At 42.4% G+C, this 67,929-nt stretch overlaps 8 protein-coding genes across 19 annotated transcripts in view; 5 read left to right on the top strand and 3 right to left on the bottom strand.

Annotated features, from left to right (window-relative positions):
* The window catches only part of stx16 (syntaxin 16), a 28,572-nt gene extending 24,944 nt beyond the window's left edge, over positions 1-3,628 (bottom strand). For 3 of the 5 annotated variants that reach the window (XR_003931437.1, XM_030090749.1, XM_030090750.1), the window contains exon 1: positions 3,183-3,628. Coding sequence is in view for 4 of the 5 variants with exons in the window: in XM_030090749.1 (XP_029946609.1) it covers positions 3,183-3,308 (126 nt within the window). In the remaining variant the exon portion in view is untranslated. The remainder of the gene's footprint in view (positions 1-3,182) is intronic. The other 2 variants (XM_030090751.1, XM_030090753.1) reach the window with 1 other exon arrangement.
* Positions 3,629-5,486: 1,858 nt separating this feature from the next.
* Positions 5,487-15,571, top strand: dgkab (diacylglycerol kinase, alpha b). 3 transcript variants are annotated; one of them, XM_030092623.1, is made up of 25 exons: positions 5,487-5,599; positions 6,223-6,296; positions 7,025-7,114; positions 7,580-7,656; positions 7,965-8,109; positions 8,285-8,359; positions 8,505-8,554; positions 9,041-9,115; positions 9,245-9,361; positions 9,513-9,630; positions 9,798-9,886; positions 10,690-10,800; positions 10,895-10,993; positions 11,794-11,844; positions 12,359-12,432; positions 12,529-12,603; positions 12,694-12,779; positions 12,859-12,948; positions 13,064-13,224; positions 13,342-13,406; positions 13,497-13,587; positions 13,665-13,842; positions 14,023-14,143; positions 14,356-14,416; positions 15,097-15,571. In XM_030092623.1, exons 2-25 carry the CDS (start codon positions 6,224-6,226, stop codon positions 15,175-15,177), a joined length of 2,253 nt encoding a protein of 750 aa, XP_029948483.1. In that variant the 5' UTR covers positions 5,487-5,599; position 6,223; the 3' UTR covers positions 15,178-15,571. The 3 variants fall into 3 exon arrangements, with proteins under 3 accessions (XP_029948483.1, XP_029948485.1, XP_029948484.1); XM_030092625.1 differs by lacking the exon at positions 7,025-7,114; XM_030092624.1 differs by lacking the exon at positions 11,794-11,844.
* A 4,657-nt stretch (positions 15,572-20,228) lies between these two features.
* LOC115389126 (nuclear receptor subfamily 4 group A member 1-like) lies at positions 20,229-26,576 on the top strand. 2 transcript variants are annotated; one of them, XM_030092554.1, is made up of 7 exons: positions 20,229-20,361; positions 21,944-22,782; positions 23,280-23,409; positions 23,666-23,829; positions 23,940-24,142; positions 24,236-24,414; positions 24,512-26,576. In XM_030092554.1, the coding sequence occupies exons 2-7, from the start codon at positions 21,946-21,948 to the stop codon at positions 24,772-24,774; spliced, it is 1,776 nt and encodes a 591-aa protein (XP_029948414.1). In that variant the 5' UTR covers positions 20,229-20,361; positions 21,944-21,945; the 3' UTR covers positions 24,775-26,576. The 2 variants fall into 2 exon arrangements, with proteins under 2 accessions (XP_029948414.1, XP_029948415.1); XM_030092555.1 differs by having other exon boundaries at positions 20,237-20,371.
* Positions 26,577-35,027: 8,451 nt separating this feature from the next.
* Positions 35,028-38,413, top strand: LOC115389093 (uncharacterized). Of its 2 annotated transcripts, none has more exons than XM_030092490.1 (5): positions 35,028-35,128; positions 35,978-36,085; positions 36,935-37,063; positions 37,143-37,510; positions 37,608-38,413. In XM_030092490.1, exons 3-5 carry the CDS (start codon positions 36,952-36,954, stop codon positions 37,797-37,799), a joined length of 672 nt encoding a protein of 223 aa, XP_029948350.1. In that variant the 5' UTR covers positions 35,028-35,128; positions 35,978-36,085; positions 36,935-36,951; the 3' UTR covers positions 37,800-38,413. The 2 variants fall into 2 exon arrangements, with proteins under 2 accessions (XP_029948350.1, XP_029948349.1); XM_030092489.1 differs by having other exon boundaries at positions 36,932-37,063.
* Positions 38,414-41,120: 2,707 nt separating this feature from the next.
* Positions 41,121-47,314, bottom strand: nab2 (NGFI-A binding protein 2 (EGR1 binding protein 2)). 3 transcript variants are annotated; one of them, XM_030092488.1, is made up of 8 exons: positions 47,106-47,314; positions 46,725-46,809; positions 45,476-46,435; positions 45,198-45,331; positions 44,324-44,375; positions 44,080-44,194; positions 43,725-43,910; positions 41,121-41,521 (listed from the first exon to the last, which is right to left on the bottom strand). In XM_030092488.1, the coding sequence occupies exons 3-8, from the start codon at positions 46,385-46,387 to the stop codon at positions 41,424-41,426; spliced, it is 1,497 nt and encodes a 498-aa protein (XP_029948348.1). In that variant the 5' UTR covers positions 46,388-46,435; positions 46,725-46,809; positions 47,106-47,314; the 3' UTR covers positions 41,121-41,423. The 3 variants fall into 3 exon arrangements, with proteins under 3 accessions (XP_029948348.1, XP_029948346.1, XP_029948347.1); XM_030092486.1 differs by having other exon boundaries at positions 47,029-47,166; XM_030092487.1 differs by having other exon boundaries at positions 45,476-46,398; positions 47,029-47,166.
* A 2,161-nt stretch (positions 47,315-49,475) lies between these two features.
* On the top strand, positions 49,476-57,024 carry dnajc14 (DnaJ (Hsp40) homolog, subfamily C, member 14). The gene is made up of 7 exons (XM_030091139.1): positions 49,476-49,585; positions 50,939-52,371; positions 52,475-52,581; positions 52,868-52,987; positions 53,103-53,263; positions 53,359-53,461; positions 53,867-57,024. Exons 2-7 carry the CDS (start codon positions 51,184-51,186, stop codon positions 54,159-54,161), a joined length of 1,974 nt encoding a protein of 657 aa, XP_029946999.1. The 5' UTR covers positions 49,476-49,585; positions 50,939-51,183; the 3' UTR covers positions 54,162-57,024.
* A 1,227-nt stretch (positions 57,025-58,251) lies between these two features.
* Positions 58,252-63,010, bottom strand: inpp1 (inositol polyphosphate-1-phosphatase). 2 transcript variants are annotated; one of them, XM_030091144.1, is made up of 6 exons: positions 62,744-63,010; positions 61,837-62,086; positions 61,698-61,758; positions 60,130-60,330; positions 59,850-60,024; positions 58,252-59,189 (listed from the first exon to the last, which is right to left on the bottom strand). In XM_030091144.1, the coding sequence occupies exons 2-6, from the start codon at positions 62,038-62,040 to the stop codon at positions 58,691-58,693; spliced, it is 1,140 nt and encodes a 379-aa protein (XP_029947004.1). In that variant the 5' UTR covers positions 62,041-62,086; positions 62,744-63,010; the 3' UTR covers positions 58,252-58,690. The 2 variants fall into 2 exon arrangements, with proteins under 2 accessions (XP_029947004.1, XP_029947003.1); XM_030091143.1 differs by having other exon boundaries at positions 61,837-62,042.
* Positions 63,011-66,123: 3,113 nt separating this feature from the next.
* Positions 66,124-67,510, top strand: LOC115388186 (protein S100-B-like). Its single transcript, XM_030091147.1, has 3 exons — positions 66,124-66,157; positions 66,343-66,486; positions 66,782-67,510. Exons 1-3 carry the CDS (start codon positions 66,152-66,154, stop codon positions 66,929-66,931), a joined length of 300 nt encoding a protein of 99 aa, XP_029947007.1. The 5' UTR covers positions 66,124-66,151; the 3' UTR covers positions 66,932-67,510.
* The last annotated feature ends 419 nt before the right edge of the window (positions 67,511-67,929 follow it).

Genomic DNA, 67,929 nt, shown 5'->3' with positions numbered 1-67,929 from the left:
AGACCCAGAAAATCAGCATCAGATATCCTCTCCCACCCATGAAACACTGTAAAAGGAGAAAAAACAAAAGACTGAAAAGCAGGAGCTCTGGTAAAAATGAGTGAGAATGCACAAATAAATTGAAAACTAGCAACAAGTTCAGAGAGAAAAGAAAACAGTTCATCTGAGTTTTAGCAGCATGAGAAGAGTGTTTAAAGCGATACTTCAACATTTTGGCAAATTGGCCCATCTAGGGCAATTCGGTAGTCATTTAGAACAGCATACTTACTTTTTTTGTGAGGGCGAGCTGTTGTTTATTCAGCGGTGCGTCTGAGGAGAGCTTCACGGCGGACATAATGGAAGTGGACGGTACAGTTGCTTCCCCTCGTCAAACTCATCAAATACACAATCCAACAACCCCAAAACACACTTAGGTGGACACGTTATAATCCGCACATTCACTACGCTGTGAAACACCAACAAATAATATTGTAGCATTACGACATTGAAGCAAATATTGGGAACTACTTTTTCTTTTGAGATCACTACGCCCAGACGCCATGTTTAGTAAGTAGTTCCGTCTTAGCAATCTTCGCAAAAAAACGCTCAATCTCGTAATTTTGCATTAATATTTCACAGCGTAGTGAATGTGGGGATTATAACGTGTCCACCAAAGTGTGTTTTGGGGTTGTTGGATTGTGTTGGATTGATGAGTTTGACGAGGGAAGCTACTGTACCATCCACTTCCATTATGTCCGCCGTGAAGCTCTCCTCAGACTCACCGCTGAATAAACAACAGCTCGCCCTCACAAAAAAAGTAAGTATGCTGTTCTAAATGACTACCGAATTGCCCTAGATGGGCCAATTTGCCAAAATGTTGAAGTATCGCTTTAAATCTTAATTTTCAAACCACCTGGTCATGACAAAAATGAATGGTTTCGGTTAAATATGCCTGCTCTGTATGTCTGGGTTCAACTGCAAAGCTAATAATATTCAACTTGACTGCAGCAGCTTCAGACCTCCAACTGTTAATCTTCAAACAGCTAATGAAATGATAAAATGAAAAAATTTATTATTTTCAGTTGATGCAAATTGTGCAGTTACTGCATTTCAACCTGGAAATATAAACGTGGCCAACAAGCCGAAAGAATACCAACACTTTGTGATTGACCGTTTAAACAGAAGAAATAAAGTACGTTTCAGATTTTAAACCCAATCACAATGCAATTCACATCTTTCTATGGATACATTTTTAATGGTAAAGAAACAGGATCTCAACAGTGTGTCTGCTGTATAAATCAGCAGCCACACAATGAAACATGGCACAATGACAACAAACGCTGAACACAATAAAACGAGACATTATATTCAAGTGCAGCAAGAAAATGAAGAAATTTGAGTTTTTTAGAAGCTTCACCAGGATAGGTAGTTTCTAACGTTCATCAAATGTTGATAAATTCTGGAATCTAAAACTGCTACACTCTAGGACTAAAAAAAAATGTGTGCTGTAAATTCGACTGGCAGCTGAAGCTATGTGTAGGATAATTAGCTTTACTCAAGCTTTAGTCAATCTGAAAAAACAGGGTCCAGCAGGTATTCTGAGCAGGTGTAACGTCACATGATGAGTAAGCCACTGGGCTTGTCTGTGCAAACAGTATCTGTGCTGCAGGAGGCTGATTGAGTAATGAATGAACGCTCTGCATTTAGTATCTCAGTAGGAGAACTGACAGGTGGCGAATGAACAAAACACCAGCTCACTATTTACCGTGAATCACCATTTACAAACGGTTTAACTTTGGAGGCCATAGTATTAATCTCTTGCTCTTTCTACTGTTCCTTACAGTTCCTGTTCTCAATAAAGCTATTCTGTGTCAGACAGCAGGATACACAGTGTGCTAGATTCACTCAACTGTGCATGCTGGTTAGCACTGTACGTGGCTTTCTCTGGACTTTTTCACTCTGGGAACAACAGTGTGGGAAGACAAGAAGTCCTGTTGCTGAGAATTCGAGGACTGAAATGCAGCTGCGGAGACTTCAAATGGGACAAGAAATACCTCAACCTGCATGTTCACAACTGAATGAGAAGGATCTCACATGAGCTACATTTGTCCGTTTCTCAGGGAAGCTCAAAAACGCAAGTCAAAAACGAAACATTTACAGATAAAATTAAAGCTGTTATTAGTTCCCAAAGACTTCTCCTGCATGTTCTTTCAGCTTACACTTTGATGTTAAAATACCAATCCAATTTTCATCAGTGTCAGTCGAAACATTCCCCTAATTGAATTGTATAGCGTCTCAGGTATCTGTGATGGACATTCTTTTCCTTTAGATCTCTTGAGTTATCCCACTAAGGTACCTGTATTGATGAAAGATAGCAATGAAACCAAAATTCAGCCAAGCAGAAAGTGTGGAAAAAAGGTGGTACCCTCAATTCTGCTGCAGAGAAACTGAGGAGAGTGTGGAAAACTGAAAAACTTACCTTTCACCACAACAAACAAAACTGACAGCTTTACATGAAGCTGCTTGTCAGTAACAATGTTTAATAGAAATTAAAATAATCCATAAGAGTGGATTGCATGCATTTTGGTAGAGGAATTTACGTGCCAATTGTTTTTCCCTAAAAAATCAATTTCCCTCAGATTTAAGACAAAGCCTATTTCTATTTGGTTGGAAAAATGATCATGGGAATGATCAATTTTAATCAAGCAAACACAATGAAAAATTACAGTCTCAAATAGCAATTGTCCTTTACTAGTTTGTCACAAAGGTGAAGAAACTGATCACAAATTAAATCAACAGCAGATCACAGGCACAAAAAAATCTAGACTACAATTACAGCAAAGCACAGTGTCTACCGAAGAGGAGGATATGTGGATGACACAAACATGCTACAGTTTCCACTCATTTTTCTAGCAAGATTGGTGTCTTCTGAAATTGAAAAAAATGATTAGCAGATTGGATCATGCAGGCATTAACAAGAAGTGAGCTAACATTAAGGATTGCACAGTCCTCATCCTCCTCATCGTGATGCTAGTGACTCCTGGGGTGAAACTACAGCTCACAGGGGTGCTAGAGGACGCACACTGCTCTGGTTTCTCATTAGCAACTACCGTCACACAGGTGACTCTAGCTACCAGGACTCAGTGACTGGCTATATTCAAACACACACACAAAAAAATGTCAAAACGATGCAGACCACTCACCGCAGCATTGCTACGTGTACTCAGACGGGGGTCGTATGTACTCACTTGCTCAGCCAATATCTGCCGGTTTTGGATAGCATTGTTCCGCAATAACAAGAAGGCATCGGTAAGACGCCTAGTGGCCATGACTGCCTTGTTTGAGAGCCAAATCAAACGTGTTAAATTAGCGGATGCTTTCTAAAAGTGGCTCGGAGCCGCTGACGCGCTGCTAGCACACCGCTAGCTTTAGCTTCTCTGGGATGAACGCTGAGGGAAAACTCGCGATACGACGCCTAGAGAAAACGCCAAACGACGCGGATCATACTGATCTGACGGGCGCCGATAATACGCACGTGAAAAAGACGAACATGGCCGAATATTTTTCGGAAACGTCTTGGATTTTAACGTGGAATCCGGTGTCGATATTCCGCAGAACCGACCTACGGAAGTAAAGAAACGTAAACACCTGCGTGAAGAGATTCTTTCTCTGCTGCTGGTTTACTGGGCTGTCAGCTGCAACTGGAGGGAGCGAGCGCCACCTGCCGCTCTTCTGGAGTATTGTTAACACGGTTTCTTTCTTTTCCACTGGTCTTCAGGGTCGCGCTGCACACCAATGTTTTTGCAGTATAAATACATAACAATCACTTATTTCACAACAATACGCTGATTAAGTTCACCTCACAAGTGGTTCAAACAACAAAGCAGACACATTCGCCAACCAAAGGGTCCATGAAAAGAATAGAGCAAGCAAAGTTCATGGTGGTGTTAACAGGGGCTACAGTTAATCACATCCTACAAATACAACACGACAGCAGTAAGCAACAATGGTATGAAAGAATAGTAAACCAGTCAAAGACAATACACTGTATGCATAAATTTAATTTCATACTCGATTGTGTTAAACTTTATAAAACAACATATGGAAAAAAAATAGAGAAATACATCACTTACAGAAAGCAAAGTGATATGATCTCAAGGGCCAGGTTCCTCCCCGATTCCTGCAATGATCTAAATTCTTTATTATTTATTTATTTATTTTGGTCCATTTTGTGTCTGTGCGTGTATTTAGTGTGGTTCAACAACTGTATCAATGTAATCCGAGTACAAAAGGAGAGTCAAGACAAGAGATAAGATGTGCAAAGGTGGTGACAGATCACTCAGCATAGGAGTAACTACAGTCCAAAGTTTTGTGATGACGTGATAATATTGAATTATTACTGAATCACAAGTACAATAAACAAAGTGATGATTTTATGAAAGATGGAGGTGCTCTGCAGAGTGATAACACCATATTTCAATCATCCAAAACAGGAAAATGAGTGATTATTTATCTGACCATGTTATGGTCCACCAACCCTCTTGAGCTCTGAGGTCAGCTGATCTTCTTTAAAAACCAGAGGAGATCGGGCTTTTGCGGATGTGGCTCCTACTCTGTGAAACAGTTTGCCCTGGTCTGCAGACAGCCTCTGTATTCTTAAATCCTGGCTAAAAATCCACCTGTTCACTCTGGCCTTCGGCTGAGCAGAGCCACCACAGGATCTTGCTTTTTTTTTCTTTTACATTGTGTTACTCCTCTGCTCTGTTGTTGTTCTGTATTACTGTTTCATCATGTTCTACTACATTCTTTTTTTCATAAATCACCTTGGCTGGCAATCGACCATATTAAATGTGCTACATAAATAAAATTGACACTGACTTTGATGGTGACAACCTTTTTTTTCTGAGTCTTACTGATACTCCACTTGGATTATTCATTTTCACATACTGATAAAAAGTCATGTGATTTCATAAACAGAACAATTTAATTATTTGAGGAGAATGTAAAACATATTAAGAAATCAATGACATAACATTTAGATTTCATATGTTGTAAAACAATCTACATATTTATGTGTAGGTGGAAAAAATGTCTTCACTGTATCAATGTTAATAACATTCATACAATATATTATTATGATCAGATATTGTATGAATGTATACATTGATCTCTAGATGCTCATAAAGCGCCAAAAACTTATACTTGGATCCATTTTTTGGACAAAGAGCCATTGATGGCTCTGCTTATTCAGCATGTAATGGGTTATACTTCTATTATTTGCGCCGCGCAATCGGTAGATCCCGTCCATGTTCTTTAAAGCTGCAGGTTGAACCGCCCTCCTGCCATATATTCATAAAAGGCGCTCACGTGTTTGCAAAAGGTTCAAAACATTAGAGCGTGCGCGCCTTTCCGTGCTCGTGCAAGGCGGTGCCACCAGCTGTAATTATGTGACTGTAAACTCCTCCCCCGCCGGCTTTAATCCCTCATATCCGCTAATACCACGGCGGACCGTCCCACACAGGACAGGTCCCAGCCTGAGAGCCGCCGGGCCGACCCTCGGAGCCGCGTGTCCGCGAGACTTTCTACCGACTCCTGCTCCCCGGGGACAAACCCAGACCAGGTAAGAAAAACCAGGAGAGTCCAGCTTCAGGGACTCTCCCGACTGACACACCTGCAGCGATGAAAGAGAGAAAGTAGTTCAGAAGACGTCCATCACACAGGCTTCACACTGTAATCCTGACTGATGGATCAAAAGCTCTTAATTTATGAACTGCTGATTAAACTGATGGGGCTTTAGCAGGAAGCTCTTACCTGCATAACCAATATCTGGATAGACTTTGCTTTTCTCTGATAATCACCTCTCTGCAACACACACACACACACACACGCACACACACACACACACACACACACACACACACACACACTGTCGTGTTGCCACTCAAACTTCTGTTTCCATCTCCATGTCTTTAAGGGTGGTTAAAGTCAGATAAAGTAGGTCAGCGATTTCCTAGATTCAGTTAGATTGAATAGTACACGCTGTCGATTGTTGGAACATCTAGAGGTGTGTGAGACAAAGATCTGAAGAATGGAGGCAAACCAGTTCATGTGAGTCACGGCCCAGAACGCGCAACGATGCAAGGCAGAGAAACCTGCCTCCTGGTTCCTGTCATCTGTCCTGGAGGTCAAAGTGCAACCCTGGAGGTTACCGTTTTCATCCATTCTCTCTCTTTTCTCCTCCAGTATGGCCTCGTCTGATGAAACGGAGGGATCGCTGACTCCTGTGGATTTTATCCAACTGCAGCATTACATGGAATGTACGCTCTTATTTTGTCAACCCTTTCAAAACAGTTTATGCAAGTTTTTTTATGCAAAACTTTACATGCGTTTATATTTTATTGTGCATTTATAATAGTGTAATTTGGCATGAGTCTCTTGTAATTTTGCATTATGACAAATGAACCCACAGTAAATGATGGTAGGCCAATGGTGAAGCCAGTCAACTCTGTGTGATTTAGTTCAAATGAAATCCAACTGTTAAATAGTACAATAACGTCAATGCATTATTATAAGCTTATACTAAAACTGAAAAAAATAAGAACATACTCAGGAAACCATATTGTCTGTACTATCCCTGAACATTTTTTTTTTCAAATGAAAGTCTAAATGCGGTATAATAAGGTAAAGATAAAGACAACGTGATAGTTAGAGCGTGAAAACCAATGAATACAGGCAATTTATGAAGGCAGAGAAACAGATAAGAACACTGTAACTAGAGTCAAAGTCCAATACGAACAACACAAGTTCACACACCCAAATCAATCCGTCTTCTCTTTCAGTCACTCCATTAAAAAAAAAATGAACCGAAATAATTGGATCGAAAGTGTTTTGAACTGAGCACACAGATCACTCACTGGCTTTGATGTGGTTTCAGTTACTTTGCAAACATGAAAACTATCAAATCAGAAGTGGAAGCAACTCTAGTCATGTAGCTTAATTCGTCAATATGATCACATAAATAACGTTGAAATTTTGTCTCGTTCAGGCAGTCATCTTCACAAAAAAAGCCCTTTACAATCTTCTCTGGAGAATCGTTCAAGCAGCCACACAAAAACACAAACTGCATCTCCAAAATGTGAGTGTAGGCTGCCGCTCTGGGGCCGGAGCGGACGCAGAGTTACACAGACGGGTTCAGACGACACAGAAAGTGGGCTAAAAATATTTCACGGTATACTCAAAAAGCTTTGGAAGAAATGAAATGGGTCTGTAGGCTTTGAGTGTTGGTGGGGGGAGAGGGTTGGCACGTTGGATAATGGATGAATGGATAATTGCTCCTGCTCCTGTCTGGATGTGGGAGAGGCAGCGCCGTGAGTTCACTCTGACTCTGTGTCTGCTGCAGGTCACCGTCTCACACCCAATACGAGTTTTAACATTCAGGAGCTAATTAGAGTGCACAACAGACACAGAATCAACCTCTGCACAGCTCTCTTCTGCACTGTTTCATGCATCATTTAACATGTTAAAGGCACTAAGTTTTTCCTGTGCATTTTTTGAGTCTTATATCCCCTCACACTGTGTCCTCGCTGATGTCTTTCTGTAGACAGCAGTTCAAGAGTAAAAGACGTGATTAAGGAGTTTCATCCGGGGGGTCGGCTGGCACAACACACCAATGGAGAGGTAACTCTCCGTCTTTTCTTTCCTCTTACAATCTATTAGTTGGACCTTTTAAAAGAAAAAAAATCACAGTTAAATTGAATCAAATTGAATTTATTGTTATTGTTTAAAAAAACATAAGAAGTCTGGCAGTTTTTACAGAATAAGAAAGATTTTAAAAAAGCAGATACAAGTTATTTTGGAGATGTCTTCAGTGTGTGTGTGGGTGTGTTTTTCTCTTGGAAAAATAAAAGTAGCTGTAAAACTGTCTCCATGTGGATGTTTATGCATCATTATTTGAAGCCAGCAAATCTTTTGATTCCTCTCCTCAGTGTGTCGACGTCGTGGGCTTCTGCCTCTTTCTCAAAACCTATCTGGAAGTGGACGACTTCCCTGCAGATTTCTGCCGACGCCTTTTTCGCTATTTTCAGCATGTAGACCATGATGGGTGCGCCAAGAGCCCGGTGCCCAGAGAAGGTGAAGTACTGTGAAAGAATGATTGCTTTCAGCGCCCGGCGTCGTCTCACAGGATTGATTCTGTAGACAGAGCTCTGCTGATCAGTGAACCTGTTCCAATCATAAACCCATTATAAAATGTGGACTTGCAGTCAGTAGTGGAATGAAGGTTCCCGGTGTGTTTCATTTCTTCCAGGTGGGGTCTTTCTTCGAGATGTATCCTGTTACTTCTCGGTGCTGGAGGACGGACAGCCGCGGGAAAAGCTTGAATGTTGGTTTCATGAACATTTTGTGAAATTCTTACAGCAGTGCAGCTGAATTTAATACATACTTGGCAGCTGCCATTCAGATAACATGAGTGATTTGTCAGTACTGGAAGTGAACATGGATCACTGACTGATTTGATTTTATTCCAGTTACATTCAAGCTTTACGATAAAGACTGCAACGGACTCCTGGACAGTTCTGTAAGTCACACACGCTCTTAGTTTGTAAACCTTTGCACACTTTGTAATTGTTTTAGAGGAACATTGGGGCTGTTTTTGTTATCAGATAGAAAGTCAGTAATTGTTTTTTCATATTGAGGCCTTGCCAAGGCACTCCTAACAAACAGCATGGTAATCTCAAAGTCATATTGTGAGTCCAAAAATAAATTTCATTCAGACTTCATGCAGGGTATTTTCTTAACTAAAATTCTTATACATGAGCAGCAAAGAAAATATCAGGACATCATATGGCATGCAATGTATATTTTCCTGTTGATTTACTGTTACAAGTCCTCATGAATGTAAAGAAACCCAGGCCTATTGGCCATAAAAATGTGCTTCTGTTTACAGTTTTTATTGCCGTAGCAGACCGGATTGTTGATGTACAGTGTGCATGCCTCCTGGATTTTCTGCCTGCATCACAGTAGCTTTGCACATTGATGAAGAAACGTTGCGTCTGTCCTTCAGGAAGTGGATCGTATAATCACCCAGATGATGCGAGCTGCCGATTACCTGGGCTGGGATGTGACTGAACTCAGGCCGGTATGAGATTCTTTAACATACTGTTCTTCTTGAATCCCACATGACTTCTCACTGAGCCACTCCTTTTGGCACATGCATATCTATGTGGTAATTCTGTGAGAAACGAGCTCGTGCCTTTCGATCGAACAGGTGCTGAAAGAAATGATGACGGCGATTGATGTGGACGACAGTGGGACGGTCACACTGGAGGAGTGGGTGAAGGGAGGCATGAACAATGTGCCGCTGCTTGTCCTGCTTGGACTGAAGGTGAACACTAGACCCTCAGCTACACAACACTTGAGAGTTTCAGGCTCTCTGCAACTCTATTTAATGCCTCAGCGACAAAAAAGAAAGAAAACTAAAACAATTTGTGTTCGGTTTTTGATGTGGGCACTGTTTCTCCTCTTGTCACGGACAGATGACTGAACGGGATGGACAGCACATTTGGAGGATGAAGCATTTTAACAAGCCAACCTACTGCAGCGTGTGTCAGAGCATGCTGCTCGGCCTTGGGAAGCAGGGACTGTGCTGCAACTGTAAGAGCTGACAGCTGCCACCAGGAGGCAGCCCTGCACCTCACATGTTGCACAGACGACACAAAGCTCTTTCCAGCTTGCTTGCAGTCTGCTGTTTGTCACTGTGGTTCACTTACAGTACAGTTATGCAAAGAAAATATGTGAAATTGTGCTTGTTTCCCTCCCAGGCTGCAAGTACATCGTCCACAGTCAGTGTGCCAACAAGAACCCCGAGCCCTGCGCCCGCACTTTTGTTAAATCTAAAAAGGACATTGGCGTAAGAAGCTCAGTGATCACTTTCCATCTCCGCTGATTTGATTTGGATGTCTTTCGTTTAGTTGTAGCATTATATGCGCAGCAATGTTTAATGTTAAATCTTATGACTACGTCATGTTTACCTCTGTGCTCTCCTTCACTTTCCAAAAAAACCAAATGGTTTTTTGGACTGTAAACATATTAAAACAGAGAACATTACAGTGCATTAGTCAGTAAGTGCAACACATCCACGTTTTATAAATGCGGATTACAGCTGGCTCATGCTGCTCTGTACATCTGTTAAATGTCCTAATTTTGCACAAGCACATACAATGATCTGCTGCCGGTCACAGCCACAGATTGACAAAATCTGCAGTGGAACTCAACAGTGAGCTTCCTAAATTTCCCCAGCTGCTGTGGGGGGTGTGGAGGAGGCATCAGGCTGCTGTTTGGATATTTAATCTGGCGATGCACATCTGCCAAGCCAGTGTTTATGCTAGCAGTCATAAATCTGCAGCGATAACCACCACAGCTGCTTTTTGGAGGAGGGTGTGGTCTGTGCTGATTCTTACCAAGCCAAGAACAACATTTCCTTTTTTTCCTGCGGTCATTCGGGGATAGGCTGTCGTGTAATGAACATGAACAAAGAATTTTCAGACGCGTCTAGACACGAGTAGAACTCTCTGTGAAAACAGCACTTCCCCGTCTCGGTTTGACGAAACAGTGGAGCTAGTGGCTTTGTGTGACCTGGAAAAGTTCCTACAATGAAAAACGCAACAGACTGAAGTAGACGTTTTAGGATGATATTCCTCCTCTCTGTCACAGATTGCAGCTCATGACTGGATCAGGGTTGACTGTAAATCCAACAAGTGTCAGGTCTGCCACAAGAAGATCAAAACTTTGGCCGGGAGGCGATGTGTTTGGTGTCAGGACATGGTGAGGATGGAAGTGTGTGTGTGTCCTGTCGCATGCAGCCGAATTAATGTGGAGCGTAGTTGTGTGTTCACTGAGTGTTGCTTCTGTTTATAAGCGCCATGATGAGTGCACTTCGTCTGGCGCAACGACCTGCGACTGCGGGCCGCTCAGAGACCATATCCTTCCTCCATGGGCCATATACGCAGTTTCAAAGGTAACATGAGTGTCAACGCAGCAACATTATTAATCTTTTGCCAATCAGAATCGGTTGAAAGTTTGAGAAAACTTATAAAAGTTCATATCTGCTCATTTCTTAACAACTAATCAATGAATCATCCTTGATTTAAAGTTTGGACTGTGTGACTGATGCTGATTGATCCCACCTAAAGTCAAAGTGATGAAAAAATATTAGAATAAACCCTTGATTCTTAATTTTCTGAAAGCTTTATATTAAAGAAAATACTTGTGTGTGTGTGTGTGTGTGTGTGTGTGTGTGTGTGTGTGTGTGTGTGTGTGTGTGTGTGTGAGCGTTCTTGTATTTCTATCCTTGTCGGGGCCAAATGTCCCCACAAGGATAGCAAAACGTGGAACGACGTGCCTTGTGGGGACCTTTTTCTGGTCCTAAGTAGGAGAAACAGTGTTTTCTTGACCATGTTGTTGTTACTGAAAAAAGTACAAGTGCAAAAACATTTCTTTAGGGTTAGGCTTTGTTGTGGTGTGGGTTAGGGTTAGGGTAAGGGTCAGGGTTAGGGGCTAGACATGAATGGGAGTCAATGGACGGTCCCCACAAGGATAGAAATACAAGACTGTGCGTGTGTGTGTGTGTGTGTGTGTGTGTGTGTGTGTGTGTGTGTGTGTGTGTGTGTGTGTGTGTGTGTGAGAGCAATAATCAGGGACACTGATGAATCAGATCAGTGGGTGGTAACAGGAATGAATGATTGTGGAGTCAGCAGAAGCAGATTTTTTTCCACCAATAATCTGAGGCGTTTGCTTGCTGTCGGCTCTCTGCTGCAGGAGGAGGACACCAATCTGTTGAATGTCACTCCTGACGGCCACGTCCTGCAGGTCCGCTGTCATGTCCCTCTCTGTGATTTCTCCTTCTGATTGATTCAAATCTTCTCTGTGGATATGATTATTACTGTTTAATCTTCTGATTGTATTGATTCACCATGCTTCATTTCATGGAGATTTGAAATTCGGAAATTCAATACTATTATTTTTAGAGACCACATTATTATTTTCTGTGTGTTTGATTCAGTAATGGAAATAAGTTGATTACTCAACTCAACTCCTCATATTCATGCCCAATAAGTCAATATTGGCCACTGTTTTGTGTCTGCCAGTTCTTGTTTTACTACTATTGAATAAAACTCACGTTGCGTCTCTTTAGATGTGAATGAACTTGTATTTTGCAACTACAGCGCTCGGTGTGTGGTCTTCTAAAGGTCACGTGTACAGCATAGACATTTCAGACAAGAAAACAACGATACACACCTGCAGGTGTTCGAGTGAGTTTATAAGTGTTTTAAATCCTTTTCAGTTGAATTACACTGCACTGTGTTCACATTTGTTGTTTCAGATCGCTCCTATTCAAAAGACCCACCCTCTGCTGGTGTTTGTCAACCCTAAAAGTGGAGGAAAGCAAGGTGAAAAGTAAGCAGCAGAGGCATCCTCGTAGCCTACAGCTTTACAGCTCTTTATTTATAATGACTCCATCACTCTACCTGAATATAAACCCATTCTGTGCAGAGTGCTGAGGAAGTTTCAGTACCTGCTGAACCCTCGTCAAGTGTACAACCTGTCCAATGGAGGTCCTGCTCCTGGGTACGGTGCACTCCTAATGTTTTGATTCTTGCTGTTTTAATTGTACCACCACCTGAACTGCTGTTCATTCATTTTGTTTTTGTCGTTCAGGCTGCATTTCTTCCGTAATCTGCATGACTACAGGATCTTGGCGTGTGGCGGCGACGGCACGGTCGGGTGGGTCCTGGATGCTATAGGTATTGCAGGTTCCTCTCGACTGATAAAAGAAATAAAACCCCCGTCAGGCCAGATGACCTGTGACCTGTGTGATTACAGACAAAGAAGACCTGCCGGTGCGCCCTCCTGTGGCCATCCTGCCTCTGGGTACCGGCAACGACCTGGCTCGCTGTATGCGCTGGGGAGGAGGTAAAACACTCGGCACGCTAACTGTAAACAAATAAAAGTCTCCCTCCGGTGTTGGCAGTGTTGCTAGTGCCTTCTGCTACACGGCCAGACTGTTTACGCTGAGATCTTATCAAAGGCTACGAGGGGTCAGACTTGAGAGAAATCCTGAAGGAGATCGTAGCGAGCGAAGTGATCACCATGGACCGCTGGAGCATCCAGGTGATACCAGAAGACCCCCAGGAGGCGGGAGACCCCGTGCCCTACGAGATCATCAACAACTACTTCTCTATTGGAGTGGTGAGTCACAACCTCTGCAAGGAGGGCGAAAAACACAACACAGCATGATTGACTAATTGCTTTGAGCACTTTTTATTCAAATATGAATGCAATGTTTAAATCTGTCCGTGTGATCAGGATGCCTCTATAGCTCATCGTTTCCACTCCATGAGAGAGAAACACCCCCAGAGGTTTAACAGCAGGTAAAAAAGCACTCTGACCAGGAGAGGTCTTCCTCCTGAGAAACTTTTAAGTAAAATATCTGTTTTCTTTTTTCTGTGCCAACTTTCAAGAATGAAGAACAAACTCTGGTATTTTGAATTTGCCACTTCTGAGACCATCTCCTCTTCCTGCAAGGGGCTGAAGGATTGTCTGACTTTTGAGGTCAGTGCGTTTATAACTCAGGAACTGTTTGACTGACAATCTGATACTAACGTTTGATTGTGTCTGTGTGGCTGCAGTGCTCAGGGAAATATCTGCAACTGAGCAACACTCTGGAGGGCATTGCCGTCCTCAACATACCCAGCATGCACGGAGGCTCCAACCTCTGGGGCGAATCCAAGAGGCCTGACGGCGTGCCAGCGGCGCCGCTCACTGAGGTCATTACTGACCCTGAACTTCTTAAAAACGTCTCACAAGGTGATCATATTTTACCGCACATGCTTAAATGACTAAATGTCATCGACAGCGAGTTCACGCTGTCTGCTGGTGTTCAGATATCGTTGAGTTGTTTTTCTTTCTGATTTAATATCCAACAACCTCTTTGAACCTGACGAGTGTGTGTGTATATGTGTGTGTGTGTGTGGCACAACTCCTCAGATATGACCGACAAGCGTCTGGAGGTTGTCGGGCTGGAAGGAGCCATGGAAATGGGTCAAATTTACACTGGACTGAAGAGCGCGGGGCACCGGCTCGCACAGACTTCCCAAATTACCATCAGGTTGTCAGATTTTACCGACAGGTTGATAACAAAATAGCCCTGAAACTTCACAGTGGGACGACAATGGCCATGACTCAAACTGTGTGTGTGCTCATTGTTTTCAGTAGTTGGTGATCTGTTCCTCTCATTTCAATCCTCCACACATTTGCAGTTGTACATAATTTCCTGCAAGTTAAAACATAGTGACATGTTGCTGTCACTCCTTTGTGCAGGACTGTCAAGGCGCTGCCGATGCAGATTGATGGGGAGCCCTGGATGCAGCCTCCCTGCACTGTAAGTATCACCAGTCCATGTGTATTGGAAAGATCAGGCTTGAATGGAGTGAACAAAATCTACAGAAGCCAGTTTTAATTCCATAAATGTATATTGATGCTTCCTAAGATTGAATCCCTCTGTGCATCTGTTTTCCTTTTAGTAACTGTAAAGTACCACATGATTTCTCCCCTTCTAATTACTCACAATTCAGCGTAGAACGACGTTCAAGTTGTCGTATTACAGAAACTAATCATGATTTGAAGGCAGCTCTGGTCACTTTATAAATAGAAAGAAGGAATCTTAATGCTCAGTCTCTGGAGAAAAGGACACAGCTGAAACTCAAGTGTGTCTGTAAACAAGGTGTCACGCACAAACACTTAGCTAGAGCTGGGGTTTAAGATTCAGATTTTATATTACCGCCACGGAGAAGAAAGCTGATGTTTGCTTTAGGTGTGTACGTCACTTAAAACCGGAGTCAGAAAATAGTTAATACCTTGGATCTCGAGTTCCTGTTTTATAACATACTGTCCTGCTTTGAAGAGAAAACATAATTCAGTGATTTGAAAAGACATTAAAACCTTTGAAACATAGGACTGTATTTATTATTGCCTATAATGAACAATAATTAATAATCCTCATCATTTAAAGAGATTTATTGCCAAAGTGTCCTCATATTTGTGATCTTCAATAAATTGTAGATCCACATCACTCACAAGAACCAAGCGAACATGCTGATGGCTCCACCAGCTAAACCCACCGGCTTCTTCCACCTCAAGTAAAGACGCGGTCCCACCACACACTCCAGTCTCCTGAACGTCCCCAGCGCTGGCACATAAATAGTCTGCACCTGTGTATTTTTATAATATTATGTTGTACTGTGTATGTATACAAGCATAACTCCTGCTTTGATTTTAAATTATTGCTTGCACTGAAAGATCTAATCTAAAATCTAACCTGCTGCTACAGTGTGCCAATTTTCATGCGTTATGTTTCTTTAAATGAAAAAAAGCAAGGCATTTTACGTATCTACGTACATCTTATGGATATATATTAGTGTTGTCAATTTTAATCGTGATTAATCCATTGAGGTCTGCCAATTGGGTCAAAGAAAAGAACTGGAGGATAATAGTGTTTTTTCCTGACATTGGGACTGATTTATGAAGATTAGATTCTTCATTGCAATTAATCTCAACTTTAAAAAAGTTAATTGTTGACAGTTCTCCATGAATTAATCACGATTAATTGCGATCAATGCGATTAAATTGCGATCAATGCGATTAAAACTGACAGCACTAATATATATACATACATTTTCAAACAGTACTTTATGTCATTATATTTATGTAGTAAACCGTATTGACAGGGGTGTCTTGCTGAGTTTAATCTCTTCTTGAAGTGAGGCTTCAAGCTTTACGTGACGTACCGCAGCCGTTGGCTCAACAGCGCTACTCTACCTGTTTGTTCATGCATTTGCCAGTGTGATGCAGTTGGAAGGAACTTAGATGTCTCTCTTTTTCTGTTTCTTAAATATGTGTTGATAAAATAATGTGATTAAAACTTGGATCAACTGTGATTAGCCACGATTCCTCCAGTTCTGAGTGTGTTCTCGACAAAGGGGAGTTATAATAGAACTGCTCAAAGTTCAGTGGAAATGATTTTCCTTCATGTTTAAGATATTAAGATGTGCTGGGCATAAGCATAATCTTCTGCATTGTTGTTTTCCTGTCTGACCAGCATTGTAAAAAGACAGAAAAGAGTCTCCGTTAAATACGCCGACATCCTTGAATAATTAAATGTAACCCGTGATGAAGCATTGCAACGAAGAAAACATGCTTTGATTTGGTTTTAATTGTGCACTATGTGTCTTAATCTTCCAGGTTTTGTGTTGGACTTGGTATACATTACCTAATCAGCTTTTGCATTTATTTCTTGTATTTTTCCCTCAACTAAACTAACTTCAGATGTGTGTTGTAACGGTAGTGTTTTTCCACTTTCCACTTACACTGAGAAAAAGTACGGAATTCTGCTTAAGCCTTGTTTTATCGCTACATTTAAGATATTGCCTGTGTTATTATTGTTTGTTATTATATCACAGCTAAAAGTCTTTCCCTGAAATGTAGCTACACTGCACTGAGAGACTGTGAGCTGCAGCTTTATGCAATATTACCATGGATTCACATTACTTGTAAATATAGACATCCTTCTACAGGTCTATATGCAGGATGTGTGGTGACATCCAGTGGTAAAATTGCTGAGTCCGACGAAGTGAGTGTGACTGCCGTCATCTTGTGAGAACCTACAGCAGCCATGATACTTGAAGAAAAATAAAAAAAAAAAGAATAAAAATGGCTCATTTTATCCATCCATCTTTCTTCTGTACCGCTTTATACAGTCCACGGTCGCAGGTCACAGGTCACAGGAGCCGATCCCAACTCACTAAAAACAAAGCAGCTTACAGCCTCAACAGAAACAATGACGCACACTCACATTCACACCGATGGGCAATTTGAACCTTGCATGTTTTTAGACTGAGGTAGGAAACCGAAGTGCTCACAGAAAACCCATCCACGCACAGAGAAACATGCAAATGAACTAACCGTTGGACTGAAAACCTTCTGGCTGTGAGGCGAGAGTGGCAGCCGCTATGCCACCGTGCAACCCCAGGGCTGATTCCACCGACACAACACCTGAAACCCCACAGATGTGAATCAGCTGTTTTTGCCCAGGTCAGATAAGTCCTTAACTTAGTAGTGGAAGTTAATTTCGGTTAACTTTTTTTCGCTTTTAACAATTTAATACTACAAAGCAGATCTAAAATGCTGCAATCGGCATCGGTTGGCATGAGTGTTCCTTCAGGATGAAGGAAACAGCAGAGAGAGAAATGATGGGAATAAAATATATTCTTGAAGTGAACTCATCAAAGCTGTGTGGTGGGGCAGTGGTTCGCTCTGTCACTTTGATACGCCAGGTTTGATTCTGGATTTTGGGGTCTTTGTGTATGGAGTTTGATCTTGCATCGCTTTTCTTTGGGTACTTTGTTTTTTTTTTTTCTCACACGTCTTTGAGGTTAACTATAAATCATAACCCGTACGGGTGAAAATGTCCAGGTTGAACGATACAGTCGAGGACTACAAAGAGGATGATTTTCGACTATAAGATAGGATTGATACTACTAATTTATTTTGAGAGATGCATTTGTAACTGGGCTCAAAGTGGTTACATTGGGAATTTTACACAATATTGGACAAGCAAGTGAAGAAAAAGATGAATCGATGCTGCTGAGTTATTCAGAAACAGAAATCAGACATTCATTTCCACAACAATAATATTTTAATATCGAAGCCTGTATTTTTCAGAAAATTCAATTACTTTCGATGTTAAATAAACTTTTTCTTACATAGAACATAATGATCAGATCATACAGTTTTAGTGTCAGCAGTGCCAGCCCCAAGGTTAAAGCAGTAAGCTTCACAACAAAGGTTCATAGGTTCGAATCCCTCTGCTGACAGGTTACCGAAGAGTTTTTTCCTCAAGTGCCGCACTGAGCCAGCTCACAGCTTTTAGTGTTTGTAATGATGGCTTTGAATGGGATGTGTTAAACGCAGAGAGGTGCTTTCCTCAAAGGATCAATAAGGTATTTTATAATTAAATAAGTGATATCTACATCTTGATGCTGCAAATGTGTTTGCTTTTTATCTGTCAACAAAGGGATGCCTTGAAGTGACAATACTGGAAAATGCTGAAAGATTATACGACTATCTTGTTACTTGATGTTTACACAGAAGGCGGCATTAAGTTCTCACCCCCTGTAATTACCTCCGGCATCTTGAGACCGTGTGGGCAGTCGCAGGCTGCAGGTTGAGTTAGTGCCACTTCTCACCCCAAATGATCCCTCGTGCTATACCTTCACCACAAACTGAGGAGAAATCCCCCGGGAGGACTCAAATGTTACAGTGTGTGTTGTTGTTTTAATGGTTGTTGGGGAGAAGTCGTGACATAAGAGGGTATTAGGTGATTGTTAAATTGATGCTGACAAACGGATGTCTACAGCTGTGGCTGTGATATCCATAGCGTGAATTCTCCAGCGGTGACCTTGGCGTACTGAAAAAGCTACTGGAAATTTCAAATGCTGTCATTTGAAAGTATACACAGTTGGAATTTTCATGCTTTCTGAGACATAATATAGACGTTTAGTTGGAGTACATCTCACCCATGTTTATCCTTGGTTGTGCAACAGTGAAACAATGAGACAGCTTAAAAAACGGAAATAGGAGAGGATGTACAATAGAAAAAAAACAAACAAAAAAAAAAAAGGTAATGTTGGAAATTAGCTTTAAACGGGTTCACTGTTGAGGAATCTGTCTCATTTATCAGCTACAGACAATATATGTTTTGAAATTTGTTCAAACATATAAAAATTATAACTTCATAATTCAAAAACATATGCTAAACTTACCATGAAAAAGACATGATGTGGGCTGCTTGCAGATTCAAGAATGCCAAATAAGGGCATAGGATATGAATAAAGACTCCTGATAGAGCAATTTGTTAGTTTAGTTTTGGCAAGACTTTTTTGAAAATTAAAAAACAGCCGATTTTGCATTTCTTTTTCACGTCTGTGAAAATTACAATAAAAAAAAATATTAAAAATAGTAAAGTATATCAAAGGTCAATTTAATACTACATCAGCCGTATAACTATATGTAGCTGATGTTCCAGTACGTGTGCACAAACTGCATGCCATATCTACTGCTCTCATTCTCTACTTTTGCTTTATTTAAACTTTTATGTAAATCACCTTTGGCCTCTTTATTCATGCGGTGGTGAGCTTTCCTCTGCTCTATCCAACATGCCTCTTTTTTTTTAATCACACTTAACTATGACTGTTTAAAGAACTTCCCTCTAGGATAACAAAGGATTTTCTATTCTATTCTATTCTATTCTATTCTATTCTATTCTATTCTATTCTATTCTATTCTATTCTATTCTATAAATCCATAAAATATCAAGTATCTCATGTGTGCCTTGTGAGGTTAATGTAAATTTAGAATTGAAAAGTTTTATGTGAGATGTACAGTATGTTTTCATTATGACCTGTTTTTCAAAGCCATCTTGACTGCTCAAAAGAAAATGTGTCATTACCAACAAAAACGCATCAAAATGACTCATAAAATGTACATTTAAAAAGTTACACTTATATAAATTTACAACTCAGCACATTATTGTGAAGTTTTACAGTTTTTTCACTCTGTACTATAATTTTTGCTGCATGACTTCAATTTCTTAATACATTTTTATTAACCCTGGGTTACAACATAAGTAAAATATTTGGAAAAAGAATTTAGCATTTAATTTCCAACTTTTTTCTCAATTGTGAATTGTGAACCTGTGGTCGATTTAAACTGTTTCCATTAGTTTAATGACAACAAAAGTGGTGTTTTCTGAAGAAAAACATCCATGTGTTTTGTGGTTTTGTGGTTAAAAACACTCCTAAGTGTTGTTAAATAAGTGTAATATCCACATTTCCATCCATAAAGCGGCTGCGGCCCCCAAACCGAGGTTATTTTTAGCACTTTTCATCCAGTAATAGCCCCACGTGAGCGCCGCTGTCGTTGTCGGGTTATATTTAGCACGCGCGCTCCCTCCGCTTTTGCGTCAATGGAATCCCGTGTCTGCGTCACACGGAAGTACGTCTGTGCAGAACCCGCCGCTGATTGGACAGCGGCCCGGAACGTTCCAACGCCCGTTTGCCATGTTTGGGCATAGACCCGCCTTTTTGTCGACGCTCTCAAAATAAAACAAGAGTGCATGGAGCCGTCTGCGTTGGTCTGACCCAGTGTGTGTGTGAGAAAGTGTTTGAATGAGTGTGTGTGCTCCAAGCAGCTGGCAGAGTTGACACTCGTCTGTTCCTCTGGTTTGGAATAAATGAACATTATTGCAGTCCGGATATTTACTTGAACCAGGTGAGTGAAGGTGAGCTTCGTGTTCATCCATTTTAATGCTGCTATTAGACCTTCTGAGTTTATGTATATGTGTGTGTGACTATTTCTGTTTTAAGTTTACAGTAGAGCGGTAAGGCAGTAATAAAACGTTTGCAGCTGCTTTATTTACACCATTAATGCTAGATGTGAACTATTTGAAAGTTTCCACCTGTGCTCTGTCCTGTCTCCCTTGATAACTTTCAGAGTTATGGCCTCAGCTGCAAGTTTATTAGATGGAGCACATGTTTATACAACTAGTTTAGTCGAGTTTATGCAACAGTTTTAAACCTAATTATTTCTTTTTAAAGGCATTTTGTCAGTTAACATCAGTTTGACACCACCTTTACCATTTTTTTTTTAATGTATTTAGTTAGTTATTTAGTTAATTAGTTGCAAGCAGGACACAACATATGTGGAATTCCAAGTATGGAGGCTGCATGAAAACTTTATGAAAGCATATTCTACTAAATTTTTAAGCTTATTGGACACGTGCCTAATTCATTTCGTACTTTAGAAGTGCAGTTTATTCCTGCTGCAAGATCCTCAATCAAAGTCAGATTTTGTTTTTCATTTGTACATGGCAGAGCTAGTGTATATACCCGAAAGTGTTGCGAGTTTGTGCAAGATTTATCGCCTGTCTGAGGTAGCAATTGCATGTATCCTAATCACTTTCATGATTTAACATGTTGTAAAACTTTTTTTATGAGTGGGGGCTGTCTCATATGAGCAGACTTGTAAAGCAGAGTGCGTTTACAAAAAATTTGTTGGACATTTTAGCTAAACTCAAATGTAACTTAACTTCAGATTTGAAGATGTTCTAGTGAAGTATCACTATGTTTCAGTGACAGTAAGATGTGCTTCATGTTTTTGTTTTTTTTTAATGAAATCCTATATAAGTGAAGAAGTTGGCACACTTGTGGATACACGTTCATTCACCAAGTCATGCACACACACACAAACAGGCTTTGTCACCTTTCTGGTTTGAGCTGGCATTCATCCCACCCTGAAATACAATCTGCAACACTTCCTGGTATAGCTGCTGCAGAAGAGGGTTGCCCTCCATTGAATGATGTTTTCAGTGTCTTAACAACCTGTAACACAATACGTGCCAATATCTCCCTGCACTGTTGGACCACCCTTTGAATTTTCTAAAGGTGCCTGATGGGCCCTGAAGCTGAAGAAATGGCATGTTGGGAGAATGAAGCAGTGCATATGCTAGTTGTTAATGTTTGCTACTGTTTGCACGATTAGGTTAAGCATTTCAAAAGGCTGACTGAAATCCAATATCTGATTTTCATCACATGTTTGAAAGGGCCAAGCCCCAATTAATCTTCAGTGTTTGGTAGTTGTTTTTTGAAGTCTTTTTTTTTAATGTTGAAATGTGATCGCTGACATGGCACGTTGGTTTTCATAGCGTTCATATAAAAACAACACAAAGAAAACTTGTCTGAGTAAAGACTTCTGCTTTCAAAACTCATCTAAGTTATTGTGAAATGAAATATGATTTATCTTATATATAAAACAACATTTTAATTTCTGAACATTTTGCTGTCTTCTTTCCTAGCGATGCCCTGTGTACAAACCCAGTATGGATCCCTGCCCCATGACAATTACTTCAGCTCTGAGTTCTTGAATCCTGACTTCAGTGCTAAACTGGTGATGGACATCAGTGGCCAAAAGGACCAGCTGTCTACGTCCTCGCTGCCCAGCATCAATACCTTGGTGGGAAATGGTTACTTGGGGGAGTTTGATGCCTATTCCTGCAAGATTACCACCTCTCCTCCCGCATCTACGGTTTCATTTGGCCACACCATGGTCGCTGAAAGCTCCTGCCCTCAGATGCCGAACCAAGGCTTTAAGCTGGATGATCTCCAGGTCTATGGTTGTTACCCAGGATCCTTTGCACTCAGCTGCCTTGATGAAACGCTATCATCATGCGGTTCTGACTACTATGGCAGCCCAGTTTATACCACTGCTTCCCCTCCAACGCCAGGCTTTCAGACGGAGTCTGCACCTGTCTGGGATTCCCCTTTCAGCCCGTACCCCACTGCGGCCCCGTCGTCTGCGGCCGACAAGGCTGCCATGGCCCAGCAGCTCTCGTTTTTTACCTTCAGTCCCACGCAGGAGCAACACTCCCCTTTGGGGCAGCATCAGGAGCCCCAGCCCAGCCAGGAAGACCCCTTCTTTCTGCCTCCTCAGCAGCACATCTCCCCGCTTCATTGCCCCCCCATGACTTTGGAGCATGGACATCTGGAAAGCCCCAGGGCAGCAGAAGGGTCCATGATGTCTCCTAAAAACCCAAATGCAGGATCCAGTGAAGGCCGCTGTGCAGTTTGTGGTGACAATGCATCCTGCCAGCACTACGGCGTCCGTACATGTGAGGGATGCAAAGGGTTTTTTAAGGTAAAATATTGCAAAAAGTAACACAGCATAAAGCACACTATGCATTACAACTTTATTAAACTGATTATAATAAGCCTGTGATCATTCTGGGTAATTATCATTCTTATGAAGAGCATAAACTTAGAATAACTGCACTGATACATATAGAACCAGTGCTGTTGACGCATTGCAGCACATTGTGGTCAAATGCGATAAACTATGTTTACTGAAAAGCACTAAGTACTATTTTTATTATTCTGATATACAACTTAAATTGGTAGAAATATGATGTGAAATTGTGAATAAACTAAAAGTTAAGATAGTTCTTTAAAAAGGTTTATTCAATGTGTTTATACATGAGTTGTTTTTAGTTTGTTTTTTTTTTTTAAAGAATTTCAAGGAAAAGCACACATCATTCAGAGATATTGCATAATCATGAATTGCATGCATATTTTTGTCTTTCACAATGTCATATTATTGCAGCGTTTTAACGAAACATTTTGTTTCTTATTTTTTAGCGAACTGTCCAGAAAAATGCAAAGTACGTGTGCCTTGCCAACAAGGACTGTCCTGTGGATAAGAGGAGGAGAAACCGCTGCCAGTTCTGCCGTTTCCAGAAATGTCTTGCGGTTGGAATGGTCAAAGAAGGTAAGACGATGTCAGAGTCCCCTAAAGTTTTCAGTGACTGATGTATGACGATGACAAACCAGGCTTAGCAATGACAGTCCTGTGAAACCAAAGCTAGGAAGCACAGACATATGTAACCTAATCTTTACGGTGCCAGCTGCAGGAAAAAAAAAGGGAAACTGAAACTGTGACATCGGTTCGTTTTCAAAGTGTGGGGATGCAACCACGGCCATGTGAGAGTCACAAACGTGTGCTCGCCTCCTTGTCCCTCTCTCAGTTGTTCGCACTGACAGCCTGAAAGGTCGCAGAGGTCGCCTGCCCTCCAAGCCCAAAGCTACGATCGAGGCTTCGTCCACAACTCCAAGTGTCAACATCATAGCTTCTCTGGTCAGGGGTCAGCTGGACTCCAACCCGACCATCGCAAAGCTCGACTACTCCAAGGTAAATCTCCTCTGTCGCTGCTTGAAGACATGTCCTTTTTCTTTATTTAGAAAGGCCGCATGACAGAGTGAAATCAGTAGTAACCCCCTTCTCTGTGTTCACCTACTCAGTATCAGGAGACGATGGACAACTTGAAAGAGAAGGAGGACGCCGGAGACATCCAGCAGTTCTACGACCTGCTTACCGGTACCTTGGACGTGATCAGAAACTGGGCTCAAACCATCCCTGGATTCAGCGATTTCTGCACAGAGGACCAGGAGCTGCTTCTGGAGTCCGCCTTTGTGGAGCTCTTCATTCTCCGCCTAGCGTACAGGTGGGGTTTATTTTGTACATATTTGTTTTATTTCAACACACTGATTACATCCTTCAGTGCTCTAACTGCAAACAATGGCTCAAAACTGTGCAGGTCGAATCCAGAGAAGAACAAGCTGATTTTCTGTAACGGCGTGGTTCTCCATCGACTGCAGTGCGTTCGCAGTTTTGGTGGCTGGATTGACTCCATCATGAATTTCTCCCAAAGCCTCCACCGCATGAATCTCGACATTTCATTGTTCTCCTGTCTTGCAGCACTGGTCATCATCACAGGTACGACCGTTTGTTTGCTGTCTCTTTTGGTGAATTCTTTTTAGTTGGATGCATATTTGGAACTTAGTTTTTCATTGGAACATCTTTTTTCTTCTAGATCGTCACGGCCTGAAGGAGCCCAAACGGGTCGAGGACTTTCAAACTCACGTCATCACCTGCTTAAGGGAACATGTGAGTGGAAATGGATCAGAAGCGAGCCGGACGCAGCCCAACTATCTTTCTCGTCTCCTGGGCAAACTCCCTGAACTGAGGACTCTCTGCACGCAAGGCCTGCAGCGCATCTTCTACCTGAAACTGGAGGACCTGGTCCCCCCTCCACCGATAGTGGAGAAAATCTTCATGGATACATTGCCGTTCTGAAACAAGACAAACTCCTAATGTGGCGTTTGTTAAAATGACAGACACAGGAGGAGGAAAGCACCCAGTGTGGAGTTTTGAACTCATGAAACTCCTTCGAGCATGCTGATTAGTGTGCTTGCGTGTGTCTGCCATTCAAGAGACCATTATTTTTGTAAGAAGCTTTAGATTTGATTATGGTGTTCACGAGTTCTATAAAAGATCAATTTTAGATCTTAAAGTAACAACATTTCAGGACACTGTTTATATGTGTTTGTGTGCATTTTTAAAAAAGACTTTATTGCAGTGCTACTTCTGTGGATGTTGTCGTGCTCTGCAGCTTATAAGACATGGATATATGGGCAGATGCAATGCAGTGCTAAATACTGAGAAAGACACTATTTTTTTTTTTTTTTCATTTAGATATCTAAACTGCTTTGTGGCCCCACTCAGAAGCTGAGATTTTAGACTGTTTAGTGAAAGCATCAGGCAAATCGCGCGTCCAGTTTGTTGAAAGAAATAACTGTGGAGTCCGCTGTTTCAATAGGGAAATAGTTACTGAGATCTTTCTATGGCAAAATAGATTTGTAGTCCTAAATGTGCTCCTGCGAAAGGTCTTGGACCAAAGTTTACCAAAGTTTTTGATACTTCCAGGTAAAAACCTTAATGCCTTAAGCTAAAGAAAGTGTTCTGCCGTCACTCTTGTCCTGCCTTTTTGCTGGAACTGGACTCCTTTTGGACAGCTGTGCTTCTTACATGCTTCTTGGGCTGTAAAGAATAGAAGAGCTCAATAACAGTGCCTTTCATAAAGCCCGAGCTTCAGAGAGCTGCAAAAAGTAACACTACGCAAATTTCCATTCCAAGCATCACATACAGCGAGGCCCTTATATCACCAACATACATATAGAAATATAATTCACCCCCATCAGAATTTAATTCATATTGATTTCATTTAGAACAATTTATGTCAGAGGCACATTTTGATTTTACATTTCTGAAGTTTATGGGTGCTGATACAGTTTGATAAAACAAAAGTGTTTGGTACTTTACTCTTAAGGTTTAAAAACTGGAAGGTCTTGACATTTTATTCAGTATGTGAAAGAGGAAAATCCTGTTCACATCCTTCTGAGGCTGTTTAAGTTACAACTACTTTAGTAGTGCTGATCCAGCCCCAGATCAAATTGAACTGAACTCTCAGACACAGCATTTCCGTTAATGGTCCATACAAAAGTCAAATGCATAGTCGGATATTCATCCATCCATCACAGGACGAACAGACAAACCACCACACACACGCTCATTTTCACACCCAAGGGAAATTTAGGCTCTCCAATTATTCTCACATGCATGTTTTTTGAACTGTGAGAGGAAACCGGAGTACGTGGAAGAAACCGAGGCACACACGAGGAGAACACGCACAGAACAGCCGCGGCCGTATTTTAACCTGGCCAGAGTGCCTTTAGTCAGATATTTATCCCTTCAAATCAGCTGGGTTTGTCTTTTGGCTGCAGATTTCTTTTGAACCTATTTGTAAGACTGTCCATCTGTCTTCCACATTTGTTTTCTGATTTGTGCATTTTTTTTACTTGTTTTTTTTTAATGACTATTAATTCTATGAGAGCTAAGGATATTTTCTTAAGTGATTACAGCAAGGTGATCACTAGACGAGCAGCTACGAGCACTTCTAACAGTGTTCAAACGGTACGAAGAATTCTCATTTTTTTCCTACTGTATGTGTTTTGTTTTGGACATGTGTGCACATTTAAAATACTGTCAGGCCTTTTGTATAATGGTGCAAAGTATTGAAAGGCAGCAAATACTTGACATTAAATTTTTTGGGAAACTACAACTTGATCTGAGTGCTTGTAATTTACGGTCCTTATCAGATTTTTTACCTTAACTCTGAAACTGTAAGTCATCTTGTTTTAATTCTACAATATCATGAATGTGTCATCATGCGGCTCTACAGAAAGCCCGATAACAAGGTTCCTCATTGCGATCATGCGTTGCAGCAGGGAAACATCTGAAACATGCAGTGGCGTGGAACCCAAAAGCCGGACTTGGACAATCCTGGTCTACTGAGCCAGTTATGGGATGAGGTTCGCCCCTCGACCCCTCATTTATGGGACTAACAGGGACCAGCAGTGGTTATTAAACAATACTGCTCTATTGAATGTTATTTTTGTCAATCTACAAGTTTAAATAGAAAAGCATGTAGATAGATGGACCTCTTCTACTCCAATCAGAAGACAGAAGGCTTTACTGTGGGGCTTCCAGTGTGCTTAAATATACACTCACACTCTGTTATATTATAATAATACTAACATTTTCCTGTATGGTATTTCAGATATGTCAATGGAATTAATTGAAGATAGGATAATTATAGAATATCTGTAAACGTGTCCTTAAAGTCTTTGAATTGCTCCTCAGTGAATAAAGTTCAGAAAACTGAAGCTTTATGGAAGGAAAGTTGACAGCGCTTCAACTCCTCGCGTATTAGCCTTGTGATGAGAAGTAACTAAACAAAGTGCTCTTCAGCGAGTCGATGTTGTTTTGTCACACATGGTGTTAATGTTGGCAACATCCTTGACCGGAGGAAGACGACACCGTGCCACTCTCAGCCACAGCAGACCGTGGCACCGAGTGCATTCAGCCGCTCGACACCTGATCCTACTGTACACCACGTACCGGTCATCTGGATTTTGGTCTTGGCAGACAGAGTGGAAAAAAAGGGGACAAGGGGAGAAAAGAGGAGGGAGCTATTTGAAAGCTGGCGCACAATGAGGCCTTCAATACCTTATAAACTGGCAGGAGTGCTTCCCAAATCAGATGTAATGAGCAGGGCAGACAAGTCCAGTTTCAAAGGGAGAATTTAAAGCAGAGTCAATAAAACTGACTGACGCTTTAAACCCTTTTCACTCTGATCTGCATCTTTTTTATCCTTTACGGTCACATATCCATGACAGGCCAGGCATGCTGCCGCTCCACGCAGCTCAAACGCAAACTCAAAATACATCCTCCTGTCGATATATCTCATGTTTGAGCTTGTGGTGTTTCTTGACACCGTCTTTTTCCAAAAGAGGAAAGCTACCATCTGGAGCTGCCATTGGCTTCTTAACTTTTGACCTGACACGCAACACTCTGCATTCAGGAACCAACTGTGGCCTGACACCGTTCACCCAGGAGATATGCTCTGACAAGTAATATGCGGCTTGTCACAGTGATTTGTTGTGCGAATATGCTGAACTTGGTGTTTTACACTTTGCCTCTGTGCTTTTTGCATCCATAGCGGGCAAGTTGTAGAATATCATATACCAAATGAGAATTAGCAGCTTAAGAGGACTAGGGGAACTCATTTAACGTAAAAAGCTAATTGAATGACCGTAAATGAGATCACTGAAACAAAATGCTTGGTTTTGCTCGTTTTTAATTTAGAATGCACTTAGGTTTAGAACATTTAAGAAAAAACAGCAAAATCATATTGGCTTTAAATATGATTGATCTACCCTCTTCCTTCCATTTTTGGAAACTATCTCATGTGCTGCAAACATGGCAGAAGGGCCTGCGGCCCACAAGCCACCCATGTTTAGTGGAAAGCAAATTTCCAAAGAACTGATGTAGCTTCAACTGAAACAAGAGAGTCTGTCCTCAGACACTTTCACATCGCAGTGACAGCTCAGATAAAGTGCTTCACAGTAACACTATAATAACACAGGTTCTGCGTGTGTTCATCGAAGGACACTGTGTCACTTTGCGATCGATGTTTCACCAAATGCACACACCGTTTGTGACAACATTACAGTCATTCATGAGCAACTGTGGCAAGCTGTTTTAACATTTGATGGCGAGGTTTTGCAGATGTCTGTGATTTGTTACCGGCTGGTCAAAAGCAGTAATCAATATATCCACAATATCACTCTTAAAAACACAAACAAAAACACTTTACGGGGCCTCTCTCTTCTCAGGCATCTACAGTATCACTGCGGCTCGTTGTGATTTTAGTTTCAGAGATCCAATCTTTTTCTGAAATATTCCAGTTCCTGTCAAATGTGTCCGCTATCATTATGACTCAGTCGCAACAGGATTAGGCACGTCTACAGTGATGAGAGGAAACTGAACAGATATTGAACAGATATTGACAATAAGAGCCTCGGTTCTGAAACTGACGTCACTCGTCGCCTGTACTATTCATCTGAGAAGGGTTGGATTACTGAGGTCTGCAACATATATCAAGCTTAACTGTGAATAGTTGAAACTGCTGGCTTGTTAAAAGAGCCATATTTCTTTTTTTTTTTACTCCTCTTCTTTCCCTGGCAGTAACCAGGGCAGCCTAAGTGAAGAACGGCCTTTACTGAGTTTTCGGACCAGTGTTTTGTGATTTTATCAGAAGCTCACCTGCTCTGGCAAACATTTGCAACAAGATAGAAATTACATTTAACTGAATTGCATCCATAAAGAAAAGGGGCTCTATGGTCGGTGTTCCACGCTCGCCGCAGATTGAAAGCCGTCGCTGCTACAACCTCAGGAGGAAGATAAAAATGTTGCCCCAGATCTGAAAAGATTAGGTATAATTATGGCATTAATATTACGCAATCAATTTCATAATTGTTGAAGAGCAATGTAGAAATCACTACATTTTATGACAAATAAAAAGAATACTACGATTTAAATCAGTTTTCGTGTGACTCAGAAAATACAAAAAAAGCTTGTTTTGCATATAAACTAAAAACTTGAATGCACATTTATATTTTTGTTTTACACTATACTATACTATGCTATACTATACTATACTATGCTATGCTATGCTATACTATACATTCTTCTATCTATTCTATTCTCTTGAATAATTTTTTAAAAATGGAAAGACATCGTTACTTATAAATGTGTAAAAAATAAAACAAAGAAATGTTTCAAATATTTCCATTAAGGCATATGACAGTGAAAAAACAATGAAGGTATATTGAAAACACAACACTGCCGTTGTGTTTTAATTTATTATTTTAAGCAATTTACACACAAGTAAAGGATGTTTGGAACAACAAAGAAAGACACACACACACACACACACACACACACACACACACACACACACACACACACAGCAGCTGATTTCTGGAGCTCATATTGTTCCAGTGGGAGGAAAACTAATAGGTTTGTTTGTGAGGATGCTGCACCTGTCGTTTGTTGATTGATTGAGCTGTAAATAGCTTTGTGAAGCTGCTTAGTGGTCTCCTCTGCTTCTTTCTGTTCTTTAGGTTTTCCTCGTACACACACACCCACACACAGGTGCTCATTTCCATCTGGCGACATTCATCTTCTTAATTTTTCGAGCACCTTGCCGATGATTCAAACAAAAATAAATGCTCTAAAATGAGTTGTATACATGCATGTATGTCTGTGTTCGGATGTGTGTGGGCGGGCTGTTGAGTGTGGAAAACCCTCTGTGAGTTTATTTATAGCAGGCCATTGTTGAGCCCCTAGAAACCTCTGTAATTGGATCTGGTCTCTCTCACTAAGAGCGTCCGGTGATAAATGAGTTGGCAGACGTCACAGCTCATACCATCCCTGTGATAACTGTGCACCCCACATCAGCGTCTTAAACTCTTAGTCCCGGCGGGATCAAACTCATAAGTGAATGGTGAGCCGGCTGAATTGCCATGTGAAGTGTGAGAGAGGAACCGAGGGTGCTGCTCTGTCATTGTTCTGTCCTTGGGTGATTCGCCCCGTTGGTCTGATGAAGATGGAACACCGATGTAATGCTTCAGGTAAAATGTACTTGAAGCTGTTCATGTTTTAACATTTAGACACAGGATGACTCTGGCACAGTTTGTCCTTTTCACTTAAGGCAATATAAAACACTAAGTGTGGGGAAAATGGAAAAATCAATGCATGATCATTGCTAAAAGCAGCAGTTTTTACATTTCTGCTCCACTTAAATGTCAAAAATAAAGTGGTGTGATGAAAAGCAGAAACCACTCAGTGCGATCAGAGAGTGCATGTTCGATGTATTCACATCGGGCTCGTTTATTGCAACAATAAAATTCAGTTCTGCAAACCTGCCTAATATAGAAACATATAAAAGCAAGTTGAACAGAATCACACAATTACTCAATTATAAAACGGAGGCAATTTGTATGACTTGACACTTTGAAACAGGCAATGTAGCACAGCTGGGAGAGAAAGAAAAATAAAAAAAAAATGTGTGTGTCACACTCTGCTGGAAACTTCTCTCGGCTCAGCTCAAGAATATGAGAATGTTACAATTATAAAACAAGATTGACAGGATGGGTAGTGTTACACCGGCAGATGACAGTTCCTGGCTAGTTGCCTGGAAGTTATTCACAGCAAAGCCTGTGCGCATGTGTGTGTATGCGTGTGCGTGCATGCACGCACACACACGTGCACTTCAAAGTTTTCGGAGAGCCGCAGCATGGGGATCAGGTGGTGGTAGGGGTGGGGGCAGACATACAGGGTGTGGTGTCAGTGTACGTGTGTGTGTGCATGTGTGTGTGTGTGTGTGTGTATGTATGTAGTGGAGGTTCAAGGTCAGACCACATGGTGCAAACCAGCAAACACTCTAACGCAGACGGGTAGTTAATGCCCAACAAACTGCAAATAACCACATCAATCAACGGCTCACGTTATGGCCGTCAATAAACCGACGTGAATTAAGACCCCTTCACTGCCGTCATGTTCCAAGATTATTGATAACATGTATTAGATGCTTGCACGACTTTAAGAGAGCTGCAGAAGTGATAAAGCATCACACATGTCCTTGGGAACATGAGGAGCTGTTAAAAATAGGACTTAACATGTGGACTTGCACGGTGTAAAGATAGAGTCAGAAGGGTCTTTACTGTTGTTCAATATGTTCTTTAATGCCAGTGTCAGATTCATTTGATCCAAATGCTGCTGCTTGGTAATGTTTTCTTGTGACTGATAAATTTTCACCACTTACTTTAACAGGAAGCTAAAATACCTCAGTTATTTGATAGCAAGAACTCCACTGACTATCTGATGTTTTTTTGGCAACATCACATAGACCACTACATGAGTCTATGAAGCATAAGTCTATCACAGTGTGGTTGTGCCCTCCTACTCCCTTGTCATGTCCGGTTTAGTTAAATCAAACCCTATTACCATATTACCTCCAAACCTGCAAACAGAAATACATCCTTCATCCAACTTTATCTAGTTCAGGGTCACTGGAGCTGATCCCTGCTCAAAGAACAGGCAGGGTACATCCTGGGCAGGTCACCAGCCCATCACAGGGAGAGACAAGTATTTACACCTATGGGTATTTTAGGATCATCAATTAACCTCGCTTGCATGCTTCTGGACGGCCGGAGGAAACCAGAGCACCTGGAGGAAACCCAGACGAGACCCCGTAACCTGGGATTCAAAGACATGATGCTTGCCTCACCATGAGGTGGAGCAACAACCACCAGTGGCAACTGGCCGACCGAGAATGATAGGATAGGAGATCATTACGGGTGTACATTATTTTTTTTTAATTCCAAATGTAATTTCTTTACATATTTAAAACAGGGTTTTATTGATTTATTCACCCTGTAGTTTACAAGGTAAAGTCACTGAGAGCTGGTTCTCATTTGCAGTAACAACCAGGTCAAGTGTAACTTATATCCAGACACTTCAGTACAATCTACATAATTCCATGTTGTCCTATATGGTCCTCTTTACACTCCATCGTAGTGGCGCGCCTCTTGCGTTGCCTATTTACAACTAGTGTTCCATTTCATGTGCTCAGCTGGGATGTCTCTGCCACAAGGGGGCACTGCTGGAACAGCCAACAGCTCTGAGTGTGAAAATGTGGAACCTAATAATAAGTTACTCGTTTCCAATTTTGTTCTAAATTTGGGATTAATATGCTATTAATATTTTGTATAACAATGCCTTAAGGAGTTAATATCGGCGTTAAAACATTACTATTTCATAGAGCACCGTTATCCAGCTCTTTATGTTAAATTACTGAAACTGACTAAAGAAGCTGCATCCACAGCTCCACTACTTCCTGAATTTAATTCACCTCCTTTATTTCCTGCCTTACATTATTGGACAAACTGATTAATCCAGGTGAGTTTGACTATTATTGTTGTCACTAACAGCTCAGACACAGTTGGATTAAACCATTTGTCCAATAATGTAAGACAGGAAATGAAGGAACTGCACGGAGGTGAGGAAGTAGTAGGGCTGTACATAAAGCTCATAAAGCCCAACCGTTGACCACTATGACTCAAAAATTGGAAAACATTGTTGTGTTATGCACTGCTTCAATAGAAGTAGATCAAAAAGTAAACATTGCATTTCACCACACTTGTGATTATTGATGAAATGAAGCAGTGATTTGAAGAGCTTCCTTTGAAGGACACATTAAACGACAAAGACGTGACTCATTCGGAGTTACATATGGGTGCACGGCCCTCACACTGAGTTACATAAGCAGTCTGAAGCCGAATTAGCTGGCAGTCCTCCAAGATCACAAGGTGCTGGCTGGAGCTCAGCTGTCAGGGGTTGATACTGAGGGCAGAATCTACTGCTGCTCCTCTTGAAATGGATGGTTGTCAAGGGAGGAAGTCTGCACCTCACAGGATTGTGGGGCTTTAATGCTGGCCTATTTTTAAACCCACATCGGTTACGTTCTACACATGACTGAAGAGTGAAAATGTGTTACACACACACACACACACACTCACACACACACTTACACAGACAGGCACGCGTGTAAGCACATGCACACACACACGGGCGCCTCTAAGTTGACGTGACCAAACGTTTGCATTATGGAGCTAAATTTACGTTATCTCCAGCTCAGCTGATTCAACAGTGTACGATGGTCAAATGCTGATGAACCTGCAGATTCGTTTTTGCAGACTTGCATCTGAAGAATTTGATCCATGCACGTGGTTTCCTGTGTCCCCTAAAAGTGCCGGATTGTCTTCAAGAAAGGCTGCAGATTTTGCCTCTGATGTCTGATTTCACAAAACATTCAAATGAGGACAAAGACAAGCTGACACACCCACTCTCACAATATAAACCTTCCAAAATAAAAAGCGATGGGTGTTGCCCCAAGCCTGCTCGACACCTCCTGAGAAAGTGTCTGGTTTTGTCTGGCATGTGTGTTTCTAATTTTAACCACCTCAGAGAAGTCAAATCATTGTAACACCTCCAACACGCGGGGCAAACAGACCCAGACCATGCCGTACGTGCACCTAGAGCACGCCGCCAGACCCGAGGACGGCCCAGCATCTCAGCCCAGAGAAAACCACACCCCCAGCCCAGGAGGCAAGACAGGAAGAAAGCAGAAAAAGCCCACCCCGGGCAGGAGAAGCCAGCAGGAGAAGAAGTGGCACAGGGCCCCAAACCATCAGGCCACTAGGCAGGACATGATCCTTCTGGGTCACAACAGCCAAGGCCCCACCAACCACTGGCAGGAATAGAAGGAAGAAAAGCACATGTGCTACTGGTATAAGATTGCCCAGACATCAACGGGTCTTCACAGATCCTTGTCCAAAACATTTCAGCTTGTACACACAGCCAAAGTGGATCTGAATAATTATCTGAGAGCCCACCTGATTGCAATGAGAGCTAATTACTGGGCTTCTTTACAAGCAGCCCAATGATTACCTCTCATTGCAATCAGGTGTGTTCCAACTGGGAGAGGGGTAAAACATGCAGGACACTGGGCCTCGAGGACCAGGGTTCAGAAACATCATCCTGCTCTATGTAACACTTTTCCACCACTTGAGCGGTCCCCAAAGTGCCTCACTCTGTTAATCATGTTAACCTATTCAAACACCAATGGAGGCAGCTGCCATGCAAGCTTCATTGATTAGGAATAGTTTGGGGTTCAGTGTCCTGCTCAAAGATACATGGACATGTGGACAGTTGACCTGAGCTTAAGGCAACAGGTGATTGATATTTTTTGTAACGACCAACAGTCTTAGGAGGTTTCCTTTTTTCTCTTCCTTTCATTGAGTTGCAGTAAGCCAAATGTATTTAATTGTGTGTCTGCTATAGCTTATTCTATTAATTTATTCTGCTTTTATTTTCATACATTAATTTCAAAGCTTGACAAGAAGAACCATCAAATAAAAGCGCAAAACGCGACTGTTCCCACAGCGTGAGGCTAAACTTACCTGAACTGAACTTTCAGTCCTCCGTCGCAGTTCCGCTTTTACTTTGAAACTTTGAGGAAACGGAAGAGGTTTGGCCAGGTCCACCTGGTTTGACGCAGGTGAGCGCGTGCGTGCAGGTGACGTGACGTCATGGTGGCATGAAGGGAAAAAAAAGTGCGGCTCCTTTTTTCCAGTCGTCAGTGCGTGCGTCTGCACTTCCTGCTGGGAAAAGGCCGACCACTGTGAGTAGCCGCCGTTTTTCTAATTATCACCCGTTTCAGCAGACTTTCGTCACATGGTTTAGTTCACAAAAAAACTAAAGTGAGTTCCGCTTGTTTTGCAAGAAACTGAGCCGATTACACAATGTTAAAGAGCTGTGAACGTTTAAAGATGTTTCTCTGGTATAGAATGTGAGGATATGAGAGAAATATATATATATCTCTTAAAATATGAAAGTCATTTTTGTTTTCAGTTCTCATTTCTATGTAGCTCTGTGAAAGAGTTTCATGAGTCACAGAAACGTTGATGAACTCTTTTCTACTAGTTGTTTAAATGTTCTTTTAGATGACAGATTATAATCTGGCTGGGCTCTCATGACAAGCAGCAGTGGATAGATTACAGGGAAATCCAGGCCCAAAAAATCATCCATGGGGGAATTTTTCATTGTCCTTCACAACAGTTTTCTCCAGAGGGACTTTCTACAATGCCACTGACAAAGTTTAGAAAAAGGATGTTTTATATTAAATGCCTCTCTGGTTAAAAGTGGTTGAATAAAAACTAGATGGAAGAAAAAGCATAGACCTGAAACGTTCTGTGTTTATCGTACTGTAACGTAACAGTTGGCCGAGGCTCTTTCCTCTTTCATTTTTAGGCTACAAAACTGCTCCACTGGCTCTCAAGCTGAAAGATGGTGTGCTTCCCTTTGACTTTCACTTCTCTTTTTTTGTGCTACTTCCTTGTCTTCAGCACGTATCACTACAACAAACTCTACATGCTCAGATCAGTGGATTAGCCTTCATTTTCCCTCCAGAGTGGGGACAGACTTCTTAATGTGACTTTATTCAAAGATAATCCTTATGATTTCCTTGCAGTAAATGGATTCTGGACAATAACAGGAAGGAGACGACTCTTGATAGAGTTTCTGATAAGGACTCAGGAGGAACTGTTGGAGCGAAGTATGCACACAAGCTAACAAAGAGGTGAGTAATCATCAATATCAAAAATATAAATGAAGCATGGCTGACAGTATGTGGACACTGCAAACACACTGAGCACCAACACACACCTGCTGTCTTGCCCCTCTTCTGCAGTAAACTGGCAGTGACAACCATGTGGGGCTTTTTTTTCTTGGTAAATTGACAAGACAGGGAAAACAAAAAAAAAACAAACAAATTAAACTCACAGACATGCCAAAGAAATATTTTCCGCATACAGAAAATAAAACTGAAAGTTAACAGACATAGTGCATTTAGTTGTTAATTCTCCTCAAAACATTGCCAGTTACTTTGCTAATGAGCCACCTGTCAGTGTTGTCCTCGGCTATATATAAATGTACAGCCCAGTGTTTATCAGCCAGTGTTCATGGTTACACATGTGATTTTCTGTCTGTTTTGGCTGGATACTGTAGTAATTAAGCTGGTAATTCATACAAATGTATCTGTACCATACCAAGGCAAATCGTTATTAATGCCTGATTATATGATTTTTTTTTTTTTTTTTGTCATTAAGAACTTGCGGCTCTGATTTGTCAGAACTACTGATAAAATATTAATTCCAACTGTTTTTAATCTTACAAGAGTTTTTTTTTTTTTTTTATTGGTTTTCTCCTGTGTAAACACCTGCTGACCTGGAGGTTGAATTTCATTGAATAGAGTATCATATGAACATGCTGCATGTATTCATTTGTGATTTATGATAGATCCAGAAACAGCAAGAACGCATTTAGCAGCTCTGGGTGGCAGCACGAAATATATAGGAATAATTAAACATCAGATAACCAGTGAACAGTGTCGCTCAGTGTGATTTCCTCTGATGTTTACTATTAGCAGGTTCCTGAGCCCGCACAATGGAGGAGGCTTACAGGGAACTGTACCAGCAGTTCATTCACCTGAGGTCCCTTTGTATGAAACAGGCTGCCATGTTGCACCAGCTCACAACAGCCCTGCAGAAGCAGCAAGGTCTGTGCGTGCCTGCAGCGTGTTGCTCATAAACGAGCCTGTCGTGATGCACTGAACGCCAGCAGTCCTCTTCCTGCAGGTGCTTCCGTTCCCACTGCAGATGTGAGTGAACTCATGTCCATCCCGGTCCAGTGTTCCAAAGCGATGCCGGTTTACCCCCATGAAGCTCCTCAGCCAGGACCGCCGGCGGCTCAGACGCCTGCAGAACAGTGTGGCTTTGATCGTTTTTCAAGGAACGTGGGGATTTTCTCCGACGTCCTTGCTGAAGATATGTCCAAGCTGCGTGTGGATATTCCTCTGCAGAGAAAGGAGGGCATGAAGGTGGATCCGAAATCTCCATTTCTACTCTCCCTGGACTCCTTGAAAAGCCATGGAGCCTTGAGCAGTGAATCTAAACATCAGAAACAAAGTCCGACTCATGAGGAGAGCACTCTCCCCAGACGACAGGTTTGAGTCGTCCCTGCTGTGTTCTCCGGTCCTCCACTCTGCCTCTGCTCTCCTCCATGTCCTTCTCAAACCAACTCCTCCTTTGTCTTCATGCCAGATGCCGGTGACGGACGGTCCCTCCCCGGGTGGCGTCGGTGGTCGTGGTGACCATTTCTGCCCGTCTGGCGGCGTGCTGATGTCGGACGTGGCGCTGCAGTCTCACGTGTGTGAATTCTGCGAGGCCGTCTTTCCAGGAGACACCACGACCAGAGGAGAGTTCCTCCGGCATCTCTACACTCACGTCACCTAGTCCCATCTTGTCCCATGATGCTGCAGTGAACTCTCCTTTGTCATCATTTTAATTGCAACTTTTTAAAGTTTTTTTTTTTTTTACCTGATTGAATAAATCTTTTCAATCAATGAAGGAATGTTCAAATGTTTAAACTTACATCAAGTGTGAAGCTCAGACTGTCAGGACGGAGACGACTCATGTTGTTATCCGTCCACCCAATCATCTTTATTATGGCTTCCTCTAAAGGGCTTAAAGATGAACTTTTGATGTTTACACGAGCTAAGAATTTTTTTGTTTGTTTTTTACATATTTTTTTTACATTCATATTCATGAAAAACTACTCCTGTGAAATCTGTGGAAAAACTCTCTCTGTGATCACAATTGACTGTCTAGTTTTTGGAAAATGTTCCATCCAGCAATGGATGCGAACTCTAAACATACATTGGATGCTCCTGGAAATCATTACTGATTACTGCCATGTTTGTGAGATATTGAAGTTTACTCCTGGTTATGGACGGTTCGGTATGCAAGTCATACATAATATGATGTGCAGACAACATTCACCTCAACTGTATTTGTCAGTAATATTCTGAGTTGTTTTGAAGGTTAGAGAGTAATAAACTTCACATGCAACTCATAACTTTGTGTCTGAGCTTAATCCATCCTTTTTGTCGAGCTTTGACCTCGACGCATCACCAGACGGCAAACACTTGTTCGTACACAGATGGGCAATGTGCAGATGTCAGTTCACTCAATAATATAAACGTCTTTAGATGGTGGGAGGAATTAACTGCTCTTGTCCGAGTGTGCCTCTGCAGATTCTGGGATCTACATGTTTCATTTGAAGCTTTTAGATTCAACAGAGAATGTTCAGTGTGTGTGAGGTGCTGTACTGCCATGTGTCTATTGTCTCTGTGAGGTGCTGACTGGAGGTCAGACTCCGTGGTCCTGACAGCTGTTTTAGTCCCTCGCTGAGTTTTCACAACCTTACTCAGAATGGCTGGTTGACAGGGGAATATGAAGAAGCAGAATTCCACTTTTAAATGTGTTTCGCTCTCCTGTCAGCCACTACTGTTTGATGAATGAAACCTGACTATCGGGAGAGGAACCAAGCACGTGTGGGAAGAACATGCAAACTGCACTCAAAAGGGCTCACGAGCCCAGATTTGAATTTTTTAAAGCATCTTCTAGAGATTTCTATTGAAAAATATGCAATAATAAAATTAACTTATCTAGAGTCTAGACCTAACAATAATAAGCACATTGCATAAGACTCTGGAGCTCCACACTAATAGTTGTTTGATAGGTTGTATGTGAATTAGATATGCCACATTTCTGAAACATTTGTGAGTTAAGCAGCAAACAAAAATTGTTAGGAAATATTGTCAGAATATCAGGAACTGTAACTACTTTGTACAAAAATGTGTTTGTTGTGAAGGATTTCAAAAGGCCCTTTTAAGTTGATGATATTATATTAAGCTGATTACTTGGTTTCCTGTTTTCATTGTTTTTTTTTTAATGATCATTCTGTTGCTGCAGGATGAGAAAAGAATCCTGGCTAAGAATAGACACAAAGATTTGATGCCTCAATTAGTTGCACTGACAGCTGACTGATGATGGCGGCTCTTTTTATGATCTGTTTTCACATTCACCAAGACCAACTCGGATACAATTAGTTTTGAATAAAAGTTTTTTTTTTTTTTTTTGGGGGGGTCAAATCTCTGACCAGGTTTCCATTGAAGTGTTGTACACTATAAGAATGTTGAGACGCCTTTTGTTTCAGCCCCACACTGGAGGCCACCTTTGGTTTCCTCCTACATTCATTTCAAGAGTTGCCCCTCTTCTACATCTAAAGCTCTCTGGCGCCCCCGAGAGGAGGCTTGTACCACCCTCTGACAGCCATCCTTGGACCGTCTGATGAAGCAGACCCTGGCTACTCTGAGATCTGGCTTGTGCTCCTGTGTCTTGGTGGTCCTCGCTGTCTCCAGGTTGCCCTGTGTGGATGAGAGCGGCTGACATCAGTGGTTCAGGTGAGTCATGCGAGCGCCGAGGCTCGACGCGGAGCATCAGCGCAACAAACAAGACGACAGCAGAGGTGTTGCTGTGTGTGTGACGCAGCTCCTGCAGCCTCTTCCACACATCAGAGCTGCCAAGATGCAAAAAAGAAAGAAAGAAAAAAAAAAGAAAAAGATTCTTGGTGGAAAACAATGCAACATGTTGAGGCTTTAATCAGTAAAATAACATTTATTGAGATGTAACAAAATAAATAATCTGTTTTGCAACATAATAAACGGAGGTTACTACTGCTCAAGAGACAGGCTGGTGGAACTGACGCACAGGAAGCTACCTCACTGACAAACACTGAGATTAGTTTACAGAAACCAAAGCGTTTTTATCAACATGAGGCGTCTCAATAAGTCTCGACACTTCTTTCTCTGGTCCACGTAAGCTGACATAACTCATAGGAGCTGCACTGGGTGGCCACTGGCTGCGAACTTCTGCATGTGTTTCTGTTTTATCGGAACCTTGCAAAGTAAAGAGACTCGTCATCCTCTTGTAAATCTCCAGTTAGAACAGAAGTGTAAGAAAAACTGAAGTGATATTCACCTTGTTATTCTGAAACTACAGTAAAGACACATCTCTACATTTTAAGTTTCTGTTACACCTGAAAAACCCATAAACACCTTTCTGAAAACGATGTAGTGACCTTTTTTCTTTTTTTAATTTGCTGCAACTTATTCTTAAAAGTCGTCTTCTCAGAGGCTGTACAGGTGGCACAACTTGTTGCACTTGTTTTCCGTCACTCGGCCTCAAAAAAGATGTTCTAAGTCGATTTTTCACACAGGTAAAAGAACTGCTCTAAAAAGAAGGCCTGAAACGTTTGGCCAGCTGAGATGTGAGCGAGCAGATGAAGACCTTTACATCTCTGACTGCTCAGACACGACGGGACATGAAGACGAAGCAGCAAAGGACGAAAGGCCTCAGATGTTGGTGTTGGTGTGCATGCTCACTGAAATCTAAACTAACACATGCCAAAAGTCTTCTTTTTTTCAACTATGACACAGATATCATTCATGACTGTGTAAACCGGAACGTCTATGACTGTTTCCTGAGGGCGAGGAGCTGCAGGGAGGAAATCATACTGTTAGCAAAGCACACTGTAGCTGGATAAGAGTCTCTATTAAAAAATAAAATAAAATAAAATCTCAATTTCCACGACTACGTTGTGTCACTCGGTGGAGAAAGCAAGTCCGTTTCCACAGTTGTCGAGTTGAGCTCACTTTATGTGCAGCTGGTGGCTCCTTCCACACTTTGTTCACAACAAAATCAGTGGGATTTCTGTCAGCTGACATCTGCAGGACATATTGTCAAAGATCTGCCCCTGTCCCTTCACGCTGATCGAATGTAAATCACATGGGAACATTTTGGGCTTCTTTCGCACCTTGAAGATTCAAAAGTCACTGTGGATTTGTGAGATTCGCTGCTGATAATTTCACCCATTCCACTGTTTTGATAGTGGACTGAAGAGTGTTCTTTCCATGAGAGGACAGTGAAACGCACGCAGTCCGAACAGGAAACGGCTGCAGCAGGATTTCACCGTCCGGCTCGAGCGCAGAGTTCTCCTGAAAACCCCTGAGGGTTTCATTTCCCCCGGTGGTTGGACTCGTCTTTGGTGACACAGGGGCTACTGCTCCTGCACACTGCTATGGAGCTCTGCCTCTCGGCTTTACTGTCGTGGTCTGTGGAGAGACGTGAAGTTCAAAATGAGACAAACCCATAAAAAAAAAAAAAAAAAAAAAAAACATCTCAAGGAGTTCATTTTGTTTTGTAGGATCACATGTTACGCCTTAAAATCACACACGACTCAGCTGAGAGCGACCAAGATGCAACTGGTGTTTTAAGACCTTTTGAAAAACTAGTTTGGGGGAATTCAGCAAGAAACTCTCCCACGTGGAGTGAAATCATCGCGGCTTCGGATGACCAACCCAAGCTGTTGGATAACAGGACGTCTCCAGGAACGCAGCTTAATGAGATCTTTTTTGGCAAGCGATGAGGCAAGTGACGAAGGCAGCAGATCATGAGAGCAGGACAGAAAATAAATCAAAGGATTGTATTTGGACTGATACACTGATACGTCTCATCAGATTGCAGATCTCTAAGAATAAGCACAACTGTGTGTATTATTGACACATCTGCATAAACAATTTACAGCAGCCTTGTTCAGTCTGAGGTCCAATTAGCACCCAGAGCACTTCATTTATATCTATTAGTCACTTCATTTACATCTATTAGTGCAACAATCCATCATTTATTGTCATTGCTGTTTTTAAAAATCCTTCCACTGAGACAATTTTGCAAAATGTAGCAATATATAAGAGTATACAGAATGGGAATATTAAAGTAAAAATAAATCATGAGCACATTTTTTTTAATACGACACAAAGACGTGGTTTATTTAAACAGTAGGAAATTTTTGTTGACAGTTTATTAGTAAAAATGTAAATGAAGGACTGAGAGGGACACAAATTGAGATAAAGTGAAAATAGAATAAAAGTTCTGACTATGGTGACGTTCAGAGGAAGTGAGAGAAAGTTATGATTAATGGTTTTTTTTTAAAAAAAAGGAAACTTGGATGAGTGAGAGATAAGAGAGGGAAAAAAACACAAAGTGAGGCAGATCGACGCCAGAGATAAAACATATGTCATTTTTTTTTTTTTTTTTTTTTTTTTTGTTATTTCCGCAGTCCTTTTGGTAGAGGGAGAACATGTAGAAAAAAAAGACTGTGCCATTTTCCTGCCCACAGGTTTTATTTTTGTACACTGTCGCTTGGTGAGTCAATGCAACGCCCCTCCAATTACCTCCTACTCCTTCGCCCCCACGCCCCATCCATCCCGCCCTTCAGCCCACACACCTAACACACTCTGACGTCAGCCGGCTGCCGAGGAGGAGGAGGGAGGGGGGGGGTTCTGATGCTGCCGCCCACAGAGAACTTCCTACCCCCCCCCTCCCCTCCCCTCCCTCACCGCCCCCTCATGTCTTTGCTGGCTTCCTTCTCCTCGCTTCATCTTCTCGACTGGCTATCACAGCCCAGAACAACTAACTTGCCCAGATCACTTGCTTTTCTTTTCTTTTTTTCTTTTTCCTTCTCTTTTATTTTTTGCGAGACGCTGTGATGCATCAGAAAAACTCTACAGCGTAACACCACCGCCACCGCCGTCGCCACTTCCCTATCTCTCTTTTTCTCTCCTCTGCCCCCCTTTTCTCGCTCTCTTCCTCTCCCCCCCTCCTTCTAGTTTTCCCCTCTAACTTCTATCCTCTCTAATTTACAGTCTGCTGAAGCTCAACAGCGCGTGGTGGGAGGCGTCGCCTCGGAGAGATTGTGACTCATAAGGGTTCAAACCGTGGAGCTATAAAATATTCATTGTTAGGAGAGGTTAGGGAGTCTCTGTCTGTCATTTTCAAAACAACCCCATCTCACCCCAGATCCCGGGAAAAGACGTTTTCATTTCCTTTTTGTTTATTTGCAGAGACTCAGATGAAAAGATTGATACCACTGCGACATTTTAACAATAAATCTTAAAAAAATGCCAGGAGCACAGCAGTTTAGCTCAGGAAGGGAAAAATCCTGAGCATGGATTTGTTTGATTGAGATGTATAAAGCAGGAAGAAGTGCCTTCTAAAGCTCACAAATTAACACGATTTAGAAAAAATTTTATAAAATTATGTAGAACTGCTTCCACTTCCACTCACATTTACCACACAGGTGTCAATCTGATGCTCTCACAAAGTAAACAAGCACATTTTCAAAACTCTGAGCTGCACAGACTTGAGCAAACACCACAAAATAGATACATGCTTTTTTTTTTGTTTTGTTTTGTTTTATTATTTTTGTAACTGTTTATGAAGCACACAACACTGATGAGTGTTTACTGGGAAAGTCACCTGTGGAGTGAGGACCTTCTGACCCCAGGCTGAGCTTCCCCGCCCGATCGTGTGACACCATCCGGGCCAGCCGCAGCCCCTCGTCCATGAGGGTCTGCTGTATGAGGTGGCGGCTCCAGCTGGCGGGGTTGGAGGCGTCGCCGTGGGGACGGGGCGACGGGGACTGGTTGCACTGTGAGCCCATGTCTGCCGGGACAGACACATGTGGGTTTAAATGCTGTTTTCCAACAGTTATTTATAGAAACGAGGTCTGGAGAAGATGATTCTTGCAAATAGGTACTTTGGAATTCTTTATTTATTTATTCTATTTTAATATGAATCTTTATTTTCGTGGCTTGAGGTTGTTTTTTTTTACCATGCGATGCGCCGTCCAGGCTTTCTGCGGATAGGCTGTCTTCGTCCGCTCGTTGACTCAAGCCTTCAGATCCCTCCACTCCGAGAAGCGATGACACACTCTCAGGCACCATCACCTAGAATACGCACGCATGACAAACACAGTCAGCCAAACGCTGAATAATCACAGTAAATGACTGAGAAACGACCGAAACTTTGACCCGGTGAGACTCATTGTGTGGCGAGCAGCGGCTCTGGAGCCTCACCTCATGTCTCGCTCTCTTCTGGGGTAATATGTTGTTCTCATCCGGATTCGACCTGCAGGAGGGTAAACAGTGTGAAGGCCTGAAGGTAACAGTGCATGTTTGTACTGCTACTTTTATTTGACTTGCAAAGACAGCCAGAAGGCGACGGCTGTCTTTTTAATCTTACTTCGTTTGGACCCCTTTGGAAAAACACCTCAAGAGGTTTATCAAGTAAATCAACCATTAACAAAAGTTAATTAAACAGACAAATATGTTTTATTTCACATCAATAATTGAGTGTGATTGCAGGACTTTGATACCTTTTTGTATGTTTTCTTGAATATCATCCAAAGTAAATGTTTTGTAGTAATACTACAACACAGCGTCAGTTGAATATTATGAGCACATATATCTGAAAATCTCACTCAAAAGTTACTCATTTAAAATTTGAGTTTTTAGTATTGGTTAAAAGTCCTCTCACTGATTGTTCGAAAGATGTAATATCCACCTTTATGAAATCAAAGAAATGTTTCGTACAGATCAATGCATTCACAGCATATTTGTGTTTTTCTGTCTTCCCGGTCAGCTTTTGAAGTAACACTACAGGTGTTTGAGTTTTATTCCCAGTGCGATCTGAACCAGGTTCATTCTGATAATAAAAGCACCGGTGAGCAAATGACTCATCCAAACCACCTGGTGCATGTGGAATGTCCTAAATATAAGCTTTGAAATGACTTCATTCACTTTTATTTCACATGTGGCTTCATATCATGCTCTACATTGTTTAAATGTCTCTGGAGGAGTGGATTAACCTTTTAGATTCATCAGGCATGACGTGTGTCTGTTATTGTGTGCTGGTGATGGAGCCACTTTCCTCTGCAGGCTGTGCTCTCACCTTGCGTGCTTCAGTGTGGAGGTGTAGGCACATTTTCTCGCCACCTGCCGAGCCAGGGAGAAGAGCTCCACCCGTCTGAGCAGAAGGGCATTGTCACGCATGCAGAACTGCGCTGCGGCTTCGTTGATGATCAGCTGAGGAGGAAACAAACAGTCAGCGATGAACTGGAAGGATTTTTGAGACATTTTGTTTCCAAGTTTGTGATTGAACCCGCCCTCTGGCTCACAAGATAAACTTTAATGAACATGTGACGCGGTTGACATCCAAACTCTTTTTACCTCATGATGTGTGAGCTGCTTGCCTTCTCTCCTCTTGGAGTCGAAGCGCCCGTAGATGAGACTGTACTTCCGGATCTCCTCCTCCTTGTTTGCATCCTGGGAGCCCATTCTGAAGATGTGCCCCACGGTCTTCGCCAGCTTCTTGTTCATCCTCAGCAAAGTCTTGACCTCGGTGGGATCCGACCGAGGCAGGGTCCTGAGGAGTCGTTCCACGCTCTCCACCACAGCCCTGGCCGTCTCGCCGTCCAGCTGTCCCCCGGGCCAGGCCGACATGGCCGCCGGGGTAAACGACGCGGAGGGGCTCGGAGATACGGAGGGACCGGGGGGGCCGGCCGGCAGCAGGGGCGGGCTGGGCGGCTCCTCCTCGATTCCGGAGGCCGAGGACAGGTTCCCGTTCCCGTCGGGCTCCGGGCTGAGCCAGTGCGGATCCATGGGCGACAGTTTCTCTCTGTAGTGAGCGTCGGGCGGCTGCGGGGACGCCTGGGAGCACGGGCTCCTCGGGCTCCCGCTGTGCATCGGCGTGAGACATGCTCGGTCCTCCCGTTCGCAGGGGGACCCCGGCTGGCCGTTGGTCACAGACTTCCTGGGCCCGCCGGCCGACCCGCTCGAGCCCGTCCCGTCGACTTTGAAGAGCGGGATGCCCCCCAGGGGGACGCTGGCCACCGGCTGGCTGAACAGGGCAGGGTTGGCCGCCCAGTCTCGGAGGGCCTTCTGCAGCCTACGCACATGCAGCGGCTTGGTGGCCATGCCAACTAGTGCCATGATCTCCAGAAATTCCTCCTCCGCGGCCTCGCAGAGCTGCTGCACGTCGTCCCCACCCTGCTGGATAAAGGTTTCATAATAGGCCAGCAGGTTGGCCCTCTGCAGCACCCGGTACAGTTGTAACTCCCCAAGCGTGCGTGGCAGAGACATGGCACGCTGCACTGGAAAGTTTAGGCAGGAGAAAGGAAACACATGAACCTGCAGGTGGAGAAACCCCTGTCCAAGTTATTCTTTTAAATAAAGACGAGATGAATCAGTATTGCTAAAGATGCAATTAATATATATATATATATATATATATATATATATATATATATATATATATATATATATATATATATATATATATATATATATATATATAAGCACATTAAAATATAATTCCAAAGTTATTGCACGCTTCAAAACAGTTCCTCCATAAAAACAATGTATTACAACCATTTCCAATGTGAGATCTTAAATGGCTGACTGAGTGTATCGATCTTACCTTCTGTAGGTCAGGCAGACGGGAAAACTCGCGTAATTACGCAGGGGTGGCTCTCCAATCACCGGCCGACGTTACCGCAGGCAAACTGATTAAAGAGATTAAAGAAAAATCAATCAAAAGATAAACAGCTTTTCGCTCGATCACTTGGAAGTAATCACACTGAAGACGCCAGGCTGCCACGAAATGGAAACAGTTGAGATTAGTGGCAGCATCTGAAAACAAAAGGCGACTCGGCGGAGCCAGATGTTGGAGGACAGAGAGGACAGGCTGTGCGGGGACGCGTCGCTCTTCCCTCCCTTATTACCTTCGAGCCTCGTCGCCGACAACAACGTTTCCCCGTCGCGGATCGGCGTAGTAAATCCCCCCTTTTGCGTATCGCACCTCGTCTGAAATCACTGGCAGAAATCCTCCTCCGGCGCACCGTATTGGTCGCTGGCTGCCTTTTTGCTGTCTGTGTGGGCTGGAGAATGACGGGGGCGGACTGCAGCACGCCATCTGACCGAAAAAGAGCCTTCCTCTCCCGGTAGAGAGGCGGCTTTCAAATTGGACATGTGGGTGGTGGTGGTGGGGGCTTGAAATTAACCCTCTACGTCTTCAAGTCCTTTTTTTTTTTGTGTGTGTGTGTGCAGAGGCTACTGGGGGGTTCCCACAGTTTCCCACCAACATTAAACACGCAGAGGACAAAGAGAAGTGACAGAGGTGGAGTGTTTGTTCCCTGTCTGTCATGTGGGAGGTCAGTGGTCGTGAAATATTCCGAGAGCAGCCCACAAAGTCCAACAGTTTTTCAATGATGCCATTATATTTATGTATGAACGTAAAGGGTCGTTCCACAAAAACAACGCTTATAGCAAATAAAATGATAATTGTCTGGAAAGTTCATGTTGCTTTTACCTTTTATCATCTCCACTGTGTTCATTTCAATGATCAGCACTGAAAACCAAAGCAAAAGGCGTTTTCCTAGATCTGCACTAGATTCTAGAAAGTCTGTTTTTCTTTAAATGTGCAAAAGTGTTTTTGGCAGGTTCAGAACAGGGAAGTCCTTGACTCCCAGTGATCTCTGGTGGCTCCAAAGGAATACAGCAGCTCTGCTTAACCAACACTGACACATGAGCAAACCGTCGAAATCAGCTGATAACTGTCTTGAATTGTATGAACATGAGAAAAACTGCCAAAGGTATGGTATGGATTATTTATTTATTTATTTATTTGAATATTATTTGTTTGGATATTTTTATATAACAGACTGTGAGACAAGGGTGCAATGGTCAGAAAGTCACCTTACACCTACTTCCAACTGGTCACACTAAGTTGACTGAAGGTTTGTCTGTATTTCACTGTGACAGGCAGGTTAAATGCTCAGGATGCGTCTAAATTTTAGTCTGGCTATGGTAAATCCCAGACTGTCGTTGCTTTCTGTTGTGCTGACCTCAGTTTCATTGTTGCAATATAGACCTCATATGTAAAGTTTGTCTGTCACATGGATACATGAACTATACTCAGGTATTTTACAATGAATTCAATGAAATCAGGTTAGTTATTTTAGGATAAATGCAATGAAACAAAAGCATAGCTTGAAATAAAAATATATTTGATATACTGTTAATCAAAGCACCTTGTTCATTTAATGTGTTTGAGACGGCCTATAGGGTTGTTTAAAACAAACCAAAGCAGGAACAGACCAAACCAATGGTGTGAATCCAGGATGGCCAGTGTCAATTCAACACTTAAAGAATTCTGTTTCAGGTAACATCTGGTCCCACTCAGTATTCAAGTAAACTTTGCTCCACTAGAGTTCATCTGCAGCTATGCTCTGTGTTGTTTCAAGCTGGGGCAGCAGGCTGAGGGTGGCAGACACCACCAGGCCCATCAGATTCATTCAGGCCAGTGACGTGGTGGGAGTGGAGAGGAAGGTGGTCTCAGGGGAGGATCTGGTCCAATCCGAGGTCCATCCTGAACAGTGTCTCTCACCCCTCCATGATGTCCTGCTCAACAGCAGGAACAAAGAATATGCAAACAAGATAGGGAGAAAAAACAACAAAGGTATCATTGCCAACATCGCAGACAAACTAAATTCTTAGAAAAATATCAAACAATATGGAAAAAAACTGTACTTGAAGTTTACCAGATTAAAAAATAAAAATAAAGTTTTATCAGGTAGACAAGGTACCTTTTCCATCAAAGTTGTTCATGTAAAAAATTATGTCACTTGAAGTAAAAGATATGCCCTAATTGATTTTCAGGAGAAAAAAAAAATCAGCTTTAGATTCAATTTCAGATCAAAAATAAATTGACAAGGGGACATTTTATTTTCTGCAGTTAAATTTTCAGTTGAATTAAAGATACAAGGATCTACATCAAACTTTTGTGTAGAAAATAATTAACAGGGTATATTGCTGGTGTAATTTTAAGGTGAGTTTCTTTTACTTCAGGAGCAATAGGAAGTTAAATATACAAAGAAAGAAAACTAAAGGGAGCTTGAATTATTTGATATTACTTATTTAATGTTATCTTGTCTTATCTGATTTTTTACTTCATATTGTATTTTATCTGTATCTTCTATCCTATGAGGAGCAACGCTTTAAAAGAATTGATCTCTGGGATTAATACATGATTTCCATTCTATTGTATTGAATTGAATTGCATTGCATAGTGTAAAACACAATAAGTCACCTCTGAAACGCTGGGTGGCGGTAGTGTCCCCCTGTTAGTGCTGAACCGTCAAAAAAGACCTGCGAAGAAGACGCTGGAGGAGGAAGAAGAAAGTGGAAGAAAGTAGGCAGAGGAGCCGAAGAAGAAGTGGCTAAAAAAACAACACGGACACTCTGTCTGTTAACAAACAAGGTTACACCATTATCTGAGAGGTACATGTGCCATCCAGTTTGTCTATATGCAAAACGCGGAGTACTTTTCCGTTCTAGTGGAGAGGTCCGCTGATAAAAACACGACTTGTGGTGAAAACCCAGAGGAAGGTGTTAATATTAGCTGGTTGAGCTCGCTGCTGCTGTTAGCTCAGAGTAAGCTGTCCGTTAGCTCGAGGCGGTAACAGCCACCGTCGCTTTTATCTCCATTTCATGCCTTATTTAGTCTAAATATTGTCGGGTTGGCCTGCCAGAGGCTATGCTAATTTTAGCTCCCATAATGTCAGTCAGATCTGCTGCTTTGATTGCTTCGTGCTAACGAGCTGCTAACACCAGCCGATGTCCAAATCCATAAAAGCTGCTTTTTTTTCATATTAAACAATAGATGACCCTGGCCGGTCTCGCCTCGACCGAGCTGTTTGTTGCTCTTTGTCTGTCACTGAAGATTTAAGTTGGGTTTACCTTCGAATCGAGACACAGTTCGTTTGGCTTTTGGGCTAACTGAATTAGCAAACAAAACACGAGTATATCAGAATCTCGTGTTTGTTGCATAATAAAGCATGGGCGTCTGTTGAATTCAGCTCATCATATGACACATGAAATCACACAGATTCAATTGCACGCTGCTGGTGTACCCCATTTTCTGTAAACGCGATCAAATCAGGCGATGCCTTTATTTATTTGGGAGGGATGCGTGTTGTATTAAGGATTTTGATAATTGTAAATGTGCAACTTGCTGCTTTTACACTGGTTATATTAAGTTATGTGTACCTTTTATCTGATCTTAAGGCTAAATTATTTGCATTTGTGTAAAATGTTTATTCCAACTGTTAAACTGAATGTGCATAGCTACAATAGGCTGTACTGTTATCATATTTACATTTGGTGGCTCTAGTCAAACACTATAAAATGGCCACAGCAGCTTTAATGTGCAGAGGCTTGCATTAATATGAATTGTTAAAAGTAGAGATGTTTGATGCTGGTCCTGCCTGGTGGGTTCCTGTCTTGCATGTTTTACATCTCATCCTACTTCAACACAAATTAATATCTGGATAAGGTCATCATCAAGTCTAAGAACGCCCCAAAAAAGAGACCCAATCACATGCAGGTGGAAAACATTTCAAATATGCAGGACAGGGGCCCTCCAGGACCATCGTTTAACACTCATGGTCTAAAAGCTGTCATGGTCTGGGTGTGTTTGACAGTGAGAGAAAACCGAGAACTTCTGAAAGATTTCACACTTTACTGGTACAACCAAGAGGACTGGAAGACGAGTTAGCATCCTGCAAACAATATGATTGTAACTTTGTATAACTGCAGTATAACATAACTTCTTGTATGTGTTTCACTTTGCAGGAGACCCACTTCATCATGTGAGTCATCTGAAACCCCTTGGTACTCTGTAGATGGCTGCTAATGTGTGTGGTCACAGGCTGAACTAAAAAAAAAAAAACCTCCCAGTCTTGTTTTTTCCTGGCTCTGGGCAAGATGCTGCAACAAGGTGTTCACTCAGAAAACCATCTTCAATGAGATTCCAGCTTTACAGCGCTCCAGTCAGACAGCTGTGAGGCACGTGAAGAGATAGAGGCATCGAGAAGGAAATGGATGTCACGGATGCCGACGAGGAGATGCCTGATGGTGTTCCCACCTTAGTTGCCGATGCCAGTCAGTGGGAGGACAGGGAGACCGACGATGACTGCGAGCAGGAGGAGAACACAGCCTTTCTCAAATCTCAGGAATCTCCAAGCACAGCCCCTCACTCAGATGCTGGAACTGGTGAAGCAGACCACTGCGGATCCATGGAGGCCAAAGAGGATGTTGAGGAGGTTTCGGACGGCTTTGACCACAGGCAAGGAGATCTCGAGGACTCGCAGGTTATAAATCAAGAAGAGGACGAAGCTGCAAAGGAGCAGCACATGAATGGGGAGTCTGGCTGGAGGAGCGTGGGAAGTGGAAGGAAGTGCAAGCTGCGGAGTGGCGCGTCGGTTTTAGAGCAGAGTGGTCAAAATGCATTTTCCTCCATGCAAAAGGGCAACATCATGTCAGGCGGTGGTCGGCACAAGCAGACTCGCAGACGCAACCACCACCACCACCAACAGAGCCGGGGCCGCAGGCGAACGGGCAACCAGCTCGTCTTAGCTTTCAAGGAGATGCTGTCGGAGTCCGTGAGCGTCTGGTGCATCTCGTGCATCCACATGATGATTGAGATCATTGTCACGTTGACGCACAACTGCGGGGTTGGAGTGGAGACGGGCATTGTAAAACTCTACACCTTTGGACAGCGTCTCTTTGTAAAGGTCACCGACGTACCAGGAATGAAGGCAGACGCAAGTCGGGTTCTGAATTGGATGAAATGCACGGGAGCAGACATTTGGGCTAAAGTGGTTTGGTCGCTGAAGTGGGTAAAGACGGCTGCCTTATCTTGTTTTGGACTTTTCTGTGTTTTGGTAATTCTGGGGTCCCAGTGGGCGAAGAGCATGCTGGTTCACATTGGAGGAGAGAGGGGGAAACACTGTTGGACGGCGTTTCAGGAGTCCAGAATATGGAAGAGGGTCGCCTCCCTGCTAGACAGAGTCCGAAAGCTTTTCAGGAGAGACGGTCGCGTCCCTCCGTCCACACCCGAGTCACCGGGCCGAGCGGGGAGGGGCCAGCCGGGCCAGGAGCTGGAGAGACTGCTGGCCCTGGCCGAGGTGCCGGAGGACGAGCTGGACCCCTTCACGGTGCTGGGCGTGGAGGTGCACGCCACCGAGACAGAGCTGAAAAAGGCCTACAGACAGTTGGCTGTCCAGGTGTGTGTGAGAATCAAAAGCAGCGTTGCCATTCAGCGCATGACTAATAAATCATTCTGAGTTTCTCCTCTATACCTTTTTTCCCGTATCCCCTCGCTTTCAGGTCCATCCAGACAAGAATAAACACCCACGAGCTGGAGAGGCGTTCAAAGTCCTGAGAGCTGCCTGGGACATCGTCAGTAACCCAGAGACACGGCGAGAGTATGAGCTGTGAGTACAGAAAATATGTCATTACAATAAATAATAAAACTGTGAATGAAGTTTGTGTGTTCAAAAATACATTTATTTCCATTTCTTGTTTATTCTGATGCTGTTCTTTTTCATTTCTTTTACATTTTTCTTACTACTCATAAAATAGTCATGTTTCCCCCAACAGCATTGTGGCAGAAACAAAATTGAGCTGTTTGGGAAATTCTTTGAAGATGATCTGTTGTCAAAATGTTGTGGTGAATTTATCTCCTTGTGTCAGCAAATGGTTTGTTTCCTTCCCGAACAGGAAGCGAATGGCAGCGACCGAGCTGTCAAAGTCCATGAACGAGTTTCTCACTAAACTTCAGGACGATCTGAAGGAAGCCATGAACACCATGATGTGCACCAAGTGTGAGGGGAAGCACAAGTAAGTCGCTGGACGCTCATCATCATCATCATCATCATCATCATCTGTTCAGCATTAGTGTATTAGGACTTCATTGTACCTGCATTTCCCTTGTGACGTGTGTGTGCGCGCGCAGACGGTTTGAGATGGACCGAGAACCTGCTGAAGCTCGGTTCTGTGCTGAGTGCAATCGCTGCCACAGTGCGGAGGAGGGGGACCTTTGGGCCGAGTCCAGCATGTTGGGTCTACGAATCACATACTTTGCTTGTATGGATGGAAAGGTGTATGACATTACAGGTGAGGATCCGCTGTTCGCCGTGGCTCACTCATCATTAATAAACCAAGAGAGGCAAAGCAGAACATTGATCCGCTGTGCCGCTGTCGTGTTTCAGAGTGGGCCGGTTGCCAAAGAATAGGGATTTCTCCTGACACGCACCGCGTCCCGTATCACATCTCCTTTGGTTCTAAGAACAACAGCAACGCTACACGACACAGGTACGTCCCCGCAGGTCCACCAGAGGACAGAAAGGAACCACAGTTATCAGAAATATCAGACCTGCTTCTTTTTGCAATGAAATAATTTTAAACAAATTTTGGATGTTGAATGACAAAATCTTTTTTTCTTCTTTGAAATGCGTACATGTGTGGTCTGCTGTTATTTGGTATTGGAGAAGTGTTGTTTGTTTTTGGATGAAACCATCAAAAACTTCAATTAATTAACAGAATATTACATTTTTTAAAAGTTATACAGAGTTTTAAACTACAGTACCATCATACACCGAATCAGCCCGATCCTTGTGCTTTCATGCAGCGGTCATATAGCGATTTCTAAACACAGAGACGTTGATTTCATTGTGACTTTTCCTCACAAACTCTGACTGCTCTGATGTTCTCCTGCAGAACGCCCTCAGAGCACGCCACAGGTCCCACCAACCCCGCCGACTTGCAGGACTTCTTCAACCGGATCTTCAAGGGCGGTCCTCCGAACGACATGTCTGCCAACGGGAGCTTCTTCCCTCCAGGTGCTCCTCACCATCCCCCGCCCGGCGCCGCCGCTCCCCCGTTCACGCCGCCTCCGGGCCCGACCAGCTTCTACATGCCGGGCGGCCACCGGCCGGAGCCCAGCGAGCCGTGGGCCGAAAGCGGCAAACCGCCCCGGAGGAGGAAGAAGGTCCGGAAACCCTTCCAGAGGTGAAGTCGGTTGACTCAAGTGCTCTGAAACTGCAACACGGGGACGCAATGAAAATCGGCCATGTTTGTCTCTCGCCTGCCTGCTGGCGTGCCAAGGTCTGAAACGTTTTTAGGCTGGTGGAGGTTAAAGGCGCTGTCAGATCAGCCAGAGCAGATGGAGACCAGACGATGATGAAGAACAGGCGGCGAATAAATCCTGAAGTATTGAAAGAGGGGTTGAAGGGATGGTGCTTTACCTCTCATTTCACTTTACGTTTTTTTTTTGTTGTTGTGGGTCTTAATGACGGCTGTAGCCTTGGCATCAAAGCCTTTATGAGGATGCTGTAATGAGACATTTTCCTTTTTCTTTTTTTTTTTTGTCTCCATAATTTCCTGCCAAATCCTTCATTGCATGAGTTACTCACCTGCATTTTTAACACATTCGCTCTCTCACTTTTGTCGATGGGGTTTCATAGCGAGGGGCTCCAGGCAGAGCGGTAGCTGAGGAGAAGGTTTCGAGTCGGTGGGACTGTGAGTCGTGGATCGCCGTCACTGAGAAGTGAAGGTCTGGGCAGCGTCCACGGGCCAGTGGCAGTTAGATCTGTTTCTGGATTCGCGTCTCTCCCATCACATTTCAAGAGAGAGTCTAAAGGAGCCAAACCGAACATCCGAAACAACAAACAACTTTACTTGGTATTTTCTGAAAAGCAGAGCAGGTTTTTAACCCACAGCAATTTAAAGGCAGTGCTTCATACTGAATTATTAAAAGACACGATTTTGTGCTGATATAAAACGGCCCGTTGCAGTGGCTTCAGTGGACAGGGTGTGTGGCTTTATGGCTTAAGTTAATAATTTTGGACTGAAAACGATCCTGATTTATCAGCCGTGCCGTCAGGAAAATTACCTTGTCGATTAGTTTGTTTTTCCTGTCAAAATTAAAATTACAAATTAAACATAAGGCACTGTATTCACTCTGTAAGTTTTAAAAGACGCCCTCCAAACATCAGTTTGAGTTTGCGCGGCTCTGCATTGTGCCACCGCGACGCAACGGACTGACATGATCAGGCAGCTACTGAAAGAAATTTATTCCATTTTTTTTTTTTTTTTTGAGTTCGTATTTAATGAAGGTTGTTCAGTGCCATCTTATTTCATTCGAGGACTTTCGAAGCAGATTAAGCTGCTGACCGAATCCAAACACTTACTTTCTCTTGAACTCGGCATTGACGACACCCGAACACCGATGGCCGGTCGTGTCCGGTTGGCGACACTTTAACGCTCGTAGCTTAATCGAAGAGAACAGATTTGTTTTTGTTTACACCTGACATGAAGATTGTGAGACTGTAGTGATATGGCAATTATCTGAGATAAGGCATTTTGATGAATCTTTTTATATTGTCAGCCGGTAACGATGCGTGCGACGTCCATTGTTGTGTTTTCCCTCTTCTTTTGTGTTAATTTGCACACCCACCACTGTAATGGCATCAGAGGGAGGCTTGAACAGTCATCTGTGATTTAGCTGAACCAGACTCCTCCAGCTGCAGCTGAGTAGGAGGTGTAGCTCGCGACGCTAACAGCTTCACTCGCAAATGGAGAATTTTTTTTTGTTGTTGTTGTTGTTTGTTTTATGAAGTCTGAATGTTAAATGAGTGACATTTTTTTGAACAGCACCATTCGATTGCACAACCATTACTACTATTGCTTTGAGATGATATATGGGAACAGTTTGATGGGATTGCGGTGCATGGCGTGTTTTGTCTGGATGCTTTACGAGGAGCCCCTGCCGCAGAGCGCTGCTCGAGTTGATTTCAGGACAGGACAGCAGGTTTGCCATTTCTCTCTTCATGTGTCAAATAGTTTCTAATTCTTCATGTTTCTCCAGTTTCCCTGATGAGGAATGATGTTTTGACAGAGACGTGCTCTTTTCTCTAAAATAAGATATTAAATATGTTCAAGTTTAGCGAAATCTGATCAGTTTTTCTACCTGAGCGGGATAGAATTTTGAGCTTGAAGGTTGGATTTTTCCACATTGCTTCCTACTTTTAAAATCTCTTAACATACCATCTTTTCACGAATGTTATGGAACTCTTAAAAAAAAAAAAAAAATCCATTCATCCTCATCAGGCGTGTTGGAGCAGGTGGACTGCAGGACTGTGGCCCTCCACCTGGATTGAACCAGAAGCGGTCCTGGAGGGCAGCCGTCCTGCGTTTTCCACTTTGCCCTGCTCTGACACATCTGAATCTTTTTATAGGTCATCATAAAGCTCTTCAGAAAGCTTGATAAAAGCTTTTAGAACCTGTTGTGCTGGAGGAGAGCAATATCAGAAAGGTGTGAGCCTCTACCTCTCATAGCTGGAAACTTTGGAGTCGTGTCACACGTTTAGCCGCTTCTTATCAGGCCGTCTTTAGAGCTTGATAAGTTTCAGGTGTCTTAAGAGCAAAGACAGAGCAGAAAATTCAGGATAGCTGCCGCCCAGGAGCAGGATCTGATACCTCTGCCCCAGGAGAATTCCACCCACAATGCTCCTCTGCATCAGGCCTCCTCTTGGAAACTGGACTCATCTGTGACCATGTTATCAAACATCACATGGCGCTCTCCACATGTCACCCTTGACTCGAGAACATGCAGCTCTGCATGTCAAACAGGTTCAAGAAGTCAAAGAATGAGCCAACACGCTGGATTTATTTTCGTTTGGATTCTTTCAAAGTTTTCAACAGAATATGCAGAATTGTTGCAAAAAAAATAAAAATATCAGACAATCATCAGGGTTTTTTGTAGGGAATCAAAGGAGGTGAGTTCCCTGGCTGGCAAACAGTTAAAAAATCTATCACTGTTTGGTTTCTTTTCCCCTGCTTTCTCTGGTTTTTCAAAATAAAGATGATTTCCTATATGCACAATGTTTCCAGTTTTTCTGCTCATTATGCACACAGTCTCTACAGCGTTACACAGGTCAACGTCACAAACGTCTCGATAAGAATCTGTTGCAGTGCTTCAGAGACACCTACAAAACCACCGGAGCCAAATCTATGAAACTGGCTTAATAGTTAATTTTCCTGTAAACGTCCATGTCACCGTTTTACCTCATATGGCTTTTCCACTCTCTGACCTTTTAACTAACGGCGCCGCGGCCGCGAAGACGGGACGGGGCCCGCAAATCCCTCGGCTCCTTACAAGGAGATGTTTCAGAGAGGTGCAGATTCCTTCATGTGACTCACTGGAGACCCTGACATGTTGGAAAATGTGGGATATCACCTTCATAATCGCGGCTTAAACAAACCCGTTGATCGGTCAGAAGCCGCCTTGTGCCGCAGTTTCCCCTCTGAGGAGTAAAGTGTTGGTCAGCTGTCCAGCAGCACTAAATAATCCTCGACTTGCAGCACAGAGACAAATTGTTGAAATTCTGAGCAGGTCTGTGGTAAACTTGCATTCACAAATGTTTCACATGCCAGGAGGGAGCGACAAAGTGGATAACCTGGAGGGAGGATCAAGAGGGGCTCTGTCTGGACGATTTCACTTTCCAAAACAAACTTTTTCCCCCAGAATTACTAAAATAAACAAGTTCTCATGTTGAGACTAAGCATGAGCTCCACACACGCTCCTTTATACATTTGTTGCACAGACATATGCTTTTCTATGCATTATACTATTTCTATAAAGTTGTGTATTCATACAAAGCTTCACTTCAGTGAGTTAAAATGTTGAAGAAACTTTGGGGATTAATGGGAGGTGGACAGATTCCCACTTTCCAACAGAAATAAAGCGTAGAAACAGTCACGCTGTTATCTGACCACTGGAAAAGTGGCCGGTTTCAGAGAGCTCCCACACACATTTATTATGACGTGAAACAGATTTGCGGTTTGTATCTGCAAAGCTGTGAAGGAGCGACTCCGGTTGTTGAAAAGTAAATGTAGTGTGAACACAGATTCTATCTCCTGAGCTTCGTTTCATTCCCCTCTCTCGGTTTATGACGAGCCTGCTCGCCTCTGTTCTGGACTCTTGACAGCGGCAGTACAGGAGGCCGTCATGCCGTTTATGTGAACCTGGGAAATGGGACCGACCCAGCTTGGTAAAGATCTCACCTCCCATACACACCAACAGAGAGCAGGGTCAGCTTGCAAAAGGTTTAAATATGCAATTTATTCTAGTGGCGCTCCAGAATATGAAAATATACTTCAATGTCAGCATAATAGGTCCCTAGTTACTGTCGACTCGTCAGCCTTCTGTTTTGTTGCGTAAACATTTATATCTTGATTTGCATTTGGAATGAATCCTACAAACCTGAGCTTTGGATAAACTTGCAAAGTGCTCCTCTTCATAGCTAATAAATCTGGTATGCAGAAACAAACAGCTCTTAAACACGAGACAATACCTGCAGTGGTGATGTGGGTCACGTCTAATGTTCACGCTGCAATCTGCAAACTTGTTCATACATGTGGTTAAAAATAAAACAATAGTAATCAGGATTAACGTATTCCGCTCCTCTTTGTCCACTAAAATAGAAAACATGATTATGATGGCATAGCAATGATGAAAGCTTCAGACTGAGCCTCTGGTGTCTACAGCTTGCCTTTCAGCACGCCGAGGACACTGCCGAGCTGGGAAGAGTCTCGATAGGCCACCAGGCCGCCCCGGTTGGCCCAGCGGTCGGCTCCTTTGCACTCGGTGGCGGGCTGGTGGTAGGTCAGTTCGGTCCGGCGATCCTGCGCTCCACAGGTGGACTGGAGAGTCCTTGTCAGGTCCGCCACCCCGCCCCCGAGAGCTCGGAGCAGGGCGTGGGGAGCGCAGGAGTCCCACTTGAAGGTGCTTCCCTCCGAGAGCACGTAAACGTCAGTCAGGCCCAGAATGACACACAGGATCTTGTAGCCGGCTCCGGAGGCGTACACCAGCTTGTCGGCGCCGCACAGCGAGGTCAGGGCCTCCTTCACCACCTGCTTCTCGCTGGAGCTCAGGACCACCGACAGTCCTCGCTGTCCTTCAGCTCCACCTTTCGGCGGCGAAATCGAGCAGATGTTGGTGCCGCCGTAGGAGACGCCCCAGAAATGTTTGCCTTTCCAGCTGAGATTGTGACACAAATCAGATGAGAGACAAGAATTTTAGTTCAGGGGAGACAACTACTAAAAACACACTCAATGTCACTCCAACATCTGCAGTCGTCAGTGAGCCCACCACTGTGTGTGTGTCCAGATGGAATAAACAATTTATTAGCCTTCCAGCACCGGGATGTCTATGTTCTCCAAACACACTTTATGAACAGATATGAAGAGTATCTCTACGCCCGTTAGTGTTCTTCTTCGAACTGAATGCTGTAAAGCATCTTCAACATTACTGTGAGCAGAAACTGAAGAGAACACAATAGAATTTAAGGTCTATACTGCTCCTCTGCAGGAACAGACTTTCCAGTCTCTCCATGAAACTTCACTGCAAGTTTTTTTTTTTTTAAAGTTATTCTGATGTTTGATTTGTAAGAAATACAGTCAGCTTGACCAACGTAGCAGCATTTCTCTTGTTCTATTAAGCTATCCATGAAGCGAATGCTGCTGCAGCTTAGACTGAGACTCTACTGTCAAAATGTCTGTTTTGTTAATTCAGCAGGCTTTAATACTGAAAGAAAACATCCCTTTACGATAAGCGGCAGGAAATGTTTGATTTACATCTCATTTAGTGACGCTTGGGCATGAAAGAGGAAGTCGGACGTGGGTGAACAGATTTGCTTACCCTCCACCTGCTGGGTCTTTGTGGTTGAAAGGCTGGTTGATGACGCCCATGACGGGCTCGCCTGTGCTGCGGAGATAAACCCCGATCAGAACCAGGGCGCAGTGGAGACCCGACGGTGACAGGTGGCCCTCCTCCAGCACCTCCTCTCGACCCTCAATGTATTGGCTAGTGGCGTCTTGATGAAAGAAAGATAATTGCACACCATGAGCTCTAAAATTCACATTTGATTTTGCTGCAATGTCTGCAACGTGTCTGAATGAGGGTCCTGCTGGTCGCTGACCTATGGGGTCGATCCAGATGCCGAGCTCAGACGGGCTCAGGGGGACCGACAGTCCGTCCGTGTTGGACTGGATGGACGCCGGGTCTCGGTGGATGGCTCCGGCCAGCAGAGACGCCGCCGTGCGGTCACCGTCCAGCACCGAGGCCAGCAGAGCGGCGGTCTCCTCCTCCGTGGAGCACACGGTGACGATCACGCTCTCTCCTGGGGACACAGAGCTGGTCAGGCCTCTGCCACTCAGCAACACACACGTTTTATAGACTTCAAAACATTAAAGTGTATCTTTACACCTCGTTGGTCTACCTACTGGAATGATGTGATGTAGCACATTTTAATACAGGCATTTACACATTGTGAATGAAAAAGTACTACAATAGAAGGAAAAAACCTGGTATCGCTCTCATTTCAGCAGTATTGTGTGGAACTGCTTTCTAAGTAGTTGTTGAACAGAGATTTATACTGGTCTACTGTCAATAACCACATTCTGCAACAACGTTGTCACATTAACAGTAGAATTCAACCATCACAATATTTATCTATCAAGGCGTTGCAAATTATACCACTTCTAATATGAATAACACAAAATTATATGTTCAACCATATTTTGTTAGATTCTGAGCAGCCAATCTAACTTACAGTCAGGCAATAAATATTGACATTTTCAGCATTGCAGCTCTGTTCACAAAGGATCGAACGTGAAACAGTCAATATGGTTTATGTGCAGACATTCAACCATGTTTAATCTATAAATACCTCCAATCTAAAGCCAGAACTTAAGCATTTCAGCAGTGTTGGGATGATTCTCATCAAAATAACGCCCAGATTAACTAAAATATCAATAAAAAGCACAAACTACCAGAGATTAGTAGCATAACTGTCCAATCACAAATTGGATTTGTTTCCTTTTGTAACATGAAACATTTATATAACCCACAATTACAATGAAAACACAAAAAGGTTTACAAGTGTTACTATATATATATATATATATATATATATATATATATATATATATATACACACACACATATACACACATACACATACATGCACACACACACACATATATATATTATTCATTCCTAACCAACGAAGATCTCAAAAGACAATAATTTACTACTCTGTCACACCACCCAGTATCAACTTCTCTTCAGTTTTCATGTGCCCCATCTCAGATTTTATTTCTTGTAAATCTAAAATATATTCTTATTTTGCGCAATTATTTTCAAAAAGTATCTTGTTTAATTTTTTTTTAATCCATTGTGCTTTTAATAATTATGAACCTGGCTACATATTTCATTGTACAAGACTTAAAATGAGTATAATTACACAGCTGAGTCAGTTACAATCTGTCAAAGTGCATTTATATCTGGATAAGTCTGCTCCCTGTTGCCTCCTCTGGAGTCCACAAGAGAAACTGCGACAAGCAGCTTTAATGTTGGGATGTGCGTAGATGCATGGTCAAAAATAGAGAGCACATGACTTATGAAAGTGGTTCAGAACAAGTCGACTTTTGGGAAATCATCTGACCACAAATGTGGTGTGTTTACTGTAATCAAGCAGCTGATTACCGAGCCCATTTTCAAACTTGTTCGACTCCTCTCCGTGAATGAAGCCGGCCATTTCAGGAAACTGCAAAAAGAAAGAAGACAACATTAAAATCAAACGCTTGCTCCATATTGCGTTCATCCTCACCCTCTGCGTTCCTACCTGGACGCCAACGTCGTGCCGGATCATCTCTTGAATCACCACGTCGGCGAGCGTCTTGAAGTCCTGGACGAACTTCTTGTTCTTGTCGTCCCCGGTCTTCTCTTGAACCAGCAGCTGAAAGAGGGGAGCTTCCTGCCTGCACACCCGGGCCACGTTCGCAGCTTTCTCAGCCACCCGGAGCAGCAGCCTCAGCAGATCAGCCATGCCTGCGCAGAAGAAAGAGCAGGAGAGCGTCTATAGATGGAAAGTTCTGCGTGTGAGAAAGAACAAGAGAGCGAGTGAGAGAGAGATGAAGGAGGTCAATCTTTCACACACGGAGCTAATTATAGCCTCAAAATGAAAACAGGGCATTTCTGAAAAAAAGCAGAGTGTGATGGAGGAGATGTGGCTTCAGGGCTTTGTGTGTAAATATTTTCTCTGGCGGAGGCACGTCCAGGTCACAGACCTTTCTAAACTGTGTGTGCAGGAGGCACAACTTCCTTAATGGAGTCACAGAGGATTAAACAAAACATGCTTACACAGTGGATTTACATATTTGCAGTGACTGAAATATTTACAAATTCTTGGAAAACAAAAGGACCAACAGGGCTCTAAAAATACTGGTGTAGTGATGAAGTGAGCATTATGTGAGCATGAAGTAACAAGTGAGTGCCACCTACACACTCTTCAGGGCTTGTAGTAGTAATAAAACTGCATTACAGCCCCTGCAATGGACACACCTTTTCAAGAAACATGACTAACATTTTTAAATATGGTTTGAACCTGCAGGCATCATTCTGCTCTATGATCTGTATGGTATGTGTTGGATGAGCTTCAGCTCAGCATTCCTGTGGTTAGATAATGCAGCAAATGAATTTAAGCGGGGAAGAGAAAAAAAAAAACTAGGGCGAAATGACTAAAACCTTACCAAATCCAGGTTACACACACCCCTTATTTTCCCCTCGTCCGTCACTCTCTGCAGCCGCGCTCTGCCGTCAAACGAGCCGTCGGGAACGCGGATAATTTCAGTGACAGGAAGGTGCGAGAGGACGCCGACTTTCAGTAAAACGGCGGCGTTACGGCTCTTAATTAAAGCTCCGGGTTCTTTACGTCAGCGTGAGTTTCCTCTCGGTAGGAAGGGCGGCCGCTCCTCTCACGTAGAGGACTGTAAATACAAGGTTCGGCCGAATGCGCAGCCGCGCGGGCGGACGCACGGCTGGGCTTGATCAAGGAGCGGACAACCCGGAAACAGTGCGCGGTGCGTTCAAGAGCAACTCTGAAATGTGAGGAAGCAACAACATCGCACCTTTTCAACACTTATATAGTCCCCCCATACCCTTATATTTAACAGCAAATATTTAATGAAATACTTAATTAATTTACACACAACCGGTGTTCTCTTACATTGTTTGAAATGACACAACTCCATTTCAGTGGGACAATATTTAAAAATTCCTAAAAACCCAAAGTACATTCATATGTAAATCTCTTTCATATCAGCTTCACAGGCATTATATCAGGTGATAAATTCAAGATATTCTGCCATCTCTTAATAATCACTAGTTAATTGTGAAGGTATAAGGCAGTGGCTGTAAAAACTGGACAACAGAAAACAAAGTGGCATTCTGCAACTAGTTTAGGTTAATCCTCAGAATTTGATTAAATTACTGTGTGCACAGCCAAAATTCAGAGGTTTTGCATATTGCAGTCTCCTAGATGCTAGTAACACGACATAAAAAAAACCCATAGAGTAAAAATATAAATTAGTTCTTTACTTTGATGATGTACCTGCAATAGAACAAAAACAAAGTGCATAATACACAAAATGCATGGCATACGAAAACAATCTCAAAACTTATCTGATGTACTTAGCTAAAGTGACTTTTTAAAGAAATAACTTTCAGATGTCATCATCTACTTTGTCAACTCCTATATTGATACCACAGTTATGAAATTATTACACTGATATTGGAATCATAATGTGATACTAGAGCTGTTCTGCTCTCTGAGATGTAATAACTGACCCTTCAGCTCGAGGGAGGAAATGAATATCAAAAATTAATTTAAATTGTAGGTTTTTAACACTTCCTCAAAATGTGAAGTCTTTAACACCTTTGAGCTAGTTTATGACTTTGGACAGCAACTGTTTGATCAACATCTTGAGATGTGTGATGCGTGGGCCACTTTTTAGTGACAAACCTACTGTTTTCAGCCATGATGTGTGAATGTCAGCAAGTCTTGCTTTCTTGGCATGAGAGGTGTCGAGTCACTGAAGTGAAAGAGCACTTTTAAGCAGTGCTGGGCACGTTACTTTTCAAAGCTAATTAGTTATAGTTACTAGTTAATTCTTCAAAAAAGTTACTGAGTTAGTAACTAAGTTACAATATTTTAAAAGTAACTCATCACGAGGCAAAATAACTATTGCCTCACAAAAAAAACATGTTTAAATATGTTAAAGAATTTGGATCCCCTTTTATTAAGAACATTAAGATGCATGTTCACTTTTTTATTAGAAAACTGAATATATTATTAATAAAATAAATGGACACCTAACAGAATACATTACAAACAGTTATTACTGCAAACATCAATCTAAATAATTCCAATCTTACTGTGTCACCACTAAAATTTGATTTGTAGATTTAGATAGCAGCACAAGATGCATGTCAAAATATGTCTGTGCTTCCATTTAAAAACTGCATTTGAATGATCAGGGCTCTATGGCTGTAATTCTGCCGCGTCACATGATGCACTTTGCACCAATGGTTCCTTCTTTCTGTACAATAAACTTGACGCTGACTTGGCTCAGCTTGACTCCAGCGGAGAGAAAAACCAAGCTGAGAGTCATGAAACCCTGCTTCATATTATTGTCAGCAATGGTAAAGCCATTGTAACTCTGGGAAAAGTAATTAGTTAGTTACATTAGTCATTAAAAATAGTCCCGCCCTTAGTAACGCCGTTACTCTCATCACTGGCCTTGACATTTTAAATGAGGAGTTGGCAACAATGTATTGGTTTTAAAGTATCTTTTTTAGTTTTTTGCAAAATATAATAAAGTGCATGATATTAAATTTAATTAATGAGCATTTAAAATCCCACCCCAATCCTCTTCTTTACCTATTTTATAATAGTGTTTAAATTGGGATCATGAAGTTTTTAGCCAAAATCTCAGCCATTTTCCAGACCTCTGCATCTGCACAGCTGCAGTGGCTCTTTAGCAATCATGCTTGAAACCATACAGGCCCTTTGCAAAAAAAATTTGAATATCATGGAAAAGTTATTTACAGAATTCCATTCAAAAAGTTAAAGTTTCATAGGTTATAAATTCATGGCCCACAATTCAAATGATTTCAAGTATTTGTTTATTTTGACATAATTTGGGCTTCCAGCTCGTAAAACCCACAAAAACAGGAATTCAAAAAAATGATTACTGTGGAGAAATCACCCCAAATTTTGCAGGGTAAGAAGTTTTCTTTTTGAAAGTGTCCAGATCAATATGGAAAAGACTGCAGACTTGACAACTGGCCAGAAGACCATCATTTATACTCTCCGCAGGATGGGTAAGCCACAAAAGGTGATAGGCTGGCTTTTCAGAGTGCTGTGTCCAAGTACATTAATGGGAAGTCAAGTGGAAGGGCAAAATGTGGCAGGGAAGATGAAGGAATACTTGAAAGTGTTTGATGTGTGGGCCCTGAATCTTTTACTTTTTGAAAGTAATTGGGGAAATTAATAAACTTTTCCATGATATTCTCATTTGTTGGAAAGGGTCTATATATTGGTTAGTAGAGATCAGTCATGACCATCCTAAGTAGCTTTTCTTGTGCAGAGAAACTGAGACTGTGAATACATAGAAATAAAGAAAAATTTAAATGAAACCTATTCTATCAGTTCACTCATATTGTATAACCTCTTTAGTGTTATGTTGTGCACATTAAATCATGAACATTCTTTGGCTTTTCATGCGTTTCATATCTTCCAAGTAGCAGAGTGGCTTGTAACCTTTTAGCATTCTAAACTGTGATTTCTAATGTTCTGTACAAAACTTAAGTCTAATGTGTCAGCACATTCTCAAACTCAAATTACCTCCACAACCATTTGTCATGGCGCACACACACACACACCAAATGACACATTTTAAAAGCAAATTGTTGTTGTCAGCACTGACCACTGATGTCCATTAACCATCCATTATACAGTTCTTGATAGATGAGCAGCCTTCGTGCGGTTGATCAATACAGTTTAATGTTGGCTGTAACTTGGGCGAGGCGTACGGCTGTCTGCTGGCTGAGCCTTCAGTCATACTTGGGATCCTCATAAGACAAAGACGGTTCAGCAAATGGAGGTAAGAACAATACATTTTTTCTGATTCTTCCGACAAAATACATTTTTTATTTCATGAAGCAGTAACAGATGGATGCATACAGATTATACACAGAATGAAAACAGAGAGATACAATGTTATCTAGATGAAAGCATCGGTTTGGGAGTAAATCATGAGAGGAAACTGATCAAAACTGTTTGTGACAGGCTTCAAAGAACCATACGTCTGACCTGGAGAGTGGCATGGTCACGATCATTCAAGTTTTCCATAAATACTCGGGTCACAAGTGCAAGCTGAAGAAGGCAGAGCTGAAAGAGCTGATCAACAACGAGATGAGTCATTTCATTATGGTAAGATATTTAAGTAAAAGCTTTGTTTTTGTGGCGGCACATTACTTGGATAATAACTGTCAGGGATTATGGAGACTTATTGAGCTCTTTTGTGTCGATCCAGAGAAAACAATGTAATGCAAAAAGAGAAAACCAACACTGAAAATGATGAATTTTGGATATTAGGGCAATGCTTTATGTAAATACGGTCAAAGTACAGTAGAGAACTCTCCATTTCCCCAGTGTTGCAACGTTTACAGTCCATATCCTGAAAATCTTTTTTTTTTCTGCTTCTTTCAATTTTTCCTCTGAATAGAAAATCCAAGAGAATGAAACTCTCGATGAACTTTTTTCTGATCTGGACCAGAACGGAGACCTGGAGATTGACTTCAAAGAGTTCATCGCCCTCATCGCCATGGTGACCTCAGCGTGCCATGAACTCTTCACCCCAAACCGCGGCAATTAGCCAGCATGTACACCGAGTACTCATACAAAGTTATATCATTGGAAACGAGTCTCTTCCTCTCATTTAAGTGTGACTGAAAACTTACTGGGCCACAGGGTGTCTGAGGTGATTGTGACTATTTCTGACTTCTGAACTGTCATATTTGGACTTGTGAATAAAACAAATATAACCACATGAGACATGTGGAAAGCAGCATATTTAATTGGTGTAAGCAGGTTTACTGTTGAGCACAAAAACACCCGGCTTCAAAATTCAAAGCATGTATTCAGGGGCTGAAGAACATGTTGCTCTGACAGCATCTTTGTGTGGGAGTGAATCATGACGGCGGGTTAGTTGAGGGAGGTTTGATTAAAGCCGTTTGCTGCAGGCCTGAGGGACCTTGAGTCAGAACTATAGAGAGCACCACAGTTACTATCATTCAAGATTTACACCTGCAAATTTGGAAAAAGTGTTACCTGAAGAAAACAGAGCATCTTTGAAAGAGAAAAGTAGCTGAAACATTTTTGGGGGCGTAAGAATTATATTAACTTATCAAACCATTTAAGATCATTTGTGAGTGTAACATTTGCAGCTTCACCTTGTGACCTCGTGTGAATTAAACTACTTTGCTTCTCTGACTTTCCCTCACTTTTGATGGCGTGGATTGCAGTTGGTGATGTGACAATGACAAGTAGCTACCTGTTATAAAGAATCTGAATGTATTGCTGATTGACTGAGATATATACCACATCTTAGAAGGGTGAAAACCTCTCAAATGAGATGAGATGCAACAGATTCACAATCACCTTCTCAGATTGGTTTCCAAAAAATGCAACATCTTTTTCCAAGAATCTTCCTGAGCAGCAGCGTGACCTGCTGGTTGACCTCCATACATAATCCTCACTGCCAGAAAAACATACAACACAAATTAAAAAACTGGAAAACTTCTTTGTATTTTGTGAAATCTGGCAACTTTAAAATGAAATGAAAAGAGAGATAGAGAGAGAGTGCACGTATGA

The sequence above is a fragment of the Salarias fasciatus genome, chromosome 5 (assembly GCF_902148845.1).
Source record: "Salarias fasciatus chromosome 5, fSalaFa1.1, whole genome shotgun sequence".
NCBI classification, from domain to species: Eukaryota; Metazoa; Chordata; class Actinopteri; order Blenniiformes; family Blenniidae; genus Salarias; species Salarias fasciatus.
This window is presented reverse-complemented; position numbering and strand designations above follow the sequence as displayed.

What these genes read in the sequence shown, in the direction of transcription:
- dgkab (XM_030092623.1), top strand. Translation starts at nt 6,224, where the DNA reads ATGGCCTCGTCTGATGAAACGGAGGGATCGCTGACTCCTGTGGATTTT. An exon ending in CACAACACACCAATGGAGAG is followed by an intron (nt 7,657 to 7,964) that starts GTAACTCTCCGT and finishes TCCTCTCCTCAG; the next exon opens with TGTGTCGACGTCGTGGGCTT. An exon ending in AATCTAAAAAGGACATTGGC is followed by an intron (nt 9,887 to 10,689) that starts GTAAGAAGCTCA and finishes TCTCTGTCACAG; the next exon opens with ATTGCAGCTCATGACTGGAT.
- LOC115389126 (XM_030092554.1), top strand. Translation starts at nt 21,946, where the DNA reads ATGCCCTGTGTACAAACCCAGTATGGATCCCTGCCCCATGACAATTAC. An exon ending in GATGCAAAGGGTTTTTTAAG is followed by an intron (nt 22,783 to 23,279) that starts GTAAAATATTGC and finishes CTTATTTTTTAG; the next exon opens with CGAACTGTCCAGAAAAATGC. An exon ending in CAAAGCTCGACTACTCCAAG is followed by an intron (nt 23,830 to 23,939) that starts GTAAATCTCCTC and finishes TCACCTACTCAG; the next exon opens with TATCAGGAGACGATGGACAA.
- LOC115389093 (XM_030092490.1), top strand. Translation starts at nt 36,952, where the DNA reads ATGGAGGAGGCTTACAGGGAACTGTACCAGCAGTTCATTCACCTGAGG. An exon ending in AGCCCTGCAGAAGCAGCAAG is followed by an intron (nt 37,064 to 37,142) that starts GTCTGTGCGTGC and finishes CTCTTCCTGCAG; the next exon opens with GTGCTTCCGTTCCCACTGCA. An exon ending in GCACTCTCCCCAGACGACAG is followed by an intron (nt 37,511 to 37,607) that starts GTTTGAGTCGTC and finishes TCTTCATGCCAG; the next exon opens with ATGCCGGTGACGGACGGTCC.
- nab2 (XM_030092488.1), bottom strand. Translation starts at nt 46,387, where the DNA reads ATGTCTCTGCCACGCACGCTTGGGGAGTTACAACTGTACCGGGTGCTG. An exon ending in CCTGGACGGCGCATCGCATG is followed by an intron (nt 43,911 to 44,079) that starts GTAAAAAAAAAC and finishes CTGTCCCGGCAG; the next exon opens with ACATGGGCTCACAGTGCAAC. An exon ending in AGAAGGTCCTCACTCCACAG is followed by an intron (nt 41,522 to 43,724) that starts GTGACTTTCCCA and finishes GTCTCTCCACAG; the next exon opens with ACCACGACAGTAAAGCCGAG.
- dnajc14 (XM_030091139.1), top strand. Translation starts at nt 51,184, where the DNA reads ATGGATGTCACGGATGCCGACGAGGAGATGCCTGATGGTGTTCCCACC. An exon ending in ACAGACAGTTGGCTGTCCAG is followed by an intron (nt 52,372 to 52,474) that starts GTGTGTGTGAGA and finishes CCTCGCTTTCAG; the next exon opens with GTCCATCCAGACAAGAATAA. An exon ending in ACACGGCGAGAGTATGAGCT is followed by an intron (nt 52,582 to 52,867) that starts GTGAGTACAGAA and finishes CTTCCCGAACAG; the next exon opens with GAAGCGAATGGCAGCGACCG.
- inpp1 (XM_030091144.1), bottom strand. Translation starts at nt 62,040, where the DNA reads ATGGCTGATCTGCTGAGGCTGCTGCTCCGGGTGGCTGAGAAAGCTGCG. An exon ending in GGCACGACGTTGGCGTCCAG is followed by an intron (nt 61,759 to 61,836) that starts GTAGGAACGCAG and finishes TTCTTTTTGCAG; the next exon opens with TTTCCTGAAATGGCCGGCTT. An exon ending in AAAGACCCAGCAGGTGGAGG is followed by an intron (nt 59,190 to 59,849) that starts GTAAGCAAATCT and finishes TCACAATCTCAG; the next exon opens with CTGGAAAGGCAAACATTTCT.
- LOC115388186 (XM_030091147.1), top strand. An exon ending in AGATGAGTCATTTCATTATG is followed by an intron (nt 66,487 to 66,781) that starts GTAAGATATTTA and finishes TCCTCTGAATAG; the next exon opens with AAAATCCAAGAGAATGAAAC.